The sequence below is a fragment of the Haemaphysalis longicornis genome, unplaced genomic scaffold (genome assembly GCF_048455015.1).
Source record: "Haemaphysalis longicornis isolate Haplotype H1 unplaced genomic scaffold, Haemaphysalis longicornis Haplotype H1 scaffold_2, whole genome shotgun sequence".
Taxonomy (NCBI): Eukaryota; Metazoa; Arthropoda; class Arachnida; order Ixodida; family Ixodidae; genus Haemaphysalis; species Haemaphysalis longicornis.
Genome location: NW_027526295.1, coordinates 202,011,954 through 202,083,509, shown reverse-complemented (window position 1 = coordinate 202,083,509; position 71,556 = coordinate 202,011,954). Strand labels below are relative to the sequence as shown.

Below are 71,556 nucleotides of genomic sequence, written 5' to 3'. Positions count from 1 at the left end.
GGCTCGAATCCAGGCGCCTCCGCGTCAATGGCACTTTTCTGGTGACGTCACTTCCGTGACGGATATGACGTCACTGAGACCTTGGTGTACCCGGGCATAAAACACTTCCACGTTAAAATGCGCGTGCATCAATACATTCCCATTGCTGTCGCTATTGTCCTCCTTATCCCGGTGAAGAGGCAGGTGGAAGGCTTCCTTTTAAAGTGTGAGTTATGAGGCTAACAATGCGGCCTGGCTCTGCGAGTCCCACCTACACACCCGGCGCTTTTTCACGCCGAAGAACGCCCACGGCGCTGAGTGCAGACCTACACCGTTCCTTGCCTCTCCCACCTGCACCGCGTGTAGCCCTCTCTGGGCTCCGGATCCCACTGCCGTGCTTGTGGTGTGGTACAAACCACTGATGACCTCCCCTGTCAGTGCCCCACCACCCAGAGCCACCCCATCGAGACGGCTAGCACTGAACGGGGGCAACGGATGATCATAGTCGGCGGTGCAACAAGTTATCGTCGCTCGGGTGGCCATAGCCGAGGGGCCACGTACCATACCTTGACCCAGATTACTCGGAGAACGCTCACTAGTAATGAACAGTAGTAATGAACACGAAGGATGGTTTATCCCTTGGGTTGCTCTCTCTGAATGTCGTCATTTCATTATCGAGGACGTGACTTTCCCGCGCCTGTCCGACTGATGAAATTATCTGCGTTGTGGGATACACTGGCATTGCGCATTGTGTGTTCGAAAACCCAGATCACACATCGGCTGGTGTGGCCGTCTATGCCAAGGACCGGGTTCCGTTGAACCCTGTGAGTTTTATGCACAGCTTTTGCAGGCACGGCAGCCCAGACACCAACCATCGGGACGTCTACGCCATACGCAAGAGCGACAGTTTCCACTGTGTGTCATTGGGTCAAGGAGCCCGTCATTGAAAATTCATGACAACTCACTTTTGCCCATTCAACAAGCGGTGAAAGCGCCTGCCATCATCGTTGGGGACTTTAATGTGGATTTGTCTAAACCAATCAATGCGTGGTTACGGACGTTTGCGAGAGATTGCCCTGGGTTGGAGTGTAATGACCCGAATGTACCCACCACAGCTAAGACGACCCGCATATATTTGGTGTTTGCTAGAAATGTGGCGCAGTTTGTGGCCAAGCCAATTGGATTGTACCACAGTGAGCATAAGTTAATTCTCGTTTACGGTACTGTCGAAGTGGAACTATTGCCACGTGAATTTCTTTGTCAATTCATTTTATCGCGTGTTTGGTTGGCCGCACCCAACAGCTTCGCTGAGTATCCACTGCTGTGGGACAAAGTGGCTCTGGAATATTTTCTATCATACCTTCACGTTCCGATAGCGACGGACTTCAATGACACCAAAGACTTATTAAACAGTCTGGCGCAATAGTAGTTTTAAAACTTTCGCTCTCAAAAGATATGAATTTATCTGCCCCAATAGCAAGAAACTGTATACTTGTCATCAAAGGGACCCTGCAACACTTTCGATAAGCACTTTCAGTCTTTCCTTCGCGTGTAGAACCACTGCGAAAGCTATAGTTATCGCCAGTACGGAGCGGCACTGCGTGATTTGCTTGTCGCACCAGATACGCCTTCCGTTTCTGCTTTGTTTTTAGTGGCTTCATTCTTAAAGTTGCGGCAACTGAAGGAAAACCGGCGAACAGTCGCTACATGGCCTTAATGACGTAATTCGAGCGGTGCAAAAATTTCAAGACCGGGAAAGAGAGAAAAATCTTTTGAGCGAGTTTCCAAGTTATCTGATGGGCATATACCCGTAATTTTCGGCTGAGGTACTTTGCGACACCCTAATCTAAGTACTCGGTGTGTTGGGTGACTACGTTCTGCAAGCAATTAGGACTTTTAGAAAAGTTGAACAAAATGTTGCAGAGTCCATTTAAATGGCAATGCACGTGTTTGAGAGTGCTGTGTTAAGGCATGCGCGAATTAATTGCGCCAGATTCTGACGGTTATGTACATTTAGGGGTTACTTTGTCAATAAAAAGTGTTGACCACTGCCTCAGCTCACAAGGGTAAACTTGCCGATAACTTGGCGCTGCATTAGTTTCGTCAGAAAAAATTACGCCCACCTCCCGTCGCGGGAACCCTGGTGTGATGCAACGCATCTCATGGGGGGGGTCCATTGGCGTTGTCCATCGTATTGATTACCCTTATAGCAGGGATTTTCACGCGAAGGGGAGGTGGGCGGACGACCGTCGACTGAGACCGCCGGAGCGCGGCATGCCGCTTTATATTCACAGCGCCCAAAGGAGAGGAGAGCGCGGAGAGAGAGTACTGCACATGCACAGCGCGCGCAGCGCCGAGCGCAGCGCCGCCCACCGGCGCCTAGCAACGGAGTGAGAGCGCGCTGCGCCAACCCGCAGCTGTTTGGGAGAGAGTGTTCGCTATCGGAGAGAGGAGAGGAGGGGAGGTGCAGCTGTGCGGACAACGCCGGACAGACGCAGGAAGGACAGAGGGGCGAGCATGAGATGCGTTGCATCTAAAAACATGGCCGCGTACCCGCTCACTTTGCTGCAAATGTCGTCGAACGACGATAGCCCTCTGGCACTCCTGCCACGTAAATGCCCGTCTTCTCTTTCCCACCCACGCCTCACCTTCTTCCCCTCCCTTTTCGCTTCTCGCATGATAAACACAATGAAGGTTTCTTCAGGCCGATTCGATTTTGCCGCGTTCCGCTGCTCCCGCCATCTGCTGAAACATTTTGTTACATTTTAACTTGTAGCACTTCCACGGGGGGGGGGCACCGCGAGCGCTGTTTGCATTGTGAGGTCAAAATATAATTTTCAAGTCGGATTTTTTTATTTGCTATCGCAAAAATCAAGCATCCATGTGTGTTCTAATTGAAAAATGCAAATATTCCTTATATGCTGTTGTCTTGCCTCAAATATGCCTTTTTTTTTTTTTTTTTTTTTGCTAAAATATGTTGACAAGTATGAACAGTTCCACCACATTTAGTAGCTCAGAAATGCCTATATCAACGTGTCGTTCAAGAAATGCTATCACTTTTGACCGGCAGGCTGTATCGGGGGACCGACAGACATACATACAAGGCCCAAATTTTTGCTTTTAAGTAGCCCAAGAAAGACTGTCGTCTTTGCAAAAATATGCGCCGAAACGTCATGCGGCGCTAAATGTCAAGCCTCCATTGCGTTATGTCGCAGCCCCGAAAACTGCGGCATCGCGCCATACCGCAGTGACCAGTACAATTTTTAAACGAAAAAGTGTACCTGGCAGCGTATTCCCAAACCATATCCCGTAGGGGCCCAGGCCGACCACACCCCCTTCAAACAGCGACGTCAAAGCATGACGTCACTTTCTCTTCGAGCGCGACTTCATGCGACGTGGTTTTTTTTTTTTTTTTTCTCGTTTTGGGCGACGGCCGATGGCTTCGCTCCGTGCGCGAAGCTGGGGCTGCGGCGCTGGGGAGCTGACGCACATTTAGTAGAAGTTAAAGGCCCAACCACATGTACTTTCGGCGTTTTCTCGCGCTTCATGGTATAAGCCTTGGCAATAGAGGTACTCCTCAAGGGTCAGTTCTGTCACCCATTATTTTTAATATCGCCATGATTGGACTCCCAGAACGTCTCGAGAAAATAGAAAATCTTAATCCCAGCATATATGCGGACGACGTGACTCTTTGGATAGCAAGGGGCAACGACGGCCAAATAGAGGAAGCTTTGAAAACAGCAGTGGACGAAATTGAAGACTATCTCTCGGGAAAGGGCCTGAAATGCTCAGCGGAAAAGTCTGAACTTTTCGTCCTTCACACGCCAGGGTCAAGGACTAGTGACCGAAATCCGACTATCCAGATTAAAGCAGGTGGAAAGGAAATACAAAGAGTGCAAACCATCCGCATACTGGGCCTATGGTTTCAAGCCAGCGGCAGAAATAATGAGACAATAACTCGTCTAGACTGCATTGCACAACAAACTAGTAGGCTCATTCGCAGAATTGCAAACAAGAACTCAGGCATGAAAGAAGCCAACCTCCTCCGACTTGTTCAAGCGTTCGTGATCAGCAGAATCACGTACGCAGTACCATATCTAAACCTAACCGAGGACGAGAAGGACAAGCTAGACGCGCTCATTAGAAAAAGCACCAAAACTGCCCTAGGACTTCCCCTATGTACCTCCACGGACAAGCTCATGAAGCTAGGCGTCTCCAACACCATAGACGAGCTGATCGAGGCGGCAAGAATTGCACAGCACCAAAGACTGTTGTCAACCAAGGCAGGCAGGAATATCTTGAGCAAACTCGGTATCCCCCATGAAGCCACAGACGACCCGCAAGAGGATATTCCCCCGGACATCGGAAACAATATCCGAATTCCTTCCCTTCCAAAGAACATGAACCCAGCGTTCCATGAGGATAGGAGACAGAGCAGGGCTGAAGCGCTACAGAGGAAGTACGGAGGACGGTGCGATGAATTATACACTGATGCTGCGGAATACCATCGCAGAAGAGACAAGATTGTGGTTGCGTCCGATGAGAACATGGTCATACGCGCATGCTGCACGTTCAGAAATAGATCTGTCACAACGACGGAAGAAGTGGCGATAGCGCTGGCAGCTACGTTCAAAAATACCAAAGTAATTATCTGCGACTCCAAAAACGCCATAAACAATTATAACAGAGGACGAATATCAGCTGAGGCGGTCAGAATCCTTGCCAAAAACCCCATGGACCATCAGGTTTTACTAATCTGGACCCCGGCCCATCAGGCTCTCAGAGGCAATGAAGGAGCAAACGAGCTCGCCCGAGGACTCACTTTCCAGGCAGGCTCAGGCGCTCCTTCCACACGACACACACTGTCTGAAAAAGACAGGATGTTCACCTAACGAGAAATAACTGAATACCACAGGTTAACAAGAAAAGAATACCCGGACGCAGACCGCAAACTCAGCAAGAAGGAAGAGGCAATCTGGCGAAAATTACAGGTTGGAACCTACCCAAATCCGCTACTGCTTAGTTAAACTCTACCCAGGCCAGTTTGAACCCAAATGCAAACATTGCGACAGCCTGGCAAGCATGGTCCACATAATATGGACGTGCCCACAGATATCCGATGGCACACATACCATAGACACATGGGAGGCTCTGATGCTCAGCTCAGACCTAGAACGTCAACGGACAATCATCAATCAAGCTCAGGCAGCCGCCAGGTCCCAAGGGATACTGGCCGACTCCTAGCAAGGGTATTAAAAACCCAGTGATTGATACTAAATAAAAGTTTTTCATTCATTCATTCATTCATTCACGTGGCAACGCGAGCTGACGCGCGAGCAACGCCGAATGTCTACGCTCGCCAGATATCGGCGTCGACGCAGCGCGAGAAAGCAGCGGAAAGCGGGACATCTGGCGCCATCTGGCGTACACGAATGCAACCGGTGCAACTTCTCGATCGCGATTGAAACGTGCCGTGTAGCAGCGGGAGTGCGTCGAGCGCATTCGAAAACTCGATCGCGATTCACTTCAATCGCGATTGAAAGGGCCCGTGTCTGCGCGTTGCCGCCGAACGACGCTCGCGCGACGCGTGATTTCGCGTCCATGTGGTTAGGGCTTTAACCTTTTCGTACTTATACGTTCCGGAAAGCACTCTCATTGAAGTAAAGACAAAAATTTGTTCTGGTCTTTTGTGGTCGCGCTGCTTCGCGGCGGTCGATGGTTTCGCTCCGTGCGCGAGCATGACGTGCGCCCTGGGAAGCTTCAAGCACGAAGTATACCTTTGCATACCTGTTCTCGCTTCTCACTCTCCGCACTCTCTTGCGAGCCTGTAGACGCTCGTCTTCCATCCTGTTTCTAGTTAAGCTAGCGCTGGGCGCGTTGCTCTAAGTGCGCGCGCAGGCGGACGCTTTTTCACGTACATGTGGTCATTGTTTACGTTCCTGAAACCGAACAACTCTCGATCATTACAGTGAAGACGAAAATGTTTTTTTTTTTTATCTTGGGTGGTCTTTTGGATTCCGTACCGAAGCGCAGAACGTTTGCTCCCAATCGGTCGAAAGCACACGCGTACGTCGGTCGCTCATCTGCTGTTAACATCAGCGAGCATGTTGATCCGTTTTTATAATTCTATGATTACCGTCAAATTTGAACAAAGTAAGATAGGATGATGAACAAAGACGCACTTAGCACAACTTTACTTGCTACTTGATTTAACCTTGATGTTATGTACCGACTGCAGCTTCATGGGTATTCAAAGTGTGAGCAAAGCAAATTTTGTGGCTGCCTTGATACTAAGGGTACCGTCCAACGTCACTTGTAGGTTAAACGGCAAGGCACTCTAGCCCCCTTTGTTTAGCTTGAAAAAGAAAAGAAAAGCCAGTGAAACCCTCATTGCAAAAAAATGAGGTTTCGCCAAGATTCGAACCATGTACTTTCAAAACAAAACGCCAACACACAAGCGCGCAACCGCTCGACCACGCCAGGAGATGACGGGGGTCCCAAGAATTTGGTACCCTAACAGAGGCTGCCAACGAGTATTGTCGAGTGGTTTGCTTTGGTCATGTTTGAGAGATTTGAGCCATGGTAACGCTTGCTTCTTACGCCCCCATCTTGCATCCGAGGGCAGTTATGCTATTACTACAAGCGATGCAACCACAGCCCCCTTTTTTGAGTCAAGATAAGCTATCGCAAAACCTCGGTCTTCCCTACGCAAGCCACGGTAGCAACGAATGGAATAGCATGCGCCGCTAGCATTCTGGCGTTGATAAGGCTTGGTCGTCACGCACCAATCTTGCAGCCAAGCCCCATCATGCTAATACTACAAGCGACGCAGCCAGAGCTCCCTTATTTAAATCAAAAAAAGCTATCGCAAATACCCGATCTCCCCGACAAAAACCAAACAAGCCTCAAATGAATGAGCGCTTTCGAGCAGAAATAGCTTGCAATTTGTCTCAATGCAGCCGATAACCGCAAGTTAAAAAGAAATTGATTCTCTTCTGCTGAAAGGAATGCCCCTAAAGCACGAGAAGGACGTGAAACCCGACCGCCGCTGCCAGCTTTCCGCTGCTTTCTCGCGCTGCGTCGACGGATATCTGGCGAGCGTAGACATCAGCGTTGCTCGCGCGTCAGCTCGCGTCGCCACGCGAGAAAACGCCGAAAGTACGCTGCATATGGTTGGGCCTTTAACTTCTACTAAATGTGCGTCAGCTCCCCAGCGCCTCAGCCCCAGCCTCGCGCACGGATTGAAACCATCGGCCGCCGCTCAAAACGAAAGAAAAAAAATCCACGTCGCATGAAGTAGCGCATGAAGAGAAAGTGACGTCATGCTGTGACGTCGCCGTTTGAAGGGGGTGTGGTCGGCCTGGGCCCCTGCGGGATATGGTTTGGTAATACGCTACCCGGCATGTCATTAGCCTACTCTGTCCCTTCGATACCAATTTTCATATTGGTGCAGTGCGGTGAGGTGCGCATTCGGTAATTTTAGGAGTACTCCAAACTATAGTCAACGGTTGACAATGACGTTCCTAATCCACTTTCATGAACTATGTATACGTGCGACAAGCTCTATCATTAAAGAACAAAACAGTATGCCCGACCGTGCTCTCATGGCCTTTTCCCTGCTCTGCGTTTTCAGTACTGCATTTTCATCAACTGAGCTTCTGTATACCTCACTCAAGGTCAACCAGAATACATTGGCGGTCGAGTCATTTACAAATACGTTGCATCTTCGCTCAGAGCACCCAAATAGGGGAAGCTAGCAAGTTTCGATCTGTCCCGGTATAAATTTAAATTACACTGTTCCTGTCCCTAAAGTTATCTAAGTTTGAGGCCACAAATTACGTAGCTACAGCAGCCTCAACTTGAAAGACGTTGTAAATTATGCAGCTCTTAACAATATTATAACGGAGCTTTGACTGCAGCTGCAGCTAGTGTTGCCACCCCAGCCCTGTATGACAATACCACCCTCACGGCATTGAATGCAGGGCCTTCAAGTTCAGCTGCAAAACGTCTCGCGCTGGGCCGCGTCCTCTAGTCCACCATAAGGGAAACTATCCTCAATATTAAATCTCGTTTCGAAATGAAATATAAAAGGGCGTGAGCTCCCGGCACGACGCACTTTATGTGGCTAAACCTATTTTTGTCTGTTAGCCTCTATAAGCTAATCAATTTTCTTGTAAGATGCATTTTTAAAGCGGTGTTTTTATTCTGGCCGAGTTTGATACGAGTATAGATGAATAAATTGCAGTGCCTTGTATTTGAAGTCGCCTGGAGAGCTTGGACACGTTGGGATGGGCCCATGGACAACGCTCGCGCGCACGTCAGACGCCTCAATGTATGGCTCCTGGCTTTCCTCGTAGGACGGAGGCGTAAGTTCGGGAGATGACATGGAGTAAGGAGTCAAGGCGCCATCGGCGCCACTCAGACTCCGTCGCTTCAGCAGCGGCAGTGGTGACGAGGGAGCGGACTTGTCCGAGGTTGCATCCGGTGCCGATAGCGTCGCCTCGCCTTCCGTACTGGCGGAGGTCTTCTCCATCCAGCTGCCTCCGACCCCCAACGACCCTCTGGAAGGAGTACCGTCGGCAGTGCGAGACGGCGACCCCAGCGCGTCGATTCTGGGCAGTTGGTGTGGTCGCAGCTGGAGGCTGACTCTTGATTGCCGCTTCTTGATGTATCGAGGTCCCCTGAGCGGCTTGGCGTCGGAATCATCAACCTCTGTAGTCGAACGAGCCGCTTCTACTTGAATGCTGGCCCGCTTTTGAGGCGTTGATGTTGGAAAGGCAGCAGCTGCAGGCTCAGTATCGTCGGCTTCAGTGTGCGTCGGTGCCATCACAACGATTGATTGCCGGCGACTACGACTGTAGCTGTGTTTGAGAGTGGTAGAGAGCGCGGGGGTTTTGAGGATGGATCGGGTCGTGTGCGGCCGCCCATTGACACATCTGTGCCCCTCTGCTGAAGGGTTCTCTGGAATGTGTTCGTGTTCGACGGACAATCCTTGAAACGGGCCAGGACCGTCTCGATCAGCGGCAGCCTCGTTCTGTCCCGCGTTTGTATCATCGGTGGTGGCAGAGCCCCGCCCCGGTCCGTGGGAGGGCGACGTACCGGGAGGCCTGTTGGGCGGTCCTATCGCTCTGCCAGTGCCAACTGTTGTTCCCGTACGAGAAACACCAGCGGGTAGCGGAGATTTAGACTTCGCGCCGTCAGTCAATGTTCCCATCGGCGTCCGATTATGTTCACTCCCAGTCGGCGAGCTCGCCGGCGAGGTCTTGCAAGACCGTGGTTTCTGAGTCTTGTCAAAGCCATCTGACTGCTGCATCAGATTCTTTGCGGGATCCGGAGAGGAGGGGCGCAATCCGCGGATGGCGGCGTGCCTATCCTCAGGGCCGCTCCTGTCTTTGCTCGCCGTACTAGCGCGCCGCATCTGCGGAGGTCTCACGCCGCCGGTCGATTCACCCAATCCGCGCGTACTCGACTGCCGGCGCTTCGAGCCCCAACCAAAGCTTGAAGAGGAGAGTCCATTGTTTAACGAAGTTCTCGGGTCTTGCAACCTTCTCGGTGTGACTTCAATTCGGTCCTCACAACCTGGTGGCTGCTGCGACGCCTTGCCACCGGATACGTTATATCGTGAGATCCCTTCGTTGACGTCGGCGGGCTTTCCAGGGCTATCTGGTTCTGATGGCGAAGACCCCGAGGTACTCACACGGCGATGAGGGCTATGTGGTCTGAATCGCGATTTTGCTCGACTAGTATAGGAGGACGAGGGTGAAGAAGTCGACCGCACCGTTGAACGGGGGGTGGCCTGGGCGTGGTGCTTATCGGACATATTTGCGTCGGCTCGTAGGTCAGTTAGGCTCAAAAAACGTTTGAATTAGCTCCAGAAGGTGCTGCAGCTGGGCGTAGGGTTAACACTAAAAGGGGCAACAGCACTGCGCGTGGTAGAAGCCGAGCCAGCCCGTGCCGGATTCGTCTGCTTCCTCCATTTCTTGTCCTTCCTCTTCACTTGCATCGGGCCTGAATTTTACGGATCTTGAGCAAATGCACAAAAGGGGGCGAGTGAGAGTGCAGTAATAAAAATAGGATAAGACGAATTAAAAAAACTGACAGCAAAATCGAAACATATGTATGAAGAAAAGGTGAAAATACAGAAATATAGAACAATCGACTAATATCCTCTTTAAAAGAGAAGAAAGAAGTCAGCAAGTATTGACTCAGACGTCAGTCCCTGGAGGTGCCGCTTTACAGTTTGGGGATATCCCTAACAGTGCCGGCTATTCTATCGTTCGGGGCATCCGAAACGGGGTTCTGCCGCCGGGATGTATGCTCTGCCCTCCTGCGCTACATTGAAAATTCAAAACGATTCTCTTTATGATTGCGATTGGTCACCCTCGCTTTGATTTTTCAGGATTTTTTTTTCTTTTTCCTTTTTTCCCAAACATTTTTCAAGCCGGTCTAAATTATCTTTCCTAAACGTCTCGTGATTAGATAAGAATTTCATTAATTTTAACCATCCTCTGTTGATTGGCAGATCCCCTGATTGGGTATGTGCCATACCAAAAGGCGCAACAACAACAACAACAACAATTGAAACCGATAAGGGCATTTATAAAAACAGGCTGCAGGAATGGTAAATGTATACTGGCGACCTTGCTGTTTTTCTTTTATTACAACAACGCTTACCTCTCTGCCGAAATCAGTGATGGCGATAGGCGTGGAAATTTCGCGGCGATAGCTGTACGTTTCATGCTCCACGAAAATCATCCGAAGACCGTGAGAAATGGACACGCGTCCTTCGCAGGGATAGGAGAAGAAAATAGAAATAACTAATATACATCAGATGTGGCCTTGACTAGGCGGTGGTTACGTGTAAGCAATATTGCATTACTTTATCCGGGGAAGTAACTTCCCGAACAGCGTACTTTCTTCGAAGTATACACGTCGCACCAGCGTCACCACCAGGCGCGTGACTAGCCCTCTTAAAGGAGTACTGACACGAAATTTTCGTGTTACGTTTCTTTTTCTTTTTTTTTCAGCTATCGGTGCCTATTAGCCCACTAATAATAGAATGGCACATTAGACGGTTGCCGCAGCGTAAACAGCCATTTATGGCGTCGTTTATTCGCATCAGTCTTGGTTTCGACAAAACGGACGCTGAGCGGCCATACCATGACTTCCCCATTCTTGCCGCACCGCTCACGGTCTGGACACGCGCGCGAGCAAGCGCACGCGCTCGCCCAGGCTGGCCGAGGTCTTCACCATCCCCGCGCGCCCGGGCAGCATGACGTCAGTCGCAAAACCATGACGTGATACTGATACACGCGGCGTAGCAGCGCGCACCAACCGCAGCCGGCCCGTCGGCTACGTCACGGGAGCCCCGGCGTCGGCAGTTGGGCAAGTAGCAGATGATGTCGTGCTGGCCCGCTCTGGGCAGAGATTAAAATTGATTTAAAATATGTTGTGCTGAACGGCTACTGTTGAAACTTGCTGGGAGATATCTCCTGATAAAAAGGAAGCATTTTACATAGTTATCTAAGTTTTCAAATTTTGTGTCACTAGTCCTTTAAATCTGAAGCGATGTCCCCTCACACCTCGTACTTGGGAAAGTCTTTCCCGGGACTTTCTTTTCTGCAAGGCACTCCGTCCTCCCCATACAATGCGCCAAAGATGATGACACCTTTTTGCCCTGTGGAAATGTTGGCTCCAGGCTGGGGCTGCCTCCCCGTTAAAAGTTGTTTTCCACACACACATACACGCACACACCCGCGCGCACACACACACACACGCACACACACACACACATACATACATACATACATACATACATACATACATACATACATACATACACACACACATACACACACACACATACATACATACATACATACATACATACATACATACATACACACATACACACACACATACATACATACATACATACATACATACATACATACATACATACATACATACATACATACATACATACATACACACACATACATACATACATACATACATACATACACACATAAATACATACACACACACACACACATACATACATACATACATACATACATACATACATACATACATACATGCATACATACATACATACATACATACATACATACATACATACATACATACATAGACAACACCAATCAAAAATTTTAATCAGCCTATGGATTGCTGCGAGCTAATCATTTCTTCCCCTGGTCGCTGAAATTCGCAGCCGGCCTTCGTGGTCGCTGTCAAAATCACACGCAAGATAGACGGGACCCACAGGAGACTGACAACCATTCGATCAATCAATCAAGCCAATTCAGTCAGTCAATTTTATTCAAGAAATATGCTGTATACAAAATAACTCGTGACGCTGAGATACGCCGCACCACTGCACTTGTCCGTTCATTCGTGTTTTTATTATTTTTCTCAACCCGTACCTCATAAACGAACACAAAAAGGCGGTCATTTTTATCGCAAAAACTTCCGAATTTTCTCGAAACAAGTTAAACAAAAGACCTGCCTTGTTTAAATTCTGCGCAATATAGGATGCCGTAAGAAGGCCTAGAATCCTTTATGGCATCCCGAGCGATCTAAATGTCACGAACTAATTGTTGTGTTTCAACTGCGCGAATCCTTGCCGCCCACGTCAGCAGCGTCAGTGTTGTTGTCGCCGTCCACGGAATGGGGAAATTCCGCTGAGAACCGCGACAGCACCTGGTGTGACCTCAGGGCCTTCGTGTCTTTCATATCAGCAGCCAGAGCTACTTTGATTACGTCAGGGCGTGCGTCTGACAACAAACCCGGGAGTCGCGGTCTTTTTCGTTCGCACGTGGCGGCTTGCATCGCCGCCGCTAAGCCCATGAAGACAAAATGCAAGTTTGGTTCATACAAAGTGAGGCATTCTCCCAACAACAATAATGCCGATGTTGAATGTCGACGCAAACTTCTAACAACAAATCGCAATATTAAAGGGACAGACAACCGATTTTTGTGGAGTGCATGTTCTCCAGCTCATATGAAAGCCAGCGTTTTATGAACTGGGGTAACCGCAAGGGATTTTTAAATAAACAGGCGGGAATAATTGTAATTTAGCCCTAAAATTTCTGGAGTCTGAAAGGTGGCGACTTGTAGGGTCAAAACGTGTCGCTACCTTACGTGCCCAAAGAATTCTGCCGATTTAAACGCGTGATTTAAAAACCGCATGAAGGTGTGGCGGCGCCGCAGCCGGGCGCTGCAATTGCCGAATATAGGATATGACGTCATGCGTCCCCTTGGGAGAGCCTCCGCAGTAAGGTAAGTTACGAGGTGAGGGAGTAGATGTGAGCATTGAAGGCGTAAGAGGAGCATTGCTTCGGGCCTGGCATAGGACGACAAGTTTCCTGTAACGAGTGAGTTGCTGAGGTGGTGTCCGGACGGAGTTTAATGAGTTCACGCGCAGTGGGAGGTGGGGGGGAGGTGAAAGGTGGTACACCGTCTCATGCCAGCGTACCATGGGGTCCTGGTAACATCTTGGGGTTTCGGTGCTCAATCAGGAGGCTAGGAATACCTCCGGGCATGCTGTCTAGAAGAACGTGGCGGAGGGCCTTGTCCGGGGTGGAATGAGGATGGAAGAGAAAGATATGTAGAGGCCATAGAGTTTCATAGTAATATATACTAGAGTAACATATACTATATAATCGCGGGCCGTCATGGGCGCCGCGCGCCTTTAATTTTGTAAGCACTCGGCCATTTTGGGTGCTGTAAATTGATTTTCAGCTTCCTAATGCTCTCTCGTTAAAACACACACTCACGTACAACGGCCGCTATCGTTTTCTTTGCGGCTTGATGTAGCAATGGAACGGAAGATGATAGGTGTAACATTCGGGGACAAGAATAGAGTGGAGTGGGTCAGGGAACAAACGCGTGTTAACGACATATCAGTAGAAATTAAGAAGAATAAATGGACGTGGGCAGGGCATGTAGTGCGAAGGCAAGTTAACCGTTGGTCATTAAGGATAACAGAGTTGATGCCTAGAGGAGGCAAGCGTGGCAGGCGGTAGCAGAAAGTTAGATGGGCAGATGATATCGAAAAGTTTGCGGGGATAAATTGGTCTCAGTTAGCACAGGACCGGGATAATTGGAGATTAATGGGAGAAGATTTTGCCCTGCAATGGGCGTAGATAGGCCGGGGATGATGATGACGAGTGTCAGGGTGGTTTTGTTGCAAGACCTTTATTCACAGACATAGAGGTCATGAAGGAAGGACGGGAACAGGGGGGAGGTAGGTTAAGTCGATATCTGGGGACTGAATTTCCGGCCTTTAGGCGAGTTCATTGCACTTCTTCGGTGATCCGCAGATGGAGTGTACGGGTCGAAGAGCTTAGTAGGTCTCAGCGAGCTACGCTGCACGTGTGGGACCACGTGCATATTGTACGATATTGGGTGTACACGCAAGAGGTGGAGCAGCGTAGTAAGTATAAGAGAGGTCACAACTGAGTTGAAGAGAAAGGATAGTTGCGTTTCTGCAAAAAGGCCATGGCCAGGCTGCGTGCGCAATTGCCTGGCTATAGGGGCTGTGCGGTGGGCTTCGATGGTTTCGTCGACGTTGCAGGTTTAAATGACATGCGCTAATAGTCGGCTGGCGTGGAAACAAGTGTAACGTGGAAGGAAGCGCGTTCATTCTATGCACGCTAATGACGCGGTGCGTACTGACGCGGTGCATGCGACCACGCGCAGTCGCATGCATGTGTCCTCTTATTATCATCATTATAATCATCATAATAATAATTTTCCCTTTCCGATGCTTGCATTTTCTTTCGGTTGCTATCTCTGATGGGCTAAACTAATTTGACACAAGGCATGCACAAGGCAAGTCAGCTTATGCTGTAGGTAGTTCTGGCGCTGCGGGGTGCGCGGTCGTCTCGCAGTGCGCTAGCCTTTGTTTCGGTTCCCATCCAGACCCAAGTGTGCGGTCATTATGAAACATTGTGAAAAATCAATTCTTGTACCAACCAAGTGCCAGAGAATCAGAGAGAACACTCCATCGACATATATTATTCACTTGTAAAAACATAGCCCTTAATGTAGCGATCTTACTCGTCTCAAAAATGCTTCAAAAGAGGCGCACAGCCTACGCGTTAAGTAGGCATGCTTACGGTTGAGCGTAGACTCATTGTGCTCGGTTCATAAGTTACCAGCTCTTTTTATTGTCTTCATGCATATAAGATACCCGAACCAATTAATAGGTATTGCACAAATTATTACTCATTCGCAAAAATATAGAGCACCTAAAATTTAATTGGGATCCAGCCGTTGTAACAGATAGTAGCTTCGGCGCATGCGTTATTTGCAAATGAGTTCCCAATGTGGCAGGTTACCTCAGTTTCAAATCACTGTTCCTAGCTTGGTCGTAATCTCTAAACTCATGAATGAATGAATGAATAAATTTATTATAGAAGGGATGGCACTCTGGCCTGTTGGGGGAAATAGGGGAAGGGGTTCAGGGTCGATAAAGCTTAAGTTCTGTTGACTAGGTAAGCTTCCTTCACGAAGGCCCACAGTCCAAGTAGCACGTCGTTGGCGTTATTCCTTGGATAAAGCCAATCCTGCAGAGATGTGACGCCAGGGGGCTTGTGTCGTGCTCGGATTCCTTCCAGGACCCTACACGACCACAGCAAGTGGCTGATTGTCGGTCTATCTTGGTGGCACAGGGAGCACAGAAGCCGGTCTGGTGGAACTTGTGCGTTCTTGTGTTGGTGGTAGTGTTCCCAGCGAGCTACGATGTCTTCCGTAAGGGCGTAACCCGTGCGGGCCTTTGTTCATCTCGTGGGATGTTGCGGGGTATCGGGTGCTGTAGCTCGGGAATCGTTGCTCTGAGGTCTTTCTTGCTTTCTTGTCGAAGTGTCTTCCTGCGTTCCTCAGGGGAAGGGTTATGTGAAAGAAAAGGTGCTGCAGACTCGGAGGGGTGGTTGAGAATTGTCTCCCTCGCGAGCCTATGGGCCTCCTCATTCCCGGGGTTACCTGTGTGGCCAGGTATCCACTGCACTTGTATGTCGATGTTATGGTCACGCTGGAAGGTTCCACAGAGTTCTTTTATACGATGAGGTGTAGTGTGTCGTCGTGGCGGGGTGCGCAACGCTTTGATGGCTTCGAGGCTATCCGTGAAGATTATAACTCGAGTTGTATTTTCAGCTATAACGTCTGGGATCATCTGGGCACCTAGGAGGATGGCTTGCAGTTCGAGTTCAGTAGTGGAAATGAGATCATTAATTGAGAAACACTTCGTGCTCGTTCGGCTTAGGTCGGTTGCAGCAAGTGCCATGAGGAGGCGAGTTTCGTCCATGGACCCATCTGTGTAAATAGTAGCTCCTGTTGATTGCACATTACACGTGACAGTCGCTTGTGTCTTTCGTTGATGGGTGTGGCTAGTCTTGTGGGTCTTTGTTGGTAACGGCTTCGAGTGGGTAACCAGTACATCTTCCCATGGAGGTATAGTTGGTTCGAACGCTGTAGCTTTGAAAGAGCAGTCGTCGAGTTCCAACAGACGTTGACCTTGGGGTGTGAGTAGGCGCCTGTCGTGATCCGTTTGTGTCCGGTGAGTTACAATTTTATGGAGTGGAGGAAGCTGGCTGTACCGGTATAGCTCTTCTATTTTAGTATGGTGGAGTAGCCCGGTGATTACCCTCAGGGCCTGCAGGTACAAACATTCCAATTTGCTCATCTGCACTTTAGTAATTCGGTAGTGAATGGCTCCGTAACATGCCTTCGATATCAGAACTGCTTGCACTAGTGTACGTGCAACGTCGTTTGTGGCGCCCCCAAACTTGTTAGAGATGCGCTTGATCAAGTGTAGGAGTTTTTTCCACGTTGGTGTCAATTGGTTGAGCCATGTTTTGCCTCCACCTTGCGTATGTATCGGTATGCCAAGGATTCGTATCCAACCGTCAGAGGGTTGTGTTAAGGTGCGACCCTGCAGTGTGAGGGCCACCTTTTCTTTTTCGACTGAGTAGCCCCCTACCGTCAGAAAGTGTGTTTTTTCAGATGAGACTTGCATGCCAGTGGGGCCAGTTGTCTGTTCAACTATGAGAAGTGCATTCTGGAGTTCCTCACATGCCCGTTCAGTACTTTCGTAATCGCCTGATTCTGTCCACAGTGTTATATCGTCCGCATATATTGTAAAACGTAGAGTGGAATCCTTCTCAAGGGCTGTGGCAATTCGTCTCATGACCACGTTGAATAGGATCGGGGAAATTACCGATCCTTGTGGTACGCCGACATTATTACTGTACACTCGTGAGGTTGAGTTCCCATTATGTACCTCGTATGTACGGCCACATAGGAAGCTTTTGATGAAGTTGACCATTCGTTTCCCTGGGTAGGCATCTTCAAGAGCACTCAGAATGGCTTCATGAGTGACGGTATCGAATGCCTTCTTCAAATCTACGGCGACCAAAATGTGCGGTATTTTTCTTCTATGTTTGCCCAAAATCCTTCGAAGTAGAAAAAGGCTGTCCGAGGTGCCCATGTTTAGGCGGAACCCGGTTTGTGCAGGGTGAAAGAAGCTGGTGGACTCTTCCGGATGGTGGTTCAAACGATTGACACACATTCTTTCAATGAGTTTGCATATGGTGGGGTTCAAAGAAACTGGCCTCAAGTTAGTTACTGTGCTCGGATCTTTGCCTGGTTTAGGAATCGGAGTGACGACGGCATGCTTCAGGTGTGGTGGCAAGTGGCCAGTGACCCATATGTGATTGATCGATTTAAGAAGAGCTTGTTTACTGTCCTCGGATAGGTTTCGAAGAGTTGTCCACGTAATACCGTCTTTCCCAGGTGAACTTCTGACCCGGACTTGATCCAAAGCACGGACTAATTCGGCCATCATGAACGGACTCTCTAGAGGGTTAGTTTCATCTACATCAAGGTCCAGAGCATATACAGAGTCAGGAGGGGGCGAAGCGGGCTGAGGGAAGAAGGCTTGTGCGGCCTCGTGCGTTATTTCCATGATCGATTTGTTTTGCTTGAGTGCAATTGTACAAACTAGATTGTGAGTCTTTGTCTTTCCCTGCAAAGCCTTGAAGGTATTCCACAAGGTATGTAGTCCCGTCTTGTTGCTGAACGATGCACAGTGGGTTTGCCAGCGGTCTCTTCCGACCATTTTGGCATGCCGTCTTATCTGTGCAGTTTTTTGGCGCACTTTCAGGCGATCTTTATAACTGCGGCCATTGGCAAGGTATTGCGCATGAAGTTGTTCTCGTGTCTCCCATAAGTTTAGCATGTGTTTGTCTGGAGTGGGAAGTTCTTCGGGAAGGTCTATTTCTTGAGTTGCAAGAATCATCGCTTCGCTTGCTGCATAGCCTCCACGAGTGCACTGATCTCACTAGAGTTGGAAGAGGGGTCGGCTAGATGCTGCCGAAAAAGATCCCAATTCGTGCAGCGGACTTTGCGTTTACGCTTTTTAAGCCCGTGTTTTAGCGAGACCCATATAGGGTAATGGTCACTGCCCCATGGATCATTTTCACAGGACCACGAAGAACCGAGATTATGCGATGTCCACGTGAGATCCGGTGTGGTACCCTTTTGACGAGAGTGCAGTGCCGTCCTAGTGGGAATGTCAAGGTCGTTAACCAAGGTAAGGTTGGCTGCTTGGGCTTCACGCTCCAGCTGAGCTCTTCGGGGGGTATTTCGAGTATATCCCCAGATAACGTTAGACGCGTTAAAGTCCCCTCCAATGAGGATGGCGTCACCGGGATAAAGGGAGCGTAGATGCGTCATCCAAGCGAAATCACCCCTGTTGGAGCGGCCCGTTTCGGGACGTAAGTATGCGGACACTAAAATTATCTTTTGTGGCGAGTTCAAGTCAATGCGTACTGCTACGACTTCCTGGAAGGCCGTGCAGTATGCTGAAGTATCCAGCTGACAGTGCCGAATATTTCTGCTGATAAAAATTGCCGCTTGTGCTGTGGGTTCGTTTTCAATCATGAAGAATGCTTGGCTGGAAGTAAGCGCGGTATCCATTTATACTGGGTGTTGTACCCCTGGTTTCTTGAAGTAGAAGTGCCACGGGTGGTGAATGCATGGTCCGTAACCTTTCGCTCAATTCAGCGCCATTAGCTCGGAGGCTACGGCAGTTCCATTGCAAAGCAAAAACGCCCGTGTGTACGAGATTTCGGCGCACGTTAAAGATCCCCAGGTGGTCAAAATTAATCCGGAGCCCTCCACTACGGCGCGCCTCATCGCCTGCGTTGCGTCGGCGCGTTAAACCCTACAATCAATCAATCAGTTCCATTGCAGGACTCTATTGGCTGCGGTCATCCTGGCGGCGTCGAGGTGAGCGAGAAAGGCTACCGTGTGAACGTCGCCGTTCCCGGCGTTCCAGGGTCGATTTAAGATGGCTGACTTCCGAAGTCAGCGTGCCCAGCTGCGTCATAATCATTTCAAATTTGTTTCCCAAACTGTCAAGTGCTTCCGTTGCCAGTGCTTGCTTCTGGGTAAGATCTTTAAGCACTTGATTATGTTTCTGGACGGTGGTTGACATGCTTTGTACAGTCGGCACCTCAGAATTCAATCGTTCATTCACTATTCCTTCATCGTGTCTGTTTTTTATATTTGTTTCAGGGGCTGCAGGCTGCGATGACGATGACTTTTCATGGCTATGCCATGATTTCGAACCTGCTGTTTTGGAAGCAGGTCGGTTTGGTGTAGAACGCCGTGGTTTTGACGATGATCGTTGTTCGTTTGCACGCACCAGCTGAAGGGGGTCATCTTGAGGGCTCCGTAGTTCGGTGTCCCGGGTTTGGTGAGGTGTTTGTACAGATACTTGCTGTGACAGGAGCTGTGTGAGACGCCGAGATGCTTCCTCTATCGTTTTTCGTAGAGCAGCGATTTCCCCTTCTATGTTGGCGTGGAGGCCCATGGAAGCCTTGGAGGCGTAGCTATCTTTGTCGTTCGCGAAGCTGACTGCTTTGGGCGTTGCAGACACCATCGTTCCGGAGAGTACGGGATAGCTATCCAGATCTTTGGAGCCCTGCTGTGCCATTTTGGAATTGGCGGTTCTTCTACGAGAGCGGCTCCGAGAGCGGCGTTCCAGTCGGTCTTTGTTTTCTTTCAAGCGCTTGTCTTTTTCCGGGAAAGTGGCGTCTGTCGCCAGGTGACCGTTCTCCTTACACGTGACGCAGTGCTTATCTTGTTTGTCACATTCTTTGTCGGTGTGACCGGTGCCACATCGACTGCATATTTCGTCATTGGGGCAGTACTTTTGCATATGGCCTTCTCCATGGCAACGGTAGCAGATCAGCATGCGTGCAACGTATGGAGTAACTTCGCATAATTCGCTGTAGTATTTGATTCGCTTCGGCAGTACAGGTGAATCAAATGTAAGGAGCGCCCTTCCGCTTTTTCCCATCTGCCTTGCCTCGAGCACATTAGCAGTTTCACATCTCAGCACACTACGAAGTTCCTCGTTGGTATCATTAGGGTCCGTTGTGATGACGCCTCTTGAAACATTATGGCCATAAAGACGAAAAATTTCGACTTCAAATGTGGTCCCGTCCGTAACTTGGATGGTGCTTACCTTGCACAAGTTGTCGGCGTGAAGTTCGTCGTACGTGGTCACAGTAACAGTGTTGGACTGGACGTTGGTTTTACATGTTGCGTAGTCCGCTACCTTGGCGTCCGGTGCCGTGGCTTGAATCAACTTATGAAGCGTCACCTTTGGGATGGCAGTTACGGAGCAGTGATCTTTCGGGCGGATGAGGACCGTTGTCCGTTGAAGCTTTGTGCGTTCCGCATCTACCTTGCGGTAGGTCTGCCGGGATCGCCGACGGCTGCAGGAGTGTGCGTCCTGCCAGGGTCCGTCATCTGCCGAATCTTCACCGCGTTGCTCGTTCATTTCTTCGTCGTTGGTCGCCTTCTTTTCGTAGACCTTGTCGGTAATCTTTCGTTTCTTTTGCCGTTCTTCAGATTCGCTGCGCGTGACGAAGTGCATCGCGGCTGGCGAGCTGAAATCCATGGGGACCGCCACCGGGGCGCCCGCCATCTTAGCGGCACGGCGGTAGGGCTGCCGTACTCGTAGCTAGGCCTACCCCGCTGGGTTAGGCCTAGGCGTGGTCGCTTTGTGCTGCCGGTCGTAGATCTTCTGTTGCTGAAACAGCCACAGTCCACTTTGCAGAATGGAGTCCTTAGGAGCTTAGGAGACACTGAACCAAAAATTACAGTAGCATGAGCTTTAAAACGGCACTTACAGCGTTCGATGCACAGAGCGACGGGGAACCATACGTGCACTGTTCGACGCCTGTGGCGCCACCTTCAAACTCATGAATAAAATTGAACTGTGTGTTCACGATTTTGCATAGAATAAAAAAGGCAGCTCAAGATATCAAGACGATCTTGTTTGAAACTCCCCTGTAATGGTACTTAACCACTGATTTGATTCAAGAATGTGATTTTTTGGTGCTATATATGCATTTTTTGGTAATTGCGTCTCTAACATATCCATTTACGCTTTTTCTAAACCATACAATGGCAAGATACATATTTGAAGTCCGGTTCGTGAGGTCCGATACGTGGCCTCCGCGATCGGCGGCCGGAGCGCCGCCGGCATTTGATCGTGGAGGCCACGTTCTACGAAGCCTAATTCGTAGGCCGCAGTATGGATGGCTGCATTTTTAGCGGCAAAGGTAAGTAAGTAAGTAAGTGAAACTTTATTGAACACCCATGTTAAAGTACATGAGGAGGCAACCTGTTAAGGCGCCAATACAGGCCGATGGTTAGTCTTCGGTAGAGTGGTCCATGGACATCCCAGGAACGACTCGATCCAGATCCCGGAGACTCACTGTAGTCCCCTGGGCGTTGCTCCTGGTGGGCTCCTCCTGGCGTTGACTTGACGGCCGTTGTAGCTCCAGTGCTGTGATGATAGTGTTGACCGCCTGGAGCTGTATGTCTAGGTTAGCACTGCACTTGGCATCTTCTATTTCCTGAGGAAGTGTTGTTCCCGTTGCTGCGCTGTTGCATTGCCATAAGATGTGAGCCAGCGTAGCTCTCTGGTCTTGACATAGGCGGCAGATGTCCGTTTCGTACACCGCGGGGCATACGTATCGGGCAAGGGGTGGTGTAAGGACCGAGTGTGTCTGTAGTTGTCGGTAGAGGACTGCTTCCGCTCGAGTTAGACCCGGGTGTGGAGGAGGCATGGTCCGGCTCCTGAGTCGGTACCAGGGGACAATCTCGCTGTAGGTATAGTCATGGGTTCCTTGCCCGCGTTGTACGACTCCGAAGTATCAGTGTCGAGTTCTGCTGCAGTGCGGTTGGTAAGATCTCGCGCTGCAGCAAGGGCAGTCTCGTTATGGTTGGTGCTCCCCTTCCCAGAGATGTGGAGTCCCATGTGGGCGGGGAACCACTTGAGGTAGATGGCGAGGTTGCATTCCCGTATTCAAGAGAGAATATGGGCGCCAGCCGAGCACACATTTCCCCTGGCATAGTTCGTTATCGCTGATTTGGAGTCGCTGAGGATTGTTGTGATAGTGGGAATTGTGATGGCCAGGGTGATATCTATCTCTTCTGCTTGTGTTGCACTTGGAGCCTGGATGGATGCTGCGATCTCGACATTGCCCGTCGTTGCCGCAATCACCGTGCATGCGTAGGTGTTTCTCTGTTGATACTGGGCTGCATCTACGTATACAGCACCGTTGTCGTTGTCGTGAAGGTCGATCAGAGCTTTTGCCCTGGCCAACCTCCTTTCCCGGTTGTGCTCTGGGTGCATATTTCGCGGGAGAGGGGGCACCACCAAGTGTTGGCGTATCTTCTCCGGTATCTTGTTCTTATTTGTCTCTCTTTCTCTCGTGGGTGCAAGGTTCAGTCGATGGAGAATGTATCGATCGACCCGTTCGTGTTGCTAATAGCCTCTCTAGCTGCGCAGTTCGTTGTGCCTCCGCAATTTCCTCCAGAGTGTTGTGTACACTTAGGGCGAGAAGCCGTTCAGTGCTGGCGCTCTGGAGGAGGCCTAATGCGAGCTTGTATATTTTACGGATTGCTGCATTAAGTCGGTCCTGTTCATGCCGTCTCCAATTGTGGAACCCGGATAGGCTATGTGACTGATGGCAAATGATTGTATAAGTCGTAGCAAATTTTTCTCCTTCATGCCTGCTTTCCTGTTGGAAACGCGCCGGATGAGATGGGATGCAGATATTGCCTGTGATGTTATCTTGGTGACCGTGGCGCCGTTACCGCAGCCGCGCTCCAGTAGAAGCCCCAGAACTCTGATTTTGGAGACCTCTGGGATTGTTTGCCCCTCCTTTGTGTGAACCTGGATGTTATGAGCATAGTCTTTCTTTCTCCGACCCTTTGGCGGTATGATCAGGAGTTCCGATTTAGCCGGGGAGCAGACAGGGCCCGACCCCTCGAGTTGTTCCTGTATTGTATCGACCGCCTTCTGTAGCGTGTCTTCAATGTGACCGTCGCTGCCTCCCGAGACCCAGAGGGTGACATCGTCGCCATAGATGGTGTGCCGAACACCCTCCACTTGTTCGAGGTGGTTGGCGACGCCAAGCTCGCGGCGGCCGGTCCACTTGGCGAAAGGGCGTGGCACTCTGTATGATTCGTCTGTTCCGTAGTTACCGTCTTGCCCGGCACCCGAGTGCGCCTGCGCACGCGGAAAGGGCGAGGAGGCGGATCCTACCGTAACGAACGCGCAGGCATGGTGAGGGCCGGCGCGCGAAACTAATCCACCCTACTGTGACGAACGTGCAAATACCCAGACGGGTCCCGGTCAACACGGTACGCAGGTACAACGCGGCACATACGGAGTGTTAAAACTCTCTATTTACGTTTCTTGGAGTCCATGCAGGTCTCCTTTGGTGAGTACTCCCCACCTTTATTTTCCTTCCTGCTTCGGTGAATTTCTACGGAGGAAAGCTTGCCCACGGGGGGAAACCGTCGCGAGCGGCTGGACAGTGCGAAGTCCCTTCTTCTCGCGTAGTGGGGGAGAGAGCAGGAGAGAAGAAAAAGTGGCTTCAGCTTAGCACGACACGTCGTGTCAGTTTTCGAAGCTTTAGGCCGTGTCCCGAAATCCTGGCCATGCTTGCGACGTTACCTGCTAGCGACGTTAGTGCGCCCCTTTCCTGTCTGTTTTCTTTCCTCCAGTTGTGCCTGGCGCTTAACCTGTTCCCATGATGACGTTCCTCGCCTATTTTGCTTGGCTAGCCACAAGACTTCTTTTTTTACTCGAAGCCAAAATCAACAAAAAAGGGTAACATCTTTCTCTTGTTCATCTTGCATGAAGCTTCTAAGTAATCCCTGACAAATAAATGTTTGAAGCTTCAATGTTATAGTAAAAAGACAAATTTGATTAATCTTGTACAGTAATATTGTTGCTTTCTAGCAGCCAGAAGCAACTTTCCAGTCTTTCCATGAGCCATGCCAAGGACAAGTGGAACGCTCGCTGAAGCGCGGCTCACAGTGGCGCCAGATTTCCCTCTAGTGTATATTAGTATGAAACGCTATGGCAAAGGCCCCGGGTGGGCGTGCCGCCATGCGCTCCCCCAGCGCCCTCCTCAATCCAAGCGCCGCTGTTCTGTCGTTCTGTCGCCCGAATGACGAAGTCCCGGAAGATGTGACATGAAACACCTAGGTTTCGCTGTGCCGCGCTCATCTTGCTGCCGTCCTTGGGACATTCGCCCATCCATAAAATGTATGGTAAATTGCAGCTGATATTCCGTCGCCTGCGCGGAGCGTCGGGATGGCGTACTCACCCCGCCTGCCCCTCACCCCCTCACCACCGGGTTATTCCGGAGCTCACTGAAGGAGTCACTGGTTTACCAGCAATTGGCGAGTTACGACTTACCCACCAGCTGTGACCAATCAGTGACTAACACTTGGGTCACCCGCGGATCCTCACTGATAGTGACCGGAGCGTTACCGGTTACGAATTGGTGAGCAATCTATGCGTCACTTGACCGACTGGGTTATTAGCCCGTCTGCTAAGGGCAATATCGCACACATACCTGCATCGCTGTTTTAGATCTTCCGTATACCGCTATGATGCCCCAGCATTGGCGCAAGATATTTACATTTTGCCGCTGTGTTCAGATTCATTGCTTTAACTATGCGCACTAGTTCGATACCCCGTACTGAAGGCTTCCTTCGGGAACCTTTAAAATCTAGTGAGTATATAATGTCTGGTTCAGTGCAAATATTCTGCAGACTGGCGGACAGCCTAGAAGACAACAGATGCCAGCGCACGGCGGCAAATGGTACATAAGCTGATAGATTGCGCATGTTTCGGGACGTTGCTGCTTCGACGATGACGGCGGATTACGTAGTAGTATCTGTTTGTTTTATGGCGCAAGGGCAACGATGGCCAAAGAGCGCCAACGCAGTGGTTGATCCTTTTGAATGATGTTTTAGTAAAATGGTGCTGTAAATGTGACGATATTAAAAGAGGTTAGTGTGGGGGTGTATACAGCCCCTCATTTAAAACAACAATAAAATTTGGGAAATGGGAATGGCAGGGTGAGAATGTAAAAAATAGACACTCGTAGCTTCCTCCCCCTTTGAGGGGCCCCGAGGTTACACGTGGTATGATATGCGGTTTAAAAAGCCAATGTCTCCCAGGTAAGCAAAAAGGCGTTTACTTGGAATTAAGGGTTGATCAGCTAAAAACATCGAGGGATGAAGATTAATCATGTGAGTGTAGAGTTCCCGGAAGTGCTTTTTCCTTGCCTTGTGGAAGTACCCACACTCAACTAAGACATGGCTGACGGATAGGCGATGTCCGCACCTGTCACATTGTGGCGGTGGTTTGCCCTGCAGAAGGTGCGAGTGAGTAGCGTATGTATGGCCTATTCGTAATCTGCACATGTATACTTCCGTTGTTCTGTTGTGTTTTTCTATGTAGTAGCTGCCTAATTGGGGTTTTATAGTGTGGAGTTTATTATCTGTCTGAGTGTCCCAGTGTTGCTGCCAGGGTTGTCGGATTGCCTTTCGAATGAATGGTTTCCAGTCAAGATAGGGAAGCTGCTGAACGTCGACGCTACAGCGAAGTGCTGCCACAGCGGCGCTCTGGTCTGCGAGTTCATTACCAGGAATGCCACTGTGTCCAGGCACCCAACACACGACTATGACCTGTTTTAAAGCGTAGGCTGCCATTATCTCTTTAACTAACCTGTTCAGCACAATGTTCCTACTCGGTTTTCCATAATGCAGTGCTGTCACAACACTCAATGAGTCTGTGTATATAATGGATTGTTGTATCTTTGTTTGTATTATGTGTTCTAGCGTAATTAATATAGCATGTGCCTCAGCCGTAAATATACTTGTGTTTCTGTTTAGTGTCCTTGTGCTGGCAAAATTGGGACCGTGTGCAGCACATGCCACAGCAGTGGCAGTTTTGGAGACATCTGTATAAAAAGCAGCGTATGGGAATTTGCTTTGCAAGTGCAGGAAGTGTTGTAGGACGAGTTCTGTGGGTGAATGTTTTTTGTAAATTTCCTTGAACGACATGTCACAGGTGACAGGGCGCAGTTGCCAAGGCGGCATGAACTCAACGAAGTCAGTTTTGTAAGATTCAGATAAAATAACCCCAAGTTCCTCTGCCTCCACCTTCACTCGGATAGAGAAAGGCAGAGGAAGCGACGGACGGCTCAAAAACAGCCTTTCGGACGCTTTGTTTTCAAGAATAGCATTTAGCGGATGACTATTTAAGGATGTCGCCCTTATGCAGTACAAAAGTGCCATGTATGTACGCTGGTGCTCTAAGCACCACTGATCCGTTTCTGCATAGAGGCTTTCAATAGGACTCGTTCGGAAAGCTCCGGACGCCAGGCGGAGCCCCAAGTGCAGCACTGCATCCAGCATTTTTAGAGATGTTTTTGAGGCAGACCCATACACTACACTTCCGTAGTCGATACGGGACCTGACAAGACTGTTAAAAACACGTAAAAGGCATGTTGTATCTGCACCGTATGACTGGCGGGAAAGGGCTTTTAAGATGTTCATAGTCTTCATGCATTTCATTTTAAGTTGTTTAATATGTGGGATGAATGTAAGCTTATCATCTAAAACTACTCCAAGAAACCTGTGTTCTCTTTTTACGGGTATGTCAACTCCCTTAAGTTGTATGGTTGGTTGCAGATGGATCCCACGCTTCCTGGAAAAGAGAACACAAGTGCTTTTCTGCGGATTTAGGATAAAACCATTTTTGTCTGCCCACTTGGCTAGTCTGTTCACAGCAACTTGGATCTGCCGTTCACAGATAGAGGAGTTGCATGACCTGAAGCTGATGTGAACATCGTCTACATAGATTGAATAAAAAATGGTGGGTGGCAGTGCTCTCCCTAACGTATTCATTTTTACAATGAAAAGTGGGCAGCTAAGTACTCCACCCTGGGGAACGCCATTTTCTTGTGTATACGTCCTGGATAATGCTGCACCAACTCGTACCCGGAATGTTCTATCTGATAAGTAGCTTTCCAGTGTGTTTAACATGTTTCCACAAATGCCGACAGATTTAAGGTCATGCAGGATGCCATACCGCCAAGTGGTGTCATAGGCCTTTTCAATGTCAAAAAATACAGATATACAGTGTTGTTTATGAGCAAAAGCATCTTTGACATAAGATTCAACAGCTATAAGATTGTCAGTTGTTGATCTGCCCAAGCGAAAGCCTGCCTGGCAGCTATCAAGGACACCATGATATTCCAAGAAATAGATAAGCCGTCTATTGATCATCTTTTCAAAGAGCTTGCTCAAGCAGCTTGTCAAAGCAATAGGGCGATAGCTTGTCACAGAAGAGGCATCTTTTCCCTCTTTCAATATAGCTAACACAATTGCCTCTTTCCAAGCATGAGGAAAGTACCCAGCACACCATATCTTGTTGTACAAGAAGAGAAGAGTATTGAGGGTATCTATGTGCAGGTGCTGAATCATTGTGTATGTTATTTTATCAACTCCTGGCGCCGAAGCGCGGCATGTGTTGAGGGCTACCGTAAGTTCCTGCAGCGAGAAATTAGAGTTATACCCGTCATTAGATTTCTTGTTGTCACGAATAGGCTTTCTTTCAACAGATTCTTTGTATCGCCGGAATGTCTCGGTGTAGTGGGAGGAGCTGGAAATATGTTCAAAGTGTTGTCCCAGGGTGTTTGCTTGGTCTTCAAGTGTATCGGCAGTGGTGCTGACAAGAGGTGTGACATATGTTTTCTGCCCCTGCAGTTTCCGTATCCTGTTCCAAACTTTGCGCGTATCTGTATAGGAATTTATTGATGATAGAAAAGACCTCCAACTATCTGTTTTTGCCTGACGTCGGATTCACCGTCCCATGGCTTTTGCGCGCTTGAAGGAAATTAGGTTTTCTGTAGTAGGATACCTGCGGAGGACGTTTTCTGAGCGTTTCTGAGCGTTTCTTATTCTGAGCGTTTCTGGCCTTCTTGCAATCGTCATTCCACCAGGGCCTCTGAAGATTAGGTGTGGTACCGGAGGTCTGGGGAATAGAAACGCTAGCAGCATCAAGTATATGTGCTGTGATGAAGGAGCACGCTTCATCAATACCTAAGTGTGTTATTGATGTGTAAGTAAGTCTCGACATCTCTTTAAACGTTGCCCAGTTGGCACCAGCTTCTTTAAACTTTGCATGTGAAGTGTAACTGTAGGGGCATTTTTCTAAATATCTGAGGGTGACTGGGAAGTAGTCGCTGCCATAGGGATTTGTATCCACTTCCCATTCGATGGACAGAAAAAGAACGGGGGAGCCTATAGCCAGATCAATGTGTGAATATGTGTGGTGTGCTGTATTGTAGTATGTCGGCTGCTTTTTGTTAAAGAGACAAGCTCCAGATGACAAGAGAAAGTTTTCTATCAAGCGGCCCCGGGAATCTGTGCGTTCCGATCCCCATAGTGGGCTGTGCGCATTAAGGTCACCAACTAGTAAAAACGGTTCTGGCAGTTGATCTATAAGGGACTCAAATTCGTAACTGGACAGACGATATTCAGGGGGAATGTACAGTGAACAAATTGTTGTTAGCTTGTTGAAGATAATTGCCCGAACAGCAACCGCTTCTAGGCCGGTGCGCAAATGAATAGATTGACAAGGGACAGCTTTTCGCATAACGATTGCCACGCCACCCGAGCAGTGCGAGCAGCTGTCTCTGTCTCTTCTAAATACTGAGTATTGGTTTAGGAAGTTGGTATGCTTAGGGTTCAAGTGAGTCTCTTGTAGACACAGGACGGTTGCTTGAGTTTTGTGTAGGATTTCATATATATCATCTAGGTTTTTAATTAATCCCCTACAGTTCCACTGCACAACTATTTGTGCTACCATAAATGTTTAAAGAAGATTTTGGCTGGTGAAGACTATGGATGGATGTATCACCTACCACACTTAGGTATGATTTGGGCCAGTGACACGGGGGGCTGCTGGCTTTTTTCCCCGCCCCGCCATGGAGCGCTGTTCTTTCACCGTCTTTGGCGCTGGCTGAGACGGTGCCATTTCCATGTCCTCGTCCGAGTGCTGGGACAGCGACGAGATGGAGTCCTTGCGGCCTCCAACACGGAATATGTTCGAAGTGGAGGAAGGAATCCCTCCCACCAGAGTTTGTTGCGTGTTGGACGCAGAGGTGGTCGAAGGACCCGCCACATCTACATCCATGGCCACCTGAGGTCTGGTAGCCGGAGGAAGGGGACCAACGGCAGAGCCGTCACTCCTGGCATTCGTGGCCGACGCAACACTTGCGGGTGCCACAGGTGTTGTGTCAGCTGGTTGGGCTGCCCTAGGCAGCTCCTCGGGGGGCTGGGGCGGCACCAAGTCTACTTCACAGTACTGGGTGGCCGCAGTGACTAGACGCCGCTCCGCCCCCCGGCGAGCCACGTCGGCATACTTCGCAGAAGCAAAGGCGCTGAGCCTTTTACGCGCTTCTAGGTAAGAGATGTTCTCATTGACTTTAAGATTGATTATTTTCTTCTCAAGTTTGAATGTTTCACACGTCCTTGAGTACGCTGTGTGCGGGCCACCGCAGTTCGGACATTTGATCAAAGTGCTGTTGCAATTCTCTTTGGGGTGGTCGTGCTATGGGCACTTTGCACACGTTAAACGCCCACGGCAGTTGTTAGTACTGTGCCCATAACGTTGGCACTTAAAGCACCGACGCGGGTTGGGGACATATGGTCGGACGGTACAACGAAGAAAGCCTGCATTCACAAATTCAGGTAAGGTACTGCGGTCAAAGGTGAGGACAACATGTTTGGTTTTGATTTCCTGATTTTCTCGACGCATAGTGATCCTCCTTGCTGCAATGACGCCCTGGTCGCGCAGGCCCTCGAGGATGTCAGAGTCAGTTTCATTGTAGAGATCAGATTCGGATATGACACCTTGGGATGTATTTAGCGTTCGGTGGGGAGTGACTTTGATTTTCAGGTCGCCAATGAGGGTTTGTTCAAGGAGCTTTTTTGATTGAGCCGGGTTGTTTACTTCTACAAGGATTTCCCCAGAGGTCAGTTTCTTGGCTTTGTAGTGTTTTCCTACAACATGTTCAATGCACTTAGCTATTAAGAAAACGGATGTAGATGTCACTGGCTTTGTACTGTCTTCGGATGCGATGATCAAGAACCGGGGAAAGTTGTCAGGTATTTGGAACGATAGGGCAGGCAATGGGGGAAAATTCGCTTCGGTGCGGCCCCTTTTGGGGGGCCGATCAGTGGGTATAGAAAATTTTGAAAGAACCATGCAGCATGGGAAAAAAGCAGGGAACGGGGGTACTTTCTTCGCTCGGTTTACCCTGATGCCGAGAGAGGTCCCGGAGCTCCCTGCCTGGTAAACAGACAGAGAGCCCATCCGCCGGAGCTTCACCACGGCTCCGACGGCCACCGTTTGTGGTTTCTACCCTTCACCTTAAAACTCCTAGCCACGGTAGGATACAGCATGAGTATGGGGGCTCGGGGTCCGCGGTGTTGCCAATACCGTCACCAAGATTACTCGAGGTGCCCCGTGCGGGGACGGCGGATTACGCGACGGAGAGATGCTTAAACGTATTTGTACGTTTAAGTCATGTGGGTGCTTACAATTACCATCTGGCAAAAGGGAGAAAAGCTCCCGCGAGAGAAACTCATTTAGTGAAGCTGAAGGACAGCTCTTCTCAGTGCTGTTTTGCTATCTAACGTGGGCTTTGGAAATAAACACCTCTTGTGCCAAGAACAGTGTTTGTCCCGCAGGCATGCGGAGTGAATACCCCCACACGTGTTGTTTGTACCCCGTTTCAGCCTTGGCGCTGGGTATGGGCGCCAGCTGCTGCAAAGAGTTAACAAAAGATGCAATTTGCCGCGTAATAAGTATGGGGAAGGCGGTTATCTCCTCCTCTGGAGGCTATTATGAAGGGTGTACGGCGGCGACGTCGTCGAGGTGCGCGTCGACGGCCCCCGATAGCCGGTCAGCTGCCCTCGTCGACCACAATGCAGGCCAGCCCAGCCGTCGCCTTCCTTCCGCAGAACTCGCTTATCGGACTCCGCACAAGTCCAACATCGGCCAGATATCGTCGCGCCTCTCCTTTGTTTCCTGCAGCGCTGCAAACGCCACGCGGGTGACGCCAAGCGTGACGGGCTTTCCGCGAGCGTCTGTAGATCTTCGTGCTCACGTAGTTTGATAGGCACGGCCTCTTCGGTTCACACCGCAAACCTCACCGCCGCGCTCAAACTGTCCGGTGCCAGGCATGCGCGTATGCACGCAGAAACACGTGATCCGGAGGCGGAGTGACACAAGGTTCGAATAGCGTCGCCTTCCTGATTGGACAGATTGTGGCCGCAGCGTTATCCCCACTGCATGCAATTAGCGGTGCACTGGGAGATATTTGTGGCGGCGGCGCTGTTGTCTTGACCGTGCCCACCAGCGCGCACCTGGCTGTCTTACCACACTCCCGCGGAGAGACGCGCGAGAGCACGTTAGCGTTGGCGCCTGGGTGATGACAGATCTCCGGATATCGACGGTGACGCCGTTCTCTTGAGAAGAAAAAGTGACCTCGCCAAGCCACTGCTCCAACCATGACGCGAACGACGGTCGTGAGCCTGTTGGTTGCCACTGCAGCGTATTTGGCCAACGTAGGGTGAGTTCGCACGAAGGTTTTTGCATCTAAGTAGCTGGGGCCTTGTGCGTTGAAAGAGCATGTAAAACAAGAAGACGAAATTGGGCGCTCAGTCAGTGTGATCCTCTATGGGCGTACGTGGGGAATGTAATTGATAGCCGTTAATTGTCGTGCTTACATGAGCACCAGAAATCGACGCATTTAAGGGAAAACACTCAAGTTTATTTCATACATTAGAACTAAGTTCCGTTTTCATGCTATGCTGATCCATCTGACGAAGGGAACATAGAACGTTGCAATATTCTCAGCAAGGCAGTTCTTAACTCACGATTGTTCGGCGGGAACTGGGATTTTAAAGCGACTAATTTCAAGCGACTTACTTCATAAACCCAAGCATTTTCAAACATTCTGTTATTGAGGATGATAGTACGGATTCCGAAAACGAACATCTACTGAGAAAGCTCTCTTGCGTATGAAATAATTGAGAACATTGGACAAAACAGTTTTGGATATAAGAAAAGCGATTGATTCGATAAATTACGAAATTTTGATCAGCAAACTACAGAAATACTTTATACGCGGAATCACGAATCGATTAACTTAACAGTTATTTCAAATATAGGCGACAGTTTGTGCAGACCGGAACCAGCTCTTCTACGACCCAGACCCTTCAACAAGGCGTCCCACAGGGATCAATACTGGGTCGATTACTGTTTTTTTATTTGGGTCAACGACATTTTAAACATACTACATTCACTGGTACTAATTACTTACGCGGACGATACGTATTTTTCACTTCAAACGGAATAGACGACCTCGAAGCAAGAGTAAACAGGTAACCGAATTCGTTATCAGTTACCCCTCTGGTTAAGGCAAAGCCAACTACAACTTAATGCCTCTGAAATCCCGTACATTATTTTCCACCCAATCAATCAATTAATAGAAAGATCGCTTACGACTAAATTCGAAGAATGTACCACTAGCAGTGTCCAGCAGCAAGATGGGAGAATACTGCCAGTCCTGTATCAAGCTTTAACTTTAGGTAGCTTAAATAAGTGCCGAGCAACGTCGAACTGATGGTACGTCAATCTGCGGGTACCGGTTGCCGACGTTAGGCGTCAACGCGTAACCTTAGGTCTAAGGTCGGGCTAGCGCGTACTAAATAGGGCCGGCACATACCAGTGTTCGCAACCAATACATAGCATACCGCGTTCGCGGTCACATGACGCGTCACATCCAATAGTGACGCCAATTCGGATATACCTGCGTTCGCAGCCAATACATAGCACACCACGTTCGCGGCCTAATGACGCGTCGAGTCCTGCACATACCCAGGTTCTTTGTACCACATCGTAGTTACTCCGCCCACGCATTTTTACAGACAGGGCCATATAGCACTTTTGCCATATAGCACTCACTTGCATACCTTGTACACTTATACACGTGAACTCACCTGTACACCTTATGCACTTGTACACTTGGACACCTCATTTGTAATAAACATCAGAACGTAACTTTAAAGCTGTAGTTTTTCCTCAAAGCGCTTGAATGCAACCGCTAAAATGAAATTCATCAAAACTGAAACGTCACAGTATGTTAGGCGCTCACGTTGTGGCACTTAATAGTTAGGATGCATGGAGGTATAGTTTGATCATCTTTATATCGGTGGCTAAGAGACAGGCTATCTCCTCTCTGGCGATATTCTTGACCAAGACAACGTCTACATGATGATGGTGATGGGCTGTTCATTGGTGACTAACACTCACCCGACTGAGCACGTCAAGCATCATCTTTATCGTTTCTTTTTTTCATGCCTGAAATTGGTGCACCTACAGATTGGCATCTGCGTAACTCACAGTATCGCTGCGGTGATTCCTGCGCACTCTCACTTACTATGGCTAGAAAGTACAATAATTAAAGAGTAAGGGTAGTAATCTATCTGATAGGCAGGTTTCATTAACGTCAGCCTAGCTGCTTCAAAAGATAAAATGGGAAGGAGCCGCACACGATACCGCAAAATCACTTCAAACGTAATCGGCAGCCACGTTATCGCATGCATCCACGCGCACAGTGGGTGACAGGGTATGCAACCCCTCGAAAGATAACTGAGCACTCAGCGATTACGCGCTCATTGTGTCGTTCCGCCGGCTGCGATAAAACGCCGATATCTTTTGCGTAATTCCCAGATATATGCCAACGTGACGATGAAAGCATTACAGTGAAAAACCATCGTGAGAGATAAACGAAGCGTCCCGAAGGAGGTATTTGCGTTTGCCCGCCGTGTTACATTTTCGGCAGTCTGGAAGCCTCAAACCACATACCAAGTATTCTTTATTTATTCTTCAATGCAATTTTTTAGGGGGGGGGGGGGGGGAGGGGGGGTGGTTGTTAACGCGCCGAAGCTACACCTATGAGGCATGCCGGAGTGGATGGCTTTGGATTAATTTTGACCTCCTGCAGAATATTTGGAATCAGATTAGAGAAATTTTTGAAATATTCTGTTAGGCTGGCAATTAACTATAATGTAGCTTGCAATAAAAGAAAGAAACGCGCTGCGGCTCAGTGTCTAAGGCGTTGGGCTGCTGAGCCGGAGGGCGTGAATTCGATCCCGGCCGTGGTGGCCGCTTTGCGGATGGAGGCGGAAAGAGGAAACGCCCGTGTGCTCAGATTCCCGCGGACGGTAAACATCTGCAGGCGGTCAAAATTAACTTCCGGATGAGAAGTACACAAAAGACGAGTCTCTCATCCTCGAAAGACCGAATATTCCTGTAGCAGGTAGGTTAGGGGAGGGGGGGGAACGCATAATTATGTTGTCACGTGGGAGCCAGGCGAGTTTGTATAGAAGGTACTTGAGCCTAAGAGGAACCTAGATTGCATTTGCGAAGAATGCATGCGACGTAGTTGTAGGAATCTTTGAAAACCAGGCTGCATTTCACAAAATAAAAAAGCTCCCAGGAATTAAAATTAATGTTTCCAGAAACATAGCAACTGTAGTCAAAGAAAGTCAAACGCGCACACTTCCCATGCGTGGAGCGAAATTAAGTTTTTTTTAATTACCGTGCCAGAAAAAAAAAAGGAATAATGATGACTAGTGCATGCGTTGCCCGGCATTCAGTCCTGGCACATGCAGCGTAAAATAGAAGGAATCAGCAGCAGGTGCATGTGATCTACAAGCAGAACGGCTTGTGTGTACCCTTTATGGAAACCCTAAATGCCTATATGACCAGAAACTTTAGCTAGACAGGTACTATACAGCAGTATACAATTTTGATAAGGCGATGATTGTTCATGGCGTCAAGCGTTAACTTTGAAACTGCCATTTTTATTCTGCATTCTGTCTAATTTCATGCCAGCTGTGATATTTTTTTTTTTTCCTTTTTCACAAAAGAATCAGATATATACTGAGGACGTAGTTATACCACTATTTACTACCTGAGCGACCCGCTAGGAGAATTGTTGACGGCTCCATTCTCGCAATGTACATACTCCAGTATAGATATGATGCAAGGTTTTTCTACTTCTAACCAAAGTAAATTTAGCGGTCAACATGTTGGGAGATGTGTTTCACAAAAATCGAATAGTGCTTTTTTTTTTAAATATGGGGCGAAACCTAAAAGCTTTGTCGCCCCCCCCCCCCTCCCCCCCCCCCCCCCGTCTCCCTCCCCAATCCATAGACTTTACATAGGGCGCAGATTGGTTGTTATGGTTCCAACGTGGACATTAATAATGCATTTTCTGTTACATTCTCACTTATTTTGTCCGTAGAGGGATCATTTGCCTTTTATGCTAAACATATATATGTTATACAAATCTGAGGGAAGTCGCTATCATTACAGTACGTCGTGCAGAGCCGGATGGATAGGGCTCCTCTCTCGCGCTGTACACGTTCAAGAAACAAAACGTGCAACATATTTTTACTGATAATGCAGGTACATGTAAAGGCCTACATCTGGAGGGAATTTGAGAAGAATCTAAATGTATTTTTATTATATTAGCTCCTGAAATCTGTTTTTCAGTTTTTTGCTCAAACTTGCGTGTTCGTTGCATCTTAACCATACCGTATACAATTATAATATTCAGTGCGTTTGTTTATATCTGTAAGGAGCACTCGTAAGTAAAATTTGAAGCTTGTAACTTGTGTAGTTTTTGTAATATTTAGGTTCATATTTCGAACAAAATTGTGCTCTGAGGCGAATTTGACTTCTATTGCGAAAAATGTACGTTTCGTACAGCAGGGAAAATTTTTGACATGGATTTAAACCAGACGTAAATTCAGCATAAAATTTACAAATCGCCCTTCCTAAATATTCTCGTATCTAGATGACACTAAATTTGGCCAAGGCGCATGGGCGTGTAGTAACGGGGATCCACCTTATCGCGTTCCAAATTTTTTCCCAGTTAGGCGAATTTTTTCCCGGCTTATTATTGCTTAATCTCGACATTGGAATAATCAGGGAATAATATAAAAAAAATTTAAGCAAATTGAAAAGGTCGACCAGCCACCCTTTCTTCGATCTTATCTGAAATCACCCCACAGTGATTTTGCAGCTAACCCACGGACGGAGAACACCTACGCTCTTCGTATTGAATGCATGAGACGCTTTGCTTCTGCCCCGCGTTCTCGAACGGCTTCGTGCGCTTGCCGCTTGACACGATCTGCTTCGGATCCGCTGAAACCTTACGCTTTCCAATGGCTTCTATCTGTCGCCTACGTGTTGTGCCGCTGCTCTTTCCGCTTCGTTTCTGCTGAGCTAAAAGTGCATGGTATGGAACGCCTCGCGCTCTGGAGACACCAGGAGCCTCGGGAGCTTTGACGGGAGGAAACCTAGCCACAGCTTCACTCTAAAACTAGCTGGAACTCAAAGTTTGAGGCGTTCATTATTTTCTTCCTTCGCTCCTCCGCTTCCGACGCGAAAACAAAGCTGTACTGCCACAAGTTGAAGGAAACTTCTGCGAACGTGCGGGGAGAAACGGGACAATGTACAACCGTTCACGTGAAGACAGTAGCCCATCCGGAAAAAATGTGGATTGCCTATTAGATAAGGGTTTATGAAGGCTCAGCTTTTATGTTGACAGGGCTTTTTTTTTTTTTTTTTTCATTTCGGAAAACTAAGAACTGCCAACGTTAGGGAATTTTTTTCAAGCGCCTATTTAAAAAGACGGAGGTATTCACAAGAACCCCTAATGTGCACTCAGCGAGAAAAATGTACATTAGTGCGCCTTTGATTATCACTATTTTTCATACATGAATGAGATCAAACGCGGCTCCGTTGCAGAGTCTGGGTTCAGTGGTTAGGATTAACGTTTTGAAAGCTGTGGGGCATGGGTTCGGTGCCAAATGTATGCCCAACGATATTTCTTTAATTCACCAAACCAGTTCTGAGCGTGTCAACGTACGTGCACCAAAAATTAAAGGTGGGTTAGATGCAGCTAAAGACATTTTCTTATGCCCAACAGCGCCGTCATCTCTGGAGCTGGAATTCGCGGCGAACACCAAATAAACCCCGCGAACTCCAGCTGAGCTCAAGGGTATTTAACATGTTGTTACGGCCCAGCCCAACCACCCAAGGCCAAGGTTTTTGGTATTATTGGCACCGCAAATCCTGGAAAACTAGCTTCAACTGTAAGAGTGGAACCACCGGCGTGCGCAGCCCTCCCCCCCCCCCTTCCCCCTTTCCACTACCCGACTTTTTTTAACACGGGGGAGGGGAGAGGTAAAAAGATGAAAATAACTCTGCCAGTCACCAAATAATGAATATCGATAATTATCTTTGTGGGAACAAGCTACACACCAACAACATGCGGCTTCGATGGCGTTCTAAACGTGTTAATAAGCCACATTGCACTTTCGGTTCGTAAAACAATGAAGAAAACAGATGGAAAGTTATGTGAGGTACGACGTCATAGGCCTCCTGCGCTGCCCAGGGGGCGCAGAGCAAGCGGCTTCCGGGCAGTACTTCCGGGTAGTACAAAGCTGCGCGGGTCCCATAGGATCCCGTGTTGACAGGAGAAAAATGAGCTCGACGCTCCCGATTATTTTGCGACGTGGTCACCAGCTCATTCCCGACGCGTCCGATCTATTTCAGCTATCAACTTGGCATTAGGGGAAAAAGCTTTGCTGCGCTATACACGTTTACAGCGCCGACGAAAGTGCCGGGGCCGTGACGGCGTCTGCTACTCTCAGGTTCACCGATCGATGGTCGTACGAAGTGAAATTTTAAGTGAAATTTCTAGTTTAAACAAATACTGTAGGTGACAAAAACTTCTCAAAAACATCCGATCAAAAAAGAAGAGTGACGCAATCGGTGATGATCGCGCTTAAAAAGCCAGCGAGTCCAGCGGACCGCAGGCTCTCCTGCTGCGGTGCGCCGCTCTTTTGCGTACCTGCACACTATGCGTGCACTTCCATTAAACAGTGCTCGTTTGCGTCGCCGTTGCGAATACATGGTGCAGCGTTAGCTTGCTGTTTTGTTGCGTGTCTCAGTGACAAAATGCCGTGACTGTCAGAAGCGTGAAATCTGTTTTGCGATTCCGAAATTAGTGGCCCGTAAAACAAAGTGGTCGGGCGAACTAGGAGGCCGCTCGATTTCCTTGTTTGCTCTCACTTTACGCTCTTGCAGCATACATTCCCAGTTCGCACTTAGTAGCCTAGAATGGGGGTCAGCAACGGCCGAGTTCCATGCAGCCGACACGGCGGAGAGCTGGACGGCAAATCGGGTGGGAGGAGGAGGGGGGCTTCGAATGCAAAGAGAAAAAATTCATCGAATTTCTAATAATATTTCACAATAATTTTGCGAAGTGTGAAGATGGGGGGGGGGGGGGGGGGGAGAGGGGGAATTCAACTGGAGGACGCCAATTCTCTGTTCTTGCCTCGCTGTCTAACTCCATTTGAAGTCAAAACTGGCGTGTCGGCGTTAAGATTTGACGACCCCTGCACTAGCAAATCAACACAATCAGTGATGATCGTATGTAAATATTCGGGGCCCCGCGCCGTGTATGCGGCTGTGTTATGTTATACTGTGTTATGTGATGTTATAGAAGTACACATCTCTGCAGGCAGCGGGCGTGTGATTTGGTGCATGTTTTGCGTCCTTTAATAGCGCTTAAATTGTTTATTTGGCGCTATTGCCCCACCTGCTCGCTAGTATACAAGTGCCCCGCTGTTCGTAAATCGTGCGGCGTGAAAAGTTACGCAAGAATCATTTAGTTTGCGAAAATAAGAAACAAATTTCCACTCGTTTCAAAGGAAGGCGGTGCCAGGCCAGCAGTGTCAGCTGAGTCGGCTGCGCAATTCTTGCGTTCGCTTGCATGCTCCCGCTGAAGCAACCTTTTGCAGTTACCTCAGGATATAGGATGAGCAGCGTTCCGTGTTTATGCTACTCGTGAACTTTCCTTTGTCGACCACACGCAAGAAGAAAGAACTGTAACTGTCGTCAAACAGTTCAACCACCCGACCTGGCGATACTGTCCCACGCCGCGACCACCGCGACAGCTCGCTCAAAAGAAAGCCGTTAAATCGGCTTCTTTTAGCGGATATTATTTTGTTTAGCCTCTGCAACTACTTCAAGGGCTATTTCATACAGTATGCAGTCATTTAAATACGCCACAAAGCGCCACAACCAACTTTCACTCTGGCTTGTAATTGAAACACATGGAGGGCGGCGAGGGTCGTCCGCTTTTGTACTACCCAGAGGCGTCGGCCGCTAGGGGCGCTGCATGTCGCCGACCTTTGTGGTTAGCCTTTCTGGACATTAAAGCGGCTTATGATAATGTAGACAGGGAGCGGCTTTGGAGTGTCCTGGAGGACGAGGGAGTTGGGGCAGAATTCATTAGCTTACCCAGGGAGCTATACCGGGAGAACCAAGTGCAAATAGTGTGGGAGGGGGTAACATACAATAGGCCTGTATACACCTACAAGGGTCTGAAACAAGGATGTCCTCTCTCTCCGCTGCTGTTCATGATCTACATGACGGGGTTAGAAAGGAAGCTAGAAGTCAACACGATGGGGTTCGACTTATCCTACATGAAAAACGGGCAGAACGGGTTCCGGGACTAATGTATGCAGACGACATATTGTTGATGGCGGACAACCGGATAAGTATGCAGGGCTTGGTGGATATATGCGGTGAAGAAGCGACGCACCTAGGGCTATCCTTTAGCAGAGAAAAATCGGGGATCATGGTCTTTAATGACGGCGAGGAGCACAAAACAGTATCAGTGCAGCAAGTAGAAATACCATTGGTGAAAGAGTATAAATATTTAGGAGTATGGCTGAACAACAGCGAAGATTACACGCAGGCGCATGAGGCTCACCTTAAGACGAAAGGAAGACGGAACGCGGCTATAATGAAGCATAGAGCCCTCTGGGGATACAGCAAATACGAGGTGGTAAGGGGAGTCTGGAAAGGGGTCATGGTACCAGGATTAACTTTCGCTAATTCGGTTCTGTGCATGAAGTCAGAGACCCAAGCGGGCCTGGAAGTAAATCAGAGGGCGGTAGGCAGATTGGCCCTAGGGGCCCACAGTAAAACTACAAATGAAGCGGTACAGGGGGATATGGGCTGGTCGTCTTTCGAGGCGAGGGAGGCGCAGAGCAAGATAAAGTTTGAGGAGCGACTTCGTGACATGGAGGACGAAAAATGGGCCGCGAGGGTGTTTAAGTACCTGTATTTGAGGAGCGTGGACACGCGGTGGAGACGGAGGACCAGACAGCTGACCAAGCGGTACGGAAAGTCGGTAGGGGAAAGCGGGGTTTACACAACAGTTAAAAAGCAGGTAAAGGCAGCAGAGACGACGAAGTGGGCAGAGAAAATGGAAGCGAAAAAAACCCTGGAGACTTATAGGACAGAGAAACGGGAAATTAAGAAGGAGGGATTCTATGGCAATACGAGAGGCAGTGCGTTGCTCTTCGAGGCACGGGCAGGGTGCCTGAGAACCCGGGCATACACGGGTAACTACAGGCAGCAGGATGAAACGTGTGCATGCTGCGGCAGTGATCGGGAAACTATAGAACATATTGTCAGGAGCTGCACAGAGATACGGCCACCGTGGGGTGAGGGGGAAACGACGCTGGCGGAGGCTTTGGGATTTGGGGCGAGGGGGAACCTCAACTTCAAGGCCATAGAGGTGACGAAGAGGCGACTGGAGTGGTGGTGGAGGAAAAGCAGGGAAGGGATGGGTACGCAGGTGGAGTAATCATGCGGACGAGAATTTAGAACAGCGAGGGGAGAAAAAAGGGGGGTGGGGGCGATGAGTTTAAAACAGAAAAGAGGGAGAAATGGGATGGAGGAAGCAAATCTATAGGTTAACCTGGGAGTAGGGCATGTAAACGTAATAAAACAGGCAAGTCGGTTGCTGACAACCGACGCCCCGATTCAAAGGGAAAGCCACTAATCATCATCATCATCATCACTCCAGCACAGGAGGCCTATTGCAAAGACTTTGTATATTTAATTTGTGCTAAATCCTTTCTTCTGGTTCTATTTTTTGTGGTTTTTTACAATTTCCGCTTTTCCTACTTTTCTTTTCAATTTCTTGAAGAGCCCCCCCCCCCCCCTTCCCCTCCCGGCCCGGAATGAGATCCTGCGTACGCCACTGGGTGGAACGCACACAGGGCAAAGATACGCTTGAATGTCATTGCCTTGCCGCTATCGTTCTGCTTTCTTTTGCTTTATTTTCATAACCAACAAGCACAGCCCAAGCCGTGTGTGTGCGGGGTTCAACCTAACAACTACAATGAGCGTGTGCCCATCAGCCCAGTTGGATTTCCTCTCGGTCAACCGTGACGTGCGCATGCGCAGGGCCCAGGACGGCAACGACTGCAGCTGCACCGTGGTGCTCGAGCAGCAGGAGGCCGACCCGAAGGAGCTCTACAAGGAGAGCACCTCCATCTTGGGCAGCCTCTGCACCGACGCCGACTTCGAATTCTGCAGCGGATTCTGCAAGCAGGAGGTACGCTCGTATACTCATACAGGAGGTTCTCGTTGTTCTGCTCTCTTTGGGAGGACCTTCATATCTCCTATAGAGGCCTGAGTCGAACCACGCATGTGCTAGTAATATGCAAGTTCATCGGTCTCGTGCGGTGCAGGCTTTCGTTTCTGAAGTAGATACGGAAGTTGCCTGGTTTAATTTGAATCATTATATCCCTGAAAACACAGCAAGCCAATCCTATGAGTTCGCATTTTTTTTACACTTAAGTCGCCGCTTTTAGAACGTTTTTTTTAGAACGTTTATTAACATTTTATGTCACTGAAAAAAAGTTACCGGTGTCGTGTGTACACGCGTTGTTATATTTAGGGCAACTAGTTTTCGAGCTTGAAGTAGAAAACAGAAAGATATTTCAAAACTCAGAGGACACACCTACGCAGTTCTGGTAAGTAGAGAATGCGACGCTGAAATGTCCGAATGAACGTCGTAGGACGCACTCTCTCTTTTCGCACGCGGCTCTTCGAATGCCCAGGCTTTGCTTCGAGCTCCCTCTCTTTGCGTTTCATTTCAGAGGCACGCGCTATCGAGGCACTCGACGTGTTGCAGACGTGGGCTGTTTCGTTGCTACAGACAGCGTCGGACGATGCCGATGCTCTTGCCCGCACTGGCTTTTCCGCTCAATGGGCCCCATTCATAGCTCTCGCATTTTGTAGCGTGAGCTACACTGGCCGAGGTTGAGCAGTTTTTCGTGGCTCCGTGCTGCGCATGCGCGAGGAGCAGTGACGTCACACGGCGCACAGAACGTTGCTCGCTGCCCGGCGTCTCTCACACACACCCCGCACCCAGCGTCTTCGCCGACCTCCGTTCCGCACGTGGCGGCCCGGTCCACTTGGTGACCATGCGAGTGGTCCAGCAACACCAGCGTGCGCCTGTGGAACCACCTTAGCTCTGGGGCGATAGGTGGCGCGCTGCGCCGGAGCCGCTTGATAAATATACATGTGTCACATAATGCGCATACCATGTGTGTATGTGTGTGATTGAAGCAGCAGTAAACATGATAATCAAGCTACTCATAGACAACCAGGAAAGCTAAGAATAACCAGCTTAACTTAGGTCACGCTACGTGTGCCCTGGCATATCGCGAGCTATAGGCCACTGCTAATTTTTTTATATTAGTTTGTGAGACCCACTCACAGAGATCAATGCTAAACGAGGAGGTATTCGGTTATAATATTGTTACGTGGTGCCAGAGCAAATGAGACGCACGAAGGTTGAGGATAATGAGCGAAATATTTGCAGTATGTACATGGCGGCCATGACGAAGGCCGCGCTGGCTGCGCCCTGCACACAACTTCTTCTTCTCGGCGATGAGCGTGCATAAGGATGTGCGCTGCTGTCCACTTCGTCTTCTTCTCGTGTGACAATGTCTTAGCACTAATTCGAAAATCGTTTTGATAACTACTGGATATAATTGAAACTGCATTCAACAGAGGCTCGTGTCAAATTTTTGTGGTAGTGTTACAACAATACGGTAAATGAGCAGTATAACGTCATATCGAGCATGGTGTCGGAGGTATCGACAAATAAATTATTTAGATGAAAAGATGCTCAGTCTGCACGCGTAGCACCTTGTTTCGGGCCATTTGCTTCAAAGAAATGCAAGTAAAAGAGTGATTACTGTTGTGTGAAACACACTAGTGTTCAAGAGCTCCGGTGTTTAAATGTCCCTCTCACTTTTTCACACGCAGATGTCTGCGTTCGCCGGCCCCTTCAAGCAAAACTACGCAGCCACGAACAAGAGTGTCGGCCAGAGCCTCTGCGACATGGCCAAGAAGCCGGTGAAGGAAGGCCTCATCAAGATGGCGGCCACCGTGTGCGAACAGGACGCGCGGGAGATCGGCTTGAAGCAGGAGGAAAAACTCTGCTGCGACAAGAATGCAACATGGGTGGTGCCCTGCCACTAGGTGCGGGAAGTTGTGGGCCCAATACTCCGCAGTGTCATTCCAACCACTGAAAAAAAAAGAAGAAAAGGAAAAGAAAACAGTGACAATTACGTCGTAATTTTTCAGCGCACACCAGCTGTCGCGAGGATCGCCGTAGGACTACTGTGTCGTTGAGAATTGTGCCTTTACCACGCTTATCCGCGTTTTCTTTTTCGTACGCGCCTTTCTGTCACATCCAGCCTGACCAATAGTAGTTCGTATGTAAGCTCTATACTATACTATACTATACTATACTAACCACAGTCATGCACAGATGAAACGCCATCACGAAAATATGAAACAGTACACACAAATAGCGCGCTTTCTTTCCATGCAGGTCATCTAGCGCGAGGCTTAATTACAGTAGCAAAGTTGAGAAACAGAGCTTTCCAAACATACCAATAGCACGCCATTATTGGCCTTAATTCCACGAAAAGTATTTTTCGATTTTGCTTGTTCTGGTTCATATTTTCGTGTTCACATGTCATTTGCCCATGATTGTACATTTAATCCCAATGCATGTCAAAGGGATAGCATCGGAACATTAGTGACAAAAGGTGCGACCACCTTGCAGTCAGCGTCGCATGCCGTTGCGCGGTCGTTGTTTGAGCACAGCAGCGGAGAACCGTGTGCGCGAGTCTCCCCGGGAAGCGTATTTCCAAACGCTTCGCTGAGCAGAGCCCCCACGTGACATGTCTGTTCGCGCGATTGATAACAGTAATTTAACGTAGTCATTGGCTGCGCCCCAAACCTAAAGCAGATGTAAAACATAGCAAATCACCACCATTAACAAAAACAACGCGTAGAAATGAGTTTAGAAAAAAACATGAAATTAAAAAAAAAATAGGCAATGAAAACCGAAACACTATAGAACTATACCTGCTGGGGCTCGAACCCAAGCCATCATTCGACTTTAGATTGAGGCCACATAGCCCGAACGATGGGCTCGTATTAGCAGGTGCTCAAAAGGGTAGCGCGCGCAGTGACATCACGCATGTCACGTGGGTGCTCTGTGCAGCGAAGCTTCTGGAACTACGCCCCCGCCCCCGGGAATGCTTTGCAGGATGTCACCAAGTGCGGGTCGTTGCAACAAAAGGCTGCCGTGATTGCGTTGGGTTGTACGACGGCGTACTGCTCGCGTGCCGTATGATCAACACAAGTCTGCGCAGTGGATATTGACAACATTTTTATCGCCGTTTCAGGGTGCCACGCGGGTTCGGTAATTAGGATTCGGTGTTGACGGCAGTAGCCTTCACCCTGATCCATAAGTATCGGGGGCACAGAAGGTGATCACTACAGGACGATTCCTGGGGTTACGATTCGACAAAGAAAACGAAATATTATTGAAGTTATTACAACATGGCAAAAATTTCCTCAGACACCTGTAGGGTGCTTAAAAATATAGTGAGTGCCTTTTTGCTATCTGTAAGACAACCCTGTTGAGAAACAACGTGAGCAACGAGATAATAAAGTTGGCGACTGGGTCGCAGCAGCGCAGCCTCTTCCTTCATTTTCATTCTGGCTCCATCCATCTCGACATTGTTGTCAGTATGAAGGCTATGCTTACTTGTTTCATTCTGCTAAAATTTTCGCACCCTGTTTACACGACAAACTGCCAACGATGGATTGACTCGGCCCTCGATCGTTTCACTGATCCACGATTATGCCAATTTTCGCCAGGGGAGCAGCCGACATATATTACGGCTTCAAGCGTAAATTACCCTGAACCGCCATTGCCGCCGAGTTTCCTCCCCGGCTTCGCACTCTAGTTTCGGCTTAAAATTGTCCGTCTTATGCCTTCATCAAGGGCAAATTTCAAATCCAATCACTAATGGATATATACCTCACGAACTGCCGCGTGAAGCTGCAAAAAATGAATCTGCCCGGAGGCTGCTTACTTGTGGCGCACCGATTCATTGGCGGTCAGTCATGCCCCTTCTCATGTATCCCACAAAGGCATCAGAGCATGGAAGCTGAAAAAAAAGGAAGAAAGAAACGAGCGGGGCGGTGGCGGGGGGAGGAGGGGGGGAGGGGGGTGCGAGGAGGTATAGTGAACAACATTTCATGTTGAATACGGGCCTTTCGCATATGTGGACACTTATTCATGTTTCCCCAATTCAAATTACGAAGTAGCATTACACTCAAACTTTCGTATTTATATTGTCACGTGTAGTGAAGAACGACGCAAGGTTTTTGTGGTAATGAAAGTTTACTGGAGCAAACTTGTGCTCCGCAATACATGTCTTGTACATGACGAACATGACGTCACCACCGTCCTTTCCGGAGCACTGCTGTCATCTTTCTCAGCGCTGATCGAGACAGAAGCACCACATAAGTTCCCAGCCTTTTATCGTGCACACATTGCACCACAAGGCGACTAGAGTGACGTCAGTGAAAGCTATCTATAAAATAAAATGAAAGCCCAAAAGCCGAAGAAGCAGTCAACGAAGTGAATGCCGCCGCGTTTGGTCTGCATTCTTTTGTCTTGAAACGCAATACTTTTCAGAGACACCATGTCAGATCAAAAACGTCGTCGATCAACCTAAAGCAGTCTCTGCGGGTGACAGAACGAGTTCCATACGGGGCATGAAATGAGATTACCCAGCATGGCATAATAAGAAATGGAATGATGCGGCTGCACGCTGGCAACAAAAACATAAACAAAGGAATCACAGGTCATTGTTCGCGGCAATGTTTACTATGGCACACATAAAAATGATGTGAGCGATGGTCACATGCACCGCCGCACAGAAATTTAGGGAAAAAAGTAGGGATGCATATATGCTGCTATCGTGTCGAAAACGAACGGTTATATTATTTTCTTTCAATTTGCTGTTTCGAGCGAACAACTTTTAAAGGCCGCGCCTCCGGTTTCAGCATTCGGCTGAGAGACGTATTTCCGGCCGCTCACCAGTAACAAGCGGATTGTTGCTCGATGACCGTTTTACCAGAAACAGCATTGTAAATAAAGGTAAGCTCCGAATTTATAAAAGACGATTTGTAAAACTACGGGGCAACTTATACGATGCAAATACTTAGATTCCATTCGGAATGATACTTAGTGTAATTGAGAGAACATGAATCAGCACATGGATATATGGCGAAGAGCACAGAGCGATAAAAGATTATGAAAACTTCGCAACAGTTTGCAAATTCGTTTTCGTCAGCTCTTTTCAGGAAACTTATTTAAATAAACCTGACAGAAGGGGCGACACAGGCCAGATGCCACGGGGGATCAGTGGATGAGATCGACCGAGCTTAGATCAACTATGGCATCCACGGGAGGAGGCCCCTTATAGCTGCCAAGAAGACGACATTAACGTTGCCAAATTCTAAAGATTAAGCGTTTGGAATCTCGCGACGTTTCTTTTTTCTAAATACAACACGTGACGTTCTAAACGCTTAAGGGAGTATTTTGTGTATTTAGAAAAAATACCGGTAGACAGTATACTGAATTCATGTCTATATATATGCAGCCCAGCAGGAACCAGAAATCGGGCCACCGCTGTTTATTTCAAAGCTTTTCGGTACTTTCACATCAAATATATTTTGCTTAACCTGCTCAAACCTAGAAGAAAATTTCGCTTGTGCAGGTGCATGGCCATGGGACTAAAGCTTGCATCAAATGATGAGTCTTAAGCTAAAGTTTATATTCGTGTAGAAACGGTATAACTTCATCCCTTCTGATCTGAAGATGGCACCACATCCTCGGCCCAGCGCGCTATTCATTATTATTAAAGGGAGACTAAAGGGTAAAAACAGGTTGGCCGGTATCGATAGATTACGGTGCCCAGAATGAAAATACACCATTCTCGCAACTAGCAGTTGTTTAATAAAGCAAAAAGCGAAAGAAATGTGGAAACAGTCGACGACTCCCCGTACGCTTTTGGGTAACACGGTTTGTGACGTTACAAAAGTTCTGAACGGCCAGGCCTCATTGGAGAAGCACCTACACATGTTTTCCTCAGATAAACAGTTCCTAAGCGATGGAGCACGTAAAATAAATGTGAATAAAAAGTTTCTGCGAGCTGATCTGCTTTTAAAAACACACATTACTGCGAGACAGTCTGATTCCCTCATGCTTCATAGTCGGCCATGTTTTTAGTTTCGTTTTGGAAAAGACATGCTCTACATTGGTGCGCACTTATAGCGAAGTCAATAATCTACGACGGTGAATGCCCGAGCTTGTGCAAGCAATAACTCCGGCAGGAAGCGGCAGAAGGAACAAGATGTTTAAGCAACCCGCTTGACGCCTCTAATCTTCCGTTCACCGCGTGCGGAAGTTGCTATCGGTAAAGCGTGCCCGCGGCCGGTTTGAACCTTATCGCCAGTGAAACGTTAAGAAGAAATTGCCTTGTGCTGTTCTGTTTGCCGTAAGCCGCTGTTGATAATCCATAAGAGTCGCAATTGGGCCCGGTGCAGCCGCGCAGGACTACTCAATCATAATGTTCGCAGGTCGAAATATGAGGCCGGCGGTTTATTCAAGGAGCGAACACAAATTTTCCCTGTCAGTTTATCGAGTTCGGCTGCTCGTACTTGCGGAGAGCGCGGACCCAACTGATCGCATTTCACTGAAGCAGTTTTTACCACGCCGGGAAGGCGCCAGCGCGCCACGGAGCTCGCTAGAGCGGCGTCGGAGAAAGCTCACACGGCGCACCCGTTTCACGTATCGCCATCCAGGTGTGTAGCCTTTGGAAGCGGTTGATGCGGTGTTGTTGCCATGGGCATCACCATCAGGTTAAAAAGCATTTCTAGTTTCGTTGGGGACAAATTATAGAAGTTCAAGCCGGCCCCTCGCCCAGAAAAACGTAGGCGTCGGCCATGGCTTGCAGACGTAAAAGCTACCGTTTCCAGCGTGAGAGCGCTTATACCACACCGGTGCCTCGCTTCTACTTTGTTCCGCAATGACTGCGGCACAAAAACTGAAAGGGAAATGGGAGAAAGAAATGCCAGCTTCGTTTACCTATTTCTCAGCAAAAACGCACCGCTGCTCGTCGAACAAAAGCCGAGAGAACTACGAAACGTATGATCTTACAGTTACAACGAAATGTCACTCATCCTTTAGTGTCCCGTTAACGAACGAAGGCAAGGCCTGTCTAGAAGAACATGAAGAACGAAACGCCTCTGAAAGTACACACTAACCACTATCGGAATACAACAAATGTGATGTACGAGGAATCTGAGGCAGCGTAACGGTACCCGCACTCACTTTTTGCGAACAGTACCGTGCGTCAAATAAGGGATTCAATCCGAAGCAAGAGTTAACCATAGGGCGGCAGATAGATTGAGATTTGGAGCACACAGTCAAACAACAAATGAAGCAGTGCAGGGAGACATGGGATATGGGCCTCCTTTGAAGTCGTGGAACCGCCGAGCAAAGCATGGTTTGAAGAGCAGCTTAGAAACACGAACGACATAAAATGTCTGGCAAGACTGTTGCGATACTTGTACAATAAAAAAAGTGCACACGCAGAGGAGAAAATGAACCAGAACGCTTAGAAAAAGAACTATGAGACTTAGAACCAAAAGAGAAATGACCTATACAACCAGTAAGAAGGTGAAACAGCTGGTGACAACTAACTTAGAAAAAAAGGTGGGACCAAAGAAATCCCCAGATATCTACAGAATCGTCATTTGAGAGATTTTGCAGGAAAATCTCTGATAATATTGAGAAGAGTGGATTAATTTTTTTTTCAAGCACTTGGCTTGAGACCAAAAACTCTCATCCGCGAGCATACACAGGAAGACTTGTGTGCAAACGGTAGAAAGGAACCAAAAACGTTGCCATATATTGTAGCCGAGTGAAAATGTACCCAGCCTGTTCTCAATGAGGGCGACGTAGAGCTTTCGGGTGCTCTAGGGCCTAAGGTTATTAAAAAGGTTTTTTTTTGTTATTTTGCCGTGTGGCGTATGAAAGGAGGCGTAAAGAAAGAGGAACAAGAAAAGGGGGTGTATAAGGAAATTTAATATAGTAAAGAAAGCAAGAAGAGTGGTCTAGTAGGAGGGCAGGTCTGTAGTAAAGGATGTAGTGAAAATAATAGAAGTTATAAAATAATAGAATAATAGACTAATAGAAAGCAATAGAAGTTAGTAAAAGAAGTTAGAAGATCGGTGGAAAAAGAAAAGAAGAAATCGGGAAGGAATATTAAAATCATAAATCAGACTGTCCTAAGTTCACCGCGAAGAATAAGTTTTTTTTCCGTGTCACCGAGCCGGTGCCCTTAACACCAGCACTTCGACTCAAAGCAACGAAGTTTATTCGTCATCATCATAAGACGGCAAGGGGACGGTCAGTGGCCGTGTTACTAAAAAGGTCGATGTGCACCAAAACCCTGTTACAAAAAGCAAACAACTAAGAATTATTCTCGTCATGATCAATGCTTTCAAATCAGCCAACCTGTCTAGGCCGGCCGTTTATTCCACAATGTGACATCATTTGGCAAGCGAGTAAAATGCCTCAAGGCGGCTCTATGCCTCATTAACTATCCTATTCGAATACAGCTGTCGTTTAATTTAGCATATTTTATTTCACCATGGCTATCATTTGAATGAATAAAAGTTTTATACTGCCGTTATGGTCTCTTTAAGAAAACAAAAAACGATGAGGTCATTTAAATGGGTCGTTTAGAAGCCCAGCATCGACCATTGTTTGTAATTGTTAAAATCGGGAGACTAGTTCTGACTTCCAAAAAAAAGAAAAGCAAGGGAGGGGGCGGGGGGGGGGGGGGGGAGGGGCAGGGACAAACATCTCTACAAAGCGTATCAAATGGTTCAGGCAGCATTGTACGCGATATTGCACAGTCTGGAGGAGAAAACCGCTTCTACGTAAGACTCCCAGAAGCGTAGAGGTGGTCTATTAATTGGAGGTTTTAAATACAGAAGTCGTCAGTAAAAGTGGTAAAAGATCTGCACCAACCCATTGGAAATTTAGGACGAATAAAAATCGACATAGATTGTTAAGTAAAGCGAATATTTAAACACTAAAAGAAAATGTCACTATACGTGGGACTCAGCAAACATGACTACGGAGTGGGGAGAACATAGGAAACAAGCGAGAAGTCGGCAAAGGCGAGCCCCAAAGCATATGGGACAAGTTTCGAGAGTCATGTGGAAACACAAGGCAGGAATAAATTGGAGGGTCATTCCACGAAGTAAGCGCGTATATCGCGTGAGCGTACTTTCTCTTATTTTACCGTCACGCTTATCCAATTAGTTTCCTATTCTCTGTCTTATTGTTCATTTCGTTCCTTGCCTGATTATTTCTATTATTTTGTCGCTCATGTTCAAGACAGCGCGATTACGCACATTATTCCGGCGTGACAGCTGCGGCACTGACCTCCTTCTTGGCGCTGTGCCAATTTTTACAGCACAGCCGAACTTCATACACTCGCGTTATGCTTCAAGTTTGTGGCATGTACGCTGACGCGTAAAAGTGAAAGTCGATTCACTGCGGTGAATGCTTGTGGTAGCGCTCGACGGGTTGGTATCGTTTGGTTATGCCCGGCAGCGGAAGGAACGCTTCGAACGCTCCCACCTTCACCGACTATTCGGGGTGCTGCCTAGCAACGCGCTGTTTCGCTAGGCCGTCATAATTCCCCTCTGTGACCCTAACTGACAGGCTTCCCACTCCGACAGAACAACGTTTCCTTGCAACGCCCTCGATTGAGGCCGATGCATGTCAATGACGCGAAACACGGGCATATTCATTTTTTAATGTTACGCGCACTTGATTGACGGGTTTAATACATACACACGCGACGAGAATCTTAAATGGGGTGACCTGTATGCGCTCACGCGTATTAAAGGGATCGGCCATAAAAAAATGTACAGCAACAAAAAAATTGCCGCATATCTGCTTGCTTCATCGCAAATGTGGTCGAAAGACAATGGCCTTATGCCGCCCCTGCCACGCAAATCCTCCTCCGCTTTCACCCTCCACGCTCTTCCCCTCCTCTATTGCTACTCTCATGAGTTATGACCAATTCAGTGGAGATTTGTTTATTGCAATTCGATTTTCCCGCCTCCATGCTGTTTGCACTGTCTGTTCGGAAAGCGTGCACCTTTTTGTTGATATTTTACAGCGAAGCTGTTCTAGCGCTGGCCTTGACAGTCTCTGCTGGTATCGCGTCACGCTTTCTCCGGAGCAGGTTTCTCCACTCCGATAAAACCGGTTCCCAGTATAAAAGAAATTCCTAAAAAAAAAGAAAAAAATTAAAGGCGCAGCCTGCACTAGTGGTGCAAGGCTGGAGAAACAGCACAGCTGGGGTCCGACCTAGCTTCTTCCGGTTTCGCTGTTTGCTAGTTTTTGCTAGGCTTTGCTAACTTTTGTTAGGTTTTGCGATGTTTTTGCTAGGCTAGGCTAAGTGTTGAGGGGTGGAGACCAAGTTTAGCCGGACTTTACATGGCCGTTCCGGTCGGTTCCCCACTCTGGCAGTGTCTCCCAGGGGGGAAGAAGCTAAGCGACCCACAGCTCCGCCGTTTCTCTAGCCTTGTACCAGTCATTCAAGATGCGTCATTTTTTTTTGCGTTTTAGTAGACCAAGAAAGACCTTTAGAAGGGTATAGTAAGGGGTGCGCATGCGCGTAATCCCCTCGTGCTCACACTCGAGCAGGCTCGAAAGCCGGCTCCACTGCTATAATACCTATCTGCAGTGCTGCACCCTTTACAGGCGGTGCAGTCTCTTTCTTGGCACTTTTTTTTTTTTGCTAACGCCACCGGATTAAGCTCAAGCTAGAACAGCTCCGCTGTTAAAAGTTACCAGGGCCTTCATATTTTGATACCGAATGGCCTATATTGCCTCGGAGGAATGGTCTTCACAGCAATGCATTTGTGTTTAGGGCAGAAGCCGACTTTACGGGGATTAGTGTAACCCTGGTCTTCGTAAGGCGGCTTTCCAATATTACTTGTTGCGCAGTGAAGCATGACCATCTGCGGAGGGAGTATGATTACAGAAAACGGCTCTAACTTACGTGCTATCGGATGTATCCAGAAACAAGTATGACAGACGGTGAGGCGGCTCTGACGTTATACATATTTTCATTTATTTCTCATAAATAGCTCACATTGAGGTTGCAAGCGTTACAGAATTAGTCTGCTATCGACACATGCATGGCCATCTACGGGGGGAGAATGGTTACATAAAACGGCTGGAACTGTTGTTTTACCCGAACTACCCGGACACAAAGTACTAAATGCCAATTAGCCGTTAAGACGATTCTAACATTACATTACGGGCAAGAAAGAAGCCGAAGCTAGACGGAATCTTCGTAAAGGCAATAATCACAGCTCAGCTGTTTCTGCAGATTTCACGCTTGATTTACTTTTTTGTTTTTCTTCTACCTTGAACCGCACGAGCTCGAGCTCCGTTCTTTCTGCATTTGTTTTTATCTCTCCGCTCGGCGCCATTTTTAAATCTTTTTTTTTTCGTTTGCTATCATAATAATCAAGCCAACGTGTCTACTTAACAAGAACACGAGCACTACTGGTTATGTACTTAATTTTACCTCAAATGTGGTGAGATTGCCCTTCCGCCAAATCATGTACGCATACATGACCGATGCCAGCAACTTTAGCAGTTCGGAACAGCCCTGCCTATGCATACTTGCCGGTCAAAGATTCTTTTTATTTGTCCTGGCGGCTGAATGAAGTGACAGACAAGCGGACAGACCATAATTTCCGCGTTTAGGTAGCCCAAGAAAGACTATATGAGAACATGCACTACCCACAGCAAATGAAAACATCATCGGGTATATACACAGTGATCTAGTCCGGAATCGCAGTTACACGTGAAAGGTGCGGCTGTCTTGTGGGCTCTTTTCGTGTAGCGGGAAGAGTGAAAGAACGCTTACAACGGACCAGCAAGCGAGCCTCCACAAACGAGATTTCTAAAAATATGGGAGAACTTCTAGCTGTGGCGAAGCAATGACAAACGGGAAAGCAAGAACTACAGGGCGAAAGGGAATACTAGCGCAACACTGCAAATCGCCATAAAATTCCTATCATAAAATTCAAAGGGATTCACTCCACTGAATGAAGTTATAACCGTTGGGAAAGACTGCGGGATAACAATTGGTCCATCTGTAGTCCTCAAATGGGGTCCGAGATCACATGGGTATTTTTGTATTTTGCCTCCATCCAAAATACAGCTTCTGCAGCGGGAATCGGAGCCTGGTAGTAGCGGAGAAGCCTGGTCACTACGGAAAGGCTCATGAGAGCAATGGCTCTTGACTTGCGGCCGAACATTGTGATGTAGGTCTACAAACGGGAGATTCCGTCGACAAGTAACGCAACTGAATTTGGGCATCTTCCGGCCGCCTATCACTGCAGGAACTGGGAATGAAACTGGTATCATAAACTGCGAAAATTTTAGACAGGATCTCGAACAGATAAACAAATGTAGGAGAAGCTGGGATTCTCGTAGAAGTAAGCATAACAGGGCACTCCGTGTGGTGAAGAGTGCCCCGCGGTGTTCAGATGGAGATTACCGCCCTTCCATTCACAAATCATAGGAAATGGCTAGGCGTCCTCGAAGTTGTTATTAGTGCCTGGAACCTTCCCTTTCGTTTTGGTGTTACAAATTACACGTAACAGAATGATTCTTCAGAACTTTGCGAGAGCGTAATTGATTTTAGTTTCCCCCAATCTAGTAAAAAATTGGTCGGCGTTCGATATACAATAGAACAAATATTCATTACCGTTAGCTTTCAAGTGTTATGAGCCACTCCCCGCCTATAGGCTTTCCCGTCTAGATGGCATGTTCTGCTGGAAAGCTCCGCTCAACTACAGTTCAGCTGGAAATTAAACATAAAAAACAGCTATATAGCTGTTTTTGTTGTTTGTAAACGTTGTTGTAAACGTTGCGTGAATGTTTTTGAATGGGTTCAACGTTGGCCCACATTTGGTAACATTGTTGAAACGTGGAAAAACGTGCTTACGGGCAACATTGCTTATACGTTGTTTGTAAATGTTGCTTGCATGTTGTTGAATGTCTCTAACGTTGGCCCACATTTGGCAACATTGCTGCAACGTGAAAAATGTGCATACGGGCAACGTTGCCTATATGTTGTTTGTAAACGTTGCGGGAATGTTGCTGAATGTGTCCAATGTTGGCCCACATTCGGCAACATTGTCACCACGTTGTGTAACGTTGCCTAACGTTACACAACATTGGCGACACGGCAGAAACGTTGCGGCAACAATTTGTGCTACTAGGGATACTTAAAAGTCAGTGAGTATGCATATCGCATGCAGTTCCCTTTGCCGGTCGACGTTGCCATAAAAATAAAATAATAATAATAATGCGTGTACACGTACGCATTCCGATCTACTATATGCATCTATTCAAGGCTGGTACTGTTCCACCATATATGCGGAGCACAGGACATATTTATCCCCCAGGAAATATTTACGCGGCATACTACGAAGGTCATCTGGATTTCATGCGGTTTTCTAAACATTGTCGTCCATGCAAATGCAGCGCTGGGCTGGAGAAACGTTTTCTAAACATGGGCTCGGAGAGCACTCTCAAGCGCGGGCTTTCTCCACTAGGCCCAAACGTTCGCCCGTAGTTCATGTTGGAAGAAAACCAGCTACAGAATTGAAACGTCATTGCTGATACTTGATGCTAAACCAAGTAAAGTTAAAAATGCTGTGAGGAGTTGGCAAGCGAAGTTGCTGCACCTTAGCAAACAATCACCGCATAGAAGTCTGTCTGACCAATAAGTTAAACTTCGGTGCCGTAGCGGTGCCTTACGTCGGCTTCGTCAAGTCCGTATTGTGTGCTTTGTACTAAACCCATAAGATGGCAGCCTCATCACTACTGTTCGGTGTTTGCGTCATTTTTGCGTGTTGGACATTCGGCACAAATACGTCTAGATGCCATATATATTGGGTACTCAAAAATAATTTTTACTTCGAAATAAAAAAAAATGTAGTTGTTTGAGTTGTTTAGGGGAGCACTGGAACAGTTAAATACGTGTCGGACCTTTAAAACAAGCGACGCCGCCTTGCGTCGCTTTGCCACGATCCCGTTATGTGGTGTACAGTATATGCACCAGAGGGCAGCAGCACCGTTGTTGCAGCTTCGTTTCGACGCAAGCAACGCAGATTATTATGAGTACTGCGAACAGTTAACGACAGAGAAAGGTGCTTCCAAACAAGCAATTTCAGCAGGCAACTCAGTTGTTTTTTGAACCAAAGTAGCGGAAATAGTCCTGCCTCTATAAGCTTTAAATTAGGCACGTTGAGATTTAAGTCACTGGCACCGCAATGTTTATGAAACACACATTTATTAGTTCACCCATTTCTGCAGCCACAATACGCTTGAAATTTGGCTACACCTCCCCGACTAGTCTGCAGTAGTAGAACAGCAAAAAAATTGAAGGATGGAATAGCGCGCACTAGAGTCACTAAATAAGGCGCGCCTTGCCGTCGAAACCGAAACCGGGCGGCGAGAAAAGGGCGCGCAGTTCAAAGTGGCGGCGGCGCTACCGCCGCTTTTCGTTCATTGGGCAGGATCAGCAGGTTGTCCCGAACTCTTTCAGCCAATGGTAGCGCTCGTAGCGGAGCGCCAGCGGTCGTGCACTCAAGCGTTGCTCGGGCGTCAGGCTGGCTTCTCCTGTGCGTTGCTCGGCGCCGGGGCGACCGTTGACGCGAACAAAAACAGTGCCTCATTCCAGCGCGGATGATAACAGGGTCGTGCCGCTAAAGTGCTTCAAGGCCTCGTCGAGTGGTCAAAATGTTGCCCTTCGCAAGTGAGCGCCAGCGTGTGCTGCTACGAGCGTTGACAGGATCCCTGCCGGACTGTTAGGCTTACCTGTGTCCGGGGCCAGGTGTGACGGGTGCGTGTTTTGTGTGTGTGCGTGTGTGCGTGTGTTGGTAAGCACCAGAGTGGCCCGCAGTGAGGAACAACGCCGAGTACCGGCTTCTCGCCCCATCTCTCCATGTGAACAAACCGGTGAAGTATTCGATGGAGGCTGGAAGATTATTCGCTACCTGGAGTGTACGCGGAGTCCAATCCACCTTGGCCGAATCGTAGACGATGAAGCGGCGACGAGCGGCTGCCGCTGTTTTCTTGTCGTGCGGGTGAAGTGTCAGATGCTGTCGTGCCGCAATTGTTCATCAGTTGGCCCTGTGGGCTCATCCCGGTGCACTGCGAAAGCAAGGAAGCAACTTGAGTTTCTTCACTTGGATTTCGGTGCTCTGTGCTGACCGTACCGGCTTTGATTGCTTTTCTTCTTTTTGTCGTATTCAGCCCCCTCTTCTGTGCGTGCGTGCGTGTTGTGTGTGTGCGTGTGCTCGCGCTTTGCCGGGCCCTTCCCCCTTGGATACAGCGGGCAGCCAGCGAGCCAGAATTTCTTCCTCGGTGTTTGTCACGTCGCCATGAAAGTGACAGTGAATTTCGGTCCCGTCCGAGTGATCGTCCCGTGCGGGAACGGCGACCTACTCGTCCGGGACCTGGTGGACCTGGCCATCACCAGATACAAGAAAGCATCAGGAAAGGTGAGTGCAAAGCTGAGATGCGGCAACGCAACCGAGATCCCCTGCTTTTCGTCCCAGCTATGTGCTCTCTCAGATTGCTGTCACGAATTTGACACGTTCTCTTTTTTTCTTTTTTCTCTCCTTTTTTTTTTCCGAGCGGCCTCGTTGCTGCCTCGCTGTTTGGCAAAGCGCGCACGGCAGCCCGTCATAAGTGGGCCGACGCCGCTACGCTCGAAGGTTGCGCTCTTGAAATGTGGCCAGTGTTCGCCTGTAAACAAAGCGCACTCGGGAATGTCGCCGCCGGTGTAATTAGAGCATAATCGCAGTGATATGCATTACCGCAAGCGACGTGTGCGCGCGTTTGTGGTTCGTCGTACGCGATTCTGTGTTCTTCGGCGTCAAGCACGCCTTCAAAGAATCCTCGAAGAATCAAAACGGCCTAATTGTGATAAGATTTTTCTGCCGAGCCGTTACGATGCGATGAGGTTTTTTTTTTTTTTTTTTTTTTTGAGGGGGGGGGGAGGGGGGGAAAGGGCCCGAAACTGGCGTGGGGTGCCGACACCTTAATTTTGTCAGGCCCGTTGGGGGTGGGGAAGGGGACGTAAAGGAGGGGATAGCGGGAAGTATTAGGAGAAAAATTTAAAAGGTAGGAGATAGCCGTTGCGATATTGAATTTTTCTTGTTTATTTTTCGCTGATCAACCGATGCGCCGTGCCACGATCTTGTGCAGGTTTTTTTTTTTTAGATTCTTCATGTCGGACACTGCCGATCTAACGTAAGCAGAGTGCCCGCGGTTTGAATGACCTATCGATCCATTTTGGGGCCGAATGAAACTTCCGCGGGTAGGGCGGCGCCAGAAAAAAAAAGAAGAAAGAGAGAGAGAGAGAGAAATCAATGGATTTCGCTAGGTTGGCCCGTATCAGCGAACCATTGGAGAACCACTCCCAAACGGAGCTCGTTCAAAATGCGAGTGCATTGAGCGTCGGTGCCAACTCGGTGGGTTAACAACGGCGATGAAAGAGTACGCCGATAACTTGGCGCTCGTTTGAACTCCGAAAAATAAACGGCGCCTACCGTGGATCGGAAAGCGATAGCTACGAATGATGGATGGCACATTGTTTGAGTGCAGCCGACGTTGCCCGCTTCCAAGCTCCCGACAGGAACGGTTATCGTATTCCTTTCACACGGGGACATAGTACAACAAACTTCAGTGTGCGAAAGGGCGTGAATATCTAAAAAAAAAAAAAAAACTCTTACAAGTTTCTGTTCAGCCATGACTCTTTAACACTCCTCTTACAGGGGGGATTAAAAGAAATACGGACAACGGAGCGCACAGCCTCAGACGCTTGCTGCACCGTCTGGCTGCAAAGTCAGTCAAATATGCGTATGCGCACTCCTTCGAAAGCGGTTGAGGGTGTGTCCTACAATTATGGGAATCGCTTGATGAAGAAGCGATGCCGGTCGTTTATTTTGAGGTGCCTTTTCACGCTGTGTCGCCACTGAGCAGGATGATCGCTGAATGGCATCATGCTAACTGCAATCAGCCTGCTGCGCGCTTGACTTCCGATTGTAGTAGATAACAGGACGCCCAGTGGCGACAGACAATAAAAACACTCCTCAAAATAAATGACCGGCGTTGCTTCTCTATCCCCTAACAGTAGGCCACCCTTTCAAACGCTCTGAAAGAACTACGCACGCGCGCAGTTTACTTACTGTGCAGCCAGACCGTGCAGCATGCGTCGGAGGCTGTGTGCTCCGCTGTTCGTTTTTTTTTTTTTTTTTAATCCCCCCTGTACCTCAGCCTGAGTGTTACTTCTGCGCCTACAAACACCCCAAGTTGTGTGGGGCTGCTTGCATTACCTCCTCTTGGAATTCTTTTTTTTTTTTTTCGCCTAAATGGATTCATTCCCGTAGTGCAGTCTCTCTTCGGGAAATTCTTTCCGTTGCTTCCTCGTGGAAGCCCAGATATGACAGAGCCCTTCTTCACGGCGCAGCTGCTGCGGCGAAGCATTAGAAAGAAAAGTAGACCGAACTTAGGAAATTACTCAGTAGACTGCGTTAGCGTCATTACGCTGATATCTTACCGGGGTGTTTTTTCAGCGCTCTATTTTTAATCGCGGGAACAATATTGGGATGCGGTTGTTTTGAGATACCTTCTTAGCCTAAGTACAACCGGGTTGTCGCACACAGAAATGGCCGCCGTTCATGCCTACACCGAAACCGATGTTGCGGCTACGCAGTGAGGCTTGCCATTTTTGCTCTTCAATTTATGGTATTTCCTCAAATCCGTGAAGGGCACGTGCGGCATTTTTTCTTTCTTTCCGGTCACTCTGAGTTCTGAGGTTTGTCCGCTGTCAAAGGCTGGACGTCGATAGTGGGCAGCGTAAAAGAAGTCTAATCCCGCATTTTCCCGGTTTTGTCAACATGTTTTGCCCGTGATTCATGGAGTCAGCGACAACACACCTGTAAAACCGCTCCAGTTTCCCCGAACCTATACTACGCCCTGATGTTTCACTTGTCTCATCAGCCGCCGCAATTACGTGGCGTCGGTAAGGGCGTTCCCTTCTAGCCAACAGTATGTACTTTAACATAGCGCCCTTCCGGTTTAACATAGCGCCCTTCCGGCTTTACATTGCCGTTGCGTTAAACGAGATTACAAGAAGATACTTTCTTTTTTTTTTTTTTTTTGTGCCTCACAGTCGTTTTTCGAGAACAAGCGCGGCAGACGGCACGCCGCCGCTATCGATCCGTCGTTATCAACCGTTTGAGAAGGTAGATTCGTAAACGGAATGCTATGCGGCTTCCAGCGTTAGACATCCGGCGCACCAACCGCGCGCCGTCGATTTCGCACCGAATCGAACCTGGCTGGTGACCAATCGAACCGTACGGCTGACGCATGCAGAAAACATTCCGAAGTGGGCGTAATCCATTTGAGGCGTATACAATGCATGTCCATCTCCTGGAAATTACCTTACCGTTGGGTGAATGTTCTGTGGTTTAGCGCGAAACATCCACCTGGCGCTGTTCTTGTTCCTGAAAGCGGAATTTGTGGCGGTCCGACTGAATTTTGTAACGTATTAGAATATTTCTTTAATGCGTGAGCATCACCTTTGTTCACTCTGCGAAAAAAGCGCCGTCCCCAAATCACTGTAGCCGGGCCCGGTCAGCGAAATTTCCGTTGGCTCATTGCCTGCGACGAATTTACAGCACGCCCACTCATGTGGATCGGCCAGTGACGATGGCAGCAGCTGCCAGAAGCCCAGGCCGCCCGATTCACGAACTCCCGTTAGGCCGCGACGTCAAGGCTGTCACCCACAATTCACAAGTATCCACTCAAGGGTATTGGCCATTCACGAGTTTATCTGTCGTGAGAAGCGCGATCAATTTACAATTTCCAGCGTGGCTGCGACATCAACATGGCGACCCCCCAATTCTCACAAATCAATTTCGGAAGGATTGGCCAGTTACGATGTCAGCAGCCGCGGCGGGATCATGACCCGCCCACTCCGATTGGCAGCGTTGTCAACACACCCACCCACACATATGCAATCGCAGCTTAGCAAGTCCTGTTCTCGCAATCAGTGATCTTAAGAGGGAGCTTAGCTTCCCCCTTAACCTTGTTATTTTTTTCTATGCAAGATCTTTCAGTGTATGTCCCTGGTTACGTTGCGGTCGTTGACCCTGAAGGCTCCAGTCAGACCTGCTCGCATTCCGCGCTGTTTTCGAACCTGCATCGTTGCGTACTGGCCGAAGCGGCGACTTAGACCACCGGTCAGCCGGAGCATTCATTTCACACGAACGTTCCTTTTACCGCGCTTCGTGTTGCTTTGTTTCGTTTTTCCTTCGGCCAGAAGAATGCGAAACGCGCGGTTCCTCTCGATCGTTCATGGTCGCGGCGCTTCGAATTGCCGGCATGTTGGCGCCCCAGCTGCTGCTACACGAACCCCCTTATTCCGGCTGGTCCGCGAATCATTTTATATTTATTAAGTTAAGATTGAGCGCGGGGAGAGTTGAGGGCGCAGGGGGCGGATGTGGAACGGAGGCATTCCGTGACCTTTTATTTCGTCGGAGCCGCTTGTACTTTATTTTTCGCGTATTTTCGTTGTCAGCGCGAATCCGAGGGGAACGCCGTTGAAAAAGCGGAGGTGTGCCCATGCCCTTTCATTTTGTTGAGCGGAGGATGGGGGAGTTGGGGTCGGGGAGGCAGACCAGACGGGCTGAGGCTGGGTGCCAGCCGGGGGGAGAGGAGAACGAGTGAAAGACTTTTGCTGCGCCCTTTTATTCGTGGTCGTGGCGATTCGGTGTGCGGGCACAACATGCCTCTGGAGGAGGAGGGGGGTGTACGGCGGCTCCCTTTGTCGCTTGTCGTCGCGCAGGCCGCCGCCGTCCCGTTGCACACTGGCCGAAGGGCTTCCTTGGCGGTCGGCTGCGTTCCTCCCGAGTTTTGCGTCTGCCACCGGCATTTCTTTTTGTTTCCTTCTTCGTCCTCCCCGAAAGGAATTCGCCGTTGCGATCCGAGTGGCGAACGACTTCCGCGAGCGCCCTTGCACGCTCGGTTCCGCTAGTTCTGTGCAGCGCGCTTAGACCGGAACGCTGGTCAACGTTTAATGCTTTGGGAATCGTTGCAACCTGTGAGAAAGCGATTCCGTTTTCTGACGCTCACGCAAATGGAGTCACTGGCGTTGGTGGGGCCGTGTTCACGACGTTGTTTCTTGGGGTAAACGCAGCCGCGATGATTGGGCACGGTGAGGCCCACCGGCGGCGTTCGCCGTTCCCTACTGGACGGGGCCTTGAGCTGCGGCACGTCCTGCACGCAACTATGTGGACTTGTGGACGGCGCGGGCTTTTGGGCTTCCGTGCACCGCGGATGGCAGAAGTTTGCTGTTTGTTGCGTCGTCGTCCGAGCGGCGGCGGCTACACTCGGCCGGACCGCGCTTTCCTTCCCCCTTCCTCGCGGCGGTGGAAAACAGGTTCTTGTTCCCGTCGCGCCGCCGCGAACGAAACCACTGACGCACTTTTCAGGGGCTGCTCTCGAATTCTTCCGCCGTCTTCTTATTTGTTTATTGTTTGGCCCTCGCGGCGTTGCGCATTAGAAGATGCGGCAGCAACGACCTGCCGCCGGATGCCAACTTCGCAGCGGCTGTGCCTGTGTGTTTGTTGTGGCTGGCCGTTGGTTGTGCCTGTACCATAATTACAGGGCACCGGCGAACTGGAGCAGGCAGGGCTAGCTAGCGCACTGTGGCAAAGCTGGTGTCCGTACCGAGAAACTCGAATAACAGGCGCTTCCCGCGATGCGACTGAATGTGCTGTGGCTTGCTCACACCATCGGAACAGTTGACACCGTCCTGGGCCAACGTTACTAGATACTCTAGTAACGTTGGTCCTGGGCGTTGTGTGTACACGCGGGAAGTGCTCTGAGGGAAGAATGTGGTGTCTTCTACGCGATCTGTCGCATGGTATCGTGCATTCCCTTCCGCAGGTGGTTAACAGTTCAACGGTGACCCGCCATTTCACCTTTCATTTAGTACGGCTTGCAAATGACCGCAGGGTGCAAAGGAAAAGGAAGAAACTGTGGTTGATTCCTCTGTCATAGGAATCGGTAAAATACGAAAGTGAACTGTTGCAGCGTAATCTGCAGCTGAGCATGATTTGCGGGTCGGCGGCTGTCTTGTGGGTGTACTTGGCGAGCGACGTCCTCCTGGCGGGTCGCTTCGGCAAAGTGTACTGGAGTAATTTCCGTGATTGGTATGGCGTACGTGAAATCTTGATGTATCCCGGCACAATACACTCTCGTGTTAAAATATAAAACCCGAAAACGAACAACCCTTAGTATAACGTACTCTTTAGTACGAAAGGCTGCTTCCCAGCAAGAAGACCCCTGTGTGCAGGGGCGCACCCTTTACAGGCCGCTTGCTCCGTTGTACTGGCGTCACTTCCGTGACGGATATGACGTAAGTGAAATCTTCGTGAATGCCGGAATAAAACACTTTCGTTAAAAAAAAATGTCGTAGCTTCCACTAGTGGTGCAAGGCCGGAGAAACAGCAGAACTGGCGGCCCCTTCCCTTCGTCGGAGATCCGGCTGTTGCACCTGACATGGATTTTCGAATTTGCCTCTGAAGGCTCTCCATGACTGACAGGTCCTTGATCGTTTTGTCCACCGGCTTTCACATCTCTCTCAAAGTTTAGGGTCCAGATCTGCACGTACAGTCTGGTCGGGACCGTGCGTTGGCACGGTCCAGATCCGGCGGCAACCGGCTTCGCGAACTCTGCTTGAACTGGCGAAGAGAATAGCATGCGAGAGATCACGCCACGAACGCTGGGCAGAGTGTTCTCGAAGGTGGGGTTTGACGCCGGGCGCTTTCACGAGGCGCACGCTCACGTGCGCTCGGTTTCTCTTTTCTTTTTGCGAGCCCCTCACGTTGCGCAAGCCCACACGCAAACCTGGACGACGCCGGGCGCTCCTCCCGAGACGCACGCTCACGAGCGCTCGGTATTTTTTTTTGTATTTTTTTCTGTTCATGGGCGGCGCAACCAAGAGCTTAAACGGCTCTGCTGTTCATAAAAAATACCCTTGGCCGCGCAGCTGGTCTCGCAATCGTACTATCTTCCTCATTTGCCTCGAGGGCGTGCCGAGAAAAGGCGCAAAGCTGCTTTGTCACTCACTGCCTGGTTAGCTGCTCCCTAACGCGTAGCAGCTGCACACTTAACACACTTGTCGATGTCATCACGGTGGTCAGCTGAACTGACCAGCGGGCAAAATGGGCGGTTCTCCAAGAGCTGCCGTAAGACGGCCGTGGTGGGTGATAGACAAGGCTCTCTCCGGAGGCCCCAGTGGCATGCAGTGATGTTCCGTGCGGGGAATTTTCCCTTTTTCGGGAAATTTTCGGCTTTAATTAGCGGCAAAAGGGAAAAAGGGGAATGTTAAATGGAATAAGGGAATTTTAGGAGTTGGGGAGTGAAAAGGAAACATATTGCCAGTAAACCAGACCGCATAGTTTATTGCTTTGTTTTTATTTTAAAAAGTTTCCTTAACACTTCGTCGGATTCGTGTTCACATATCCGCAATCATGTTCCCGTAAGCCAAAAGCATACAAGGCCGCTTCCGATTCAGTTCAGAAAATAGGAGGGAACATAAAGTAAAGCATAACCCAAGAGAAAGCGCTAATAAAGCGTGCAGCGGCGACGGCCAAAGGGCTGTGCCTGTTCGCATGTATTCCTGCGCAATATACAAAAAAAAGGGTATTTTGAGTGCGCCCTTGTCCGCATGCTGCCTACAAGAGAAGGCGGCAGCAGTAACGGCGCTGAGCTAAAATTACCTCAATTACCCAACAATGTCTTCTTATTTTCAAGACCGGCAGTTGTAGCTTAGAGTTTTAGCATGCGAAGTAAGCACGCTGGTTGGTACAAAACGAAAAATGCATAGTCAAATGCTGCTAAGGCTACGTGAAGTACACATAAGTGGCGCTGGCCAATGTCCAAAACGGAACAGAAATCTACGTAAACATCTATCAACACCAAAAAAAAAATGCAGGGAAGTTTTCAAAACACCGGCGGGGAAAAAATGCCAAAAATACGGAGTTTCTGAACCTAGAAATGGGAATTTTTCTCGTCAGTACGGAACATCACTGGTGGCATGTGCACTCCGGAAGCAGCGCCATGGCTGCTTCCTTATGACGCGCAGCCACGCATCACCCATACTGCTCGATGGCTTCCTAGAGCGCGCCTTCGTCTCTTTCCCATGCCCCACTGGCTGTGCACGTGTCCCGGCCTTTATTACGAGCTAGCCTCCGGTGCGATCGTTCCGGGGAATCGCCGAATCACGAATCTCGTTCCACACTAACCCTACTGGCAATGGGCGGCAGCTTCGCCTGACTCGCGCGTCTGGAGGGACCCTCGTGGAAGCACCGAAAGGAATCGGGGCCTCTTTTCAGCTCGTTGCATTGCTTTAAGTTCTATTTTTTCTTTCGTCGAGGAAGCTCGTGGGGTATTTTATTGCCAAAAAAAAAAAAAAACTGATCGGCTCTCATGAGCCTTCCGGTCAATGCACGGCAAGGCTCGTTAGGACGGCAAAAGGAGAATGCCTTCAGTACTGCGTGTGTGGACTTCCTATGGCGTACGCTTCGTGACACGTTCCACTTTGGTCACAGGCTTTGTCGTTACGGGGTCATGGTAAGAAGTAAAAAAAATCGTCCCACGTACGCGCTCGAATAAAGTAACCCCGTTGCAATGTTGCTACGCTCCCCGTAAGCCACACTGGTTGGTTCTCGGTCGCTAATTGTCCCCGTGGTTGTATTCGGAAGGATGTATGAATGAAAATGACGGATATGCTCGCCGCCGGCTATAAGACCTGCTGTGCGGGGTCGTTGCAGGACTTTGCAGGAAAAAAAATGTGTAGCTCAAACTCTGGCAGGCGCTGCTTACGGGGAGGGACACTAAAGGGTGGGAACAAGTTGGCCTGTATAGATGAATTACGGTGCCGACAATCTAAATACACCATTCTCGCAACTAGCAGTTTTGTAGTAAGACAGAAAACGCCCGAAACGCGAAAACAGGCTACGATGCCCCGTGTACGCTTTTGGGTACTAAGGTTTGTGACGTCACTAAAATGGTGAATGGCGAGGGCTCATGGAGAAGCACCTATAGATGTTTTTTTCTAAAATAAACAGTTCCTAAGTGGTTGAGCTCATCGTGCCGAAAAAACACAGACTGCAGTTTTATAGTCTGTGCGAGGCAGGCTGCTTCCTGCTTCCTACACTGCGAGGCAGGCTGCTTCCCTCACTATTCAGTCCGCCAGCATGCTCTTCAAGTTTCGTTTTCGAAAAGCATTGTTGCGCAATTAGCCAAGTCTATAGCCTAACTACGACGGTGAGCGCCCGAACTTCTACGCGCAATATACTCGACAGGAAGCAGCTAAAGCCCCGTGATTAGAAGCGGCAAAAGGAATAAGATTCACTGCAGGTGGCTAAGCGACCTGCCTGGCCATCTAATTTCCCGTTGTCCGCGCGTGGAGGGGGAGGAGTTTTTTGAAAATGTTGGTTAGAGGACTTTATTCAAAATGTTGCTATCGGTAAAGCGCGCCAGGTTCGAACATAATCGGCCGTGAAATGAACTTACTGCGAGTGATTAGCTGACCAATCCGCCCTTGTGCTTTTCCGTTCGCCTCGAGCCGTCGTTGATCACCCGTAAAGCGTGCGTCGCTCTGCCCTTGTTATGTTTGAGCCAGGGAAAGCGCGGACGACTATATTACTGGACACGGCTGCCGTGAAGTAGTAGCTGTAGTAGGAAAAGTTCAGTTCACGCTAGGATCGCGCGCTGCGCGAGGTAAGATAATATTATATGGCTGTGATCCCCAGACGAGGTGACGTGAAAGCGCACTCCTGAACGGCGCCAGCCGACTGCCCGGGACGCCGCGCTTGATATTTGAAACGGCGCTTGTTACTTCAAAAGCGCAATGGTATACGTCACGAAGAAATGAAAGGGAAGCGGGTGAGAGGATCGCCAGCTTTATTTACTTCTTTCTGAGCAAATAACGCGTCGTTGTTCGTCGAACAAAGCCGAGAGGGTTACGAAACGTATGATCTTTTAGTTAAAACAAAATTTAATTTAGCCTTTAGTGTCCCTTTACGTGGGCCCTTCCATTGACCAGAGTGGAGGTAGGCTATTGAAAAAGCTCAGTGTAGGCGCACGTTAAACATCCACGGGTGGTCACAATTAATCCACAGCCCTCCACTACGGTGCGCCTTATCGCCTGTGTTGTCGGCCCGTTAAACTTCATTATCAATCAAAATCAAATCAGTCAATAAAAATCTTAGTGTGTAATCTCATTTTTCAAGCTCCCATTTGACGCTGTCCAGGACAAAAGCTCGTTGAACAGGAGGTGCATTATTTTGGCGGGCCAGGGTAGGACTTTCTCCTTCCCTGGCGGACCTGTCGGCAAAAATTAACCCAGAAATTCGCGTCGTAGCACTTCGCGTGGCCTCTCTAATTTTGCGTTTATACCGCTGCCGGGGAACAAATCTTGAATCTTAGCAAGCGCTTTTTGTCCGTCCCAGCAATGTAGCCATGTCTCTTGTGTAGTTTACTCGATTGTATACAATACCCATCTGTTTTAAGAATAGTAGCTGGAAGATATGGCGTTTTACGACTCTATGATGTTTCCTATTTTCAACATTTATTTTGTGTATTCGAACGGAAAAGCTGCCGGTACGCCAGGGAAAACGCTGCCCGGAAGTTTTCCGGAAAGGCTAATGTGCGCTGCATTTACAGCACTCTTTGGGACAGAAAACTAACTTCATTATAAGGGCGCTTCGTTCAAAGCTGGAATGATTTGCTTTCCGTGCTCTGCAGTAAGGACTGTGAAAGACTTCCAGTAAAACGAGAATTCGAATTAGGGTGTAGGAAGCAGACTCGGTTGGTGTGGCTGATGCGGCTTCGTACTTTTGTTTGGAGAGCGTAGGCCCGGCCAGAAGTGGGAGCGGCGATTAGGCGAAGACGAGCTACCGCCCGGCTGCACGTTCGTGTTCGATCTCGTGTGCGACGCGTGGAACTGCTGACCCAGTCTACCTGAATATTATCGAAGCATTCATCGAAACCCACTCGTATCTTCAAGGCGCGTTCAAATTGAAGTTTCCTCGCGCTTTGGGCAGCAGTTCAGCCGGTGACCCTGAGGGCTTCCGCGTGTGGCACGCTCGTAGTATACGCGCCAACTGCCGTAGTCATCGCTGGAAATACGATGCATGACTAGCCGTGGCACGGATACGCTTGCCAGGGAAGCCGGTCGGGGCCCGGCGTAAATGCCCGTCGGGGGCCTTCTACCAGCCGGCTGCTGCTGCTGCTGCTGCCAAGCATGCGACCTGCGGTTGTTGCGCAACGCGTTGCAGCGCCACTCGGGAGGGCGTCGTCCTCTTCCGTCTCGAGTCCCCGCCGGCGCTGCGCCGGCTCTCCGCTGAGACGCGCGGCGCTTGGCTGGTTCATTAGATCCGGACGCTTGCGGCCGCAGCAGGGACGGCACCGCTGCTGCGCGCGTGTCATTACATGCACGGCCCCACCTTTAGCCACAGGCGCTGTCTTTCAACCTCTTGTTGCATCTTTAGCCACGGTTGACATCTTGTGGCAGGAGGCGGGCATTGGCGGCCTCTCCATGCACCCAAGCTTACAAGGTTTCGGTGATGTATGGCGGATCTGTTCCTTGCACGAAGTGAGCTGCTCTTTGCCCATTCTTTCATTCCGTCACCGTGCCAGCAGCAAGCGCCGCAAGCTCGTTAGAGGGAGCAGCAACGGGACCAGGGTTCGCACAGACCCTTGAAATCCTTGAATATCCTTGAATTTGATAACATGAATTCAAGGGCCCTTGAAACTCCTTAAATATAAGTGAGCTCCTTGTAATCCTTGAAAATTTAGTGGACTTTGTTTTAGTAAAGCAAATGAACGACGCATTTCCGTAAGTCGCACTGATTTCAAAAACGCGTTTACTGAGGAATGACCGCGAAAACAAGTAGCCTTGCAGAAGAGCAATAGCAGCAAGTTTCGGTTTCGAAACCGGCAGCAGCGCCTGCGTCGTCTGGCAACAGATGCGAGCCAGAAATCCAAGCCAATCCAACGCAAGTTATATCAACGGTCGGTCGGTCGGTACTCGGTCCGTGCGTCGGCCTCGCGCGTCATTTTTCGACGAAAGTTCGCGTTTGTGCTGTGTGCAATGCCTGCAACTTTACTTTGACAAGATGCCAGGCGGAAAGTGCAAGTTTCAGTCTGCGTGGCTGGAGCACAGCGAATATCGTCACTGGGTGAGGCCGGAGACAAGCGACCCTTATCGAGCGAAGTGCGCAGTATGTCAGAGGTCGGTCGACATTGCAACAATGGGGGAGTCGGCGTTGAAGAGCCATCAGAAAAGTGCCAAGCACCGATCCAAAGTTGCGGCAGGCGAGGGCTGCTCTTCCGTCACGAGTTTTTTGCAAGCGGCAAACGTCACAGAAACGACTTCTCAGCGAGAAAACACGGAAACATCCTCTCGAGCTGCGACCCTTGACGAAGACTGCAGAAGGCATGACTCCGTGATTGAAGCCGAAATTTTGTGGACGATGAAAGTTGTGTCTTCACACTACTCATACAGCTCCAGTGGATCAGTTTCCGAGCTGTTCCGAAAGATGTTTCCGGATAGCGATATCGCGAGAAGCTTCACTTGCTCGGAAAAAAAATGCGCGTACGTCGCGTGCCACGGTCTGCGCCCATTTTTCGCTTCTCAAGTCTTGGACATGATGGAGAAATCTGACCATTTTGTTGTCCTTTTTGATGAAACGTTGAACGAATACCTGCAAAAGTAACAACTTGATGTTCACGTGAGACTGTGGAACAATTCTGAGGTGACAACAAGATATGTGACATCGGCATTCATGGGCCACAGCACAGCGGACGACCTCATGAAGAATTTGACGGAAGCGCTGGCGTCCTTTCCGATGAGCAAAATTGTTCAGCTTTCCATGGATGGCCCCAATGTCAACTGGAGTCTTTTCCACAAGTTCCAGCAGCACATGAAAAATGACTTCCAAGTTCAGTGTTTGGATATTGGATCATGTGGACTTCACACAGTGCATAATGCCTACAAAGCCGGAATGCATGCAACGGGCTGGCCAGTTGACACATATTTGTCCAGCTTGTTCTCACTCTTTCATGATGCACCAGCCAGGCGTGAAGATTTTATTCGAGAGACAGGGAGCAGTGTGTTTCCACTACCTTTTGTATCTCACCGTTGGATCGAGAACGTGCCCGTACTGGAAAGAGCCCTGACTACATGGGAGCACCTGAAGCAATACACTGAAGCAGTGAGTGGCCGCAGGCTGCCCGTGCCAAAATGCAGAGCATATGAAAACGTCAGTGCTTTTCTAAATGACCAGCTTGCACTCGCAAAACTGAACTTTTCCCTAAATGTTGCCATGGTTGTGCAGCCTTTCTTGACTGTTTTTCAGTGATTCTCCCGAGACGTTTTTTCTGGCAAAAGAACTTGAAAGTGTTCTGAGGAGCCTTCTGTCAAGGTTCGTAAAGTGCTCCGTAATGACAGAAGCCACCAGCATCACGAAGCTGCTGCAAATTGATGTTGAAGATGCTGCCGTTTACACAGAACTTGAAAAGGTGGATGTTGGACGTGCAGCTGAGATTTTGAAAAGCAGCAAAGCGAGCGCCAAGTGTATTGAGTTTAGGTACGAGTGCCGGAAGTTCTTCGTGAACATGATCCTGAAAGTCATGGAGAGAAGTCCTCTGAGGTACCGTGTCGTTCGTGGGTTGTCATGTTTCGACCCCACAGAGATGTCCAAGACAGACACGTGCCTTGGGAAGCTAAAAATTGTGCTTAACTGCCTAATCGACAACAAGCTTCTCTCTGAGCACAAACGAGACATTGTGTGCACACAGTACATTCAGTTTTGCCTAGAAAAACGGCATGAACTACAAAACTATGAAAAAGATCATGAAAGACTTGACAGTTTTTTTGTGCGGCTGCTGAAGCACAATGCTTCTTTCTCGCAGTTATGGGCTGTGATGAAACTTCTTCTCCTCCTGAGCCATGGGCAGGCCTCAGTGGAAAGAGGCTTCAGCATCAACAAGCAGGTTGCGGTCGAGAATTTGGCAGAGCTGTCATATATTTCTCAACGAGTTATCTGCGAGGCTGTGAAAAACCATGGCGGCCTGCTGAACGTTCCAATTTCAAAAGAGTTGAAGGCGTCAGTGCGCCAAGCCCGGCATAGGTATGCTGCATACCTAGATGAACAAAAGAAACAAGCACTGTCACAGCAGTCAACTTCAAAGAGAAAAGAGCTCGAGCAAGAGCTCGATAAGATGCAAGGGAGGAAGTCAAAGCTTCAAAAAACTCTCAAGTGCCTGCTGGAATCCGCGGACCGTTTTTCGGAAGAAGCTGAGGCGAAAAACGACCTCACCTATTTAGTCAAGGCAAACAGCTTCCGTCGAACTGCTAAAGAAAAGGAGCTGGAGATAGCTTCTGTGGAAAAAGAAATCCATGCGAAAACTGCGCTGCTTTCATAAGTCTTGTAAGCAAATAAAATTTTGCTTACACTCCTTGAATTTTGCCCATTTTCGTCCTTGAAATCCTTGAAAAGTCCTTGAATTTTCAGTCAAATATTCTGTACGAACCCTGCGGGAC

At 48.9% G+C, this 71,556-nt stretch overlaps 2 protein-coding genes and 1 pseudogene across 10 annotated transcripts in view; all 3 read left to right on the top strand.

Moving 5' to 3' along the window:
- Window positions 1-31,686: 31,686 nt before the first annotated feature.
- LOC144169796 (uncharacterized) lies at window positions 31,687-45,419 on the top strand. The gene is made up of 3 exons (XM_077699155.1): window positions 31,687-32,039; window positions 41,819-41,969; window positions 43,694-45,419. The coding sequence occupies exons 1-3, from the start codon at window positions 31,978-31,980 to the stop codon at window positions 43,907-43,909; spliced, it is 429 nt and encodes a 142-aa protein (XP_077555281.1). The 5' UTR covers window positions 31,687-31,977; the 3' UTR covers window positions 43,910-45,419.
- Window positions 45,420-56,495: 11,076 nt separating this feature from the next.
- The window catches only part of Baz (par-3 family cell polarity regulator), a 229,505-nt gene continuing 214,444 nt past the window's right edge, over window positions 56,496-71,556 (top strand). For all 9 annotated transcript variants that reach the window (XM_077699146.1, XM_077699142.1, XM_077699154.1 and 6 more), the window contains exon 1: window positions 56,496-57,427. In XM_077699146.1, the coding sequence (XP_077555272.1) occupies window positions 57,308-57,427 (120 nt within the window). In that variant the 5' untranslated portion in view covers window positions 56,496-57,307. The remainder of the gene's footprint in view (window positions 57,428-71,556) is intronic.
- On the top strand, window positions 64,475-71,477 carry LOC144170941 (uncharacterized; annotated as a pseudogene).

Coding starts and splice junctions, on each gene's coding strand:
- LOC144169796 (XM_077699155.1), top strand. CDS start 31,978: ATGACGCGAACGACGGTCGTGAGCCTGTTGGTTGCCACTGCAGCGTAT. Junction 32,040..41,818: donor GCGTATTTGGCCAACGTAGG/GTGAGTTCGCAC, acceptor GCGCATGCGCAG/GGCCCAGGACGGCAACGACT. Junction 41,970..43,693: donor GCGGATTCTGCAAGCAGGAG/GTACGCTCGTAT, acceptor TTTCACACGCAG/ATGTCTGCGTTCGCCGGCCC.